At 33.6% G+C, this 60453-nt stretch overlaps 1 protein-coding gene across 1 annotated transcript; it reads right to left on the reverse strand.

Annotated features, from left to right (window-relative positions):
• Positions 1–37363: 37363 nt before the first annotated feature.
• Positions 37364–58505, reverse strand: LOC111047881 (Krueppel homolog 2). Its single transcript, XM_039438645.1, has 6 exons — positions 58348–58505; positions 54378–54541; positions 48279–48460; positions 46116–46183; positions 43589–43722; positions 37364–40255 (listed from the first exon to the last, which is right to left on the reverse strand). The coding sequence occupies exons 2-6, from the start codon at positions 54533–54535 to the stop codon at positions 40021–40023; spliced, it is 777 nt and encodes a 258-aa protein (XP_039294579.1). The 5' UTR covers positions 54536–54541; positions 58348–58505; the 3' UTR covers positions 37364–40020.
• Positions 58506–60453: the final 1948 nt, after the last annotated feature.

Here is a 60453-nt window from a genome sequence, read left to right on the forward strand (position 1 = left end):
GAATATTTTAGCTCACTGTTGAACAGAAAAAAACAAACTGTAAGTTAGGCCTACTGTAACCGCGCTGTGTTTTTTGTTTAATCTATTAACCAGTTATTAGTAACCATTCCACTTTGCTTTTGTGTTAAGTATCAACTTTTGAAAAATGGCAGGTAATCTTAGACATTATTCATACTCCGAATTAGCTGACATGCATTAAATGTATGGAGTGGGACACAACTGTAATAGTACTGAAGCAAGACGTTTGTATCAAGAGAACTTTCCTAACCGAGTATGTCCAAGTTCAGGGTTTTTTCCACTATTCATCAACGTCTGTCTGAAACAGATCCTTTGATATCCAAAGAGCACATTTATGCAGGCAGACCCTGATCTACTATGACTGTTGAGTTAGAAGAACAAGTTCTTAATGAAATTTATGAACAACCAGAGAAAAGCACGAGAGAATTGTCAGTGCAGTTTAATGTGAATCAATCCATTATTTGAAGGATACCAAAATAGCAACAATTACATCCATACCACCTCCAGAAAGTTCATACTCTATTGCCATGAGACTGTATTCCCTGTGCTGGTATTTGCCAATGGTTTTTTAATAAAACTTGTTTACCCAAACTTTTCAACAACCGTTTTATTTACTGACGAGGCACACTCTACAAGAACAGCTATCGTTAACATCCACAACCAACATATTTGGGCAGCTGAGAATCCTCATGCCATCAATCCTAATCTTCCACAACATCAGTTTTCAGTAAACATTTGGGCAGGAATCATAGGAAATCATCTACTTCTGTTTGAGCTTCCTCCCAGGCTTAATGGCATAATCAACTAGTCTTTTGGTATAAGTTTAATGTCATTTAGATATACTACTTTCATATAAAAAAAAAAAACTTTTCATAAAAAAATACGAATATTTTATTTGCAATCAGCTACAACTTATGAGTTATCAGTTCTCTCCTCATGAAACAGCAAATTTTTGTGGTGTAATGTACTACATAAGAATACATTTTATTCAACTTTTATTTGAATTTAGTTCACACAGCTTACATAATTGTTTTCAGAATTAAATTCTCTACAATTTTTAGTGCGAAAATTATTTGTTTACTGGTCATTAAAAAAAGTTATTGGGGCATCAAACGTAGAAGTCTATGTTCTTCTACTTAGATTTTTTGCATCTTTCAACTTTTTTCTCAAAAACTACTGACACTACAGCTTCCAGACTAGTTTTATTAAATTTTTCAGATATTTTTCCATATGAATCCAGCATAAGTTTTTCAAAAACTAGTCCCCAAACAATTCAGCATCGGTATATTTCACCAGAGGAACTGAATTCCGGGCTAAATCTTCAACTCTGTATAGCTCGCTAATGAAGCGTTTATGGATATATGTTTATAAGAAATTTTTTTCTTATTTTTACCTCTACTATCACGTATTAAAATATTTTACCATAATTATGAATCACCCTGTATAATTAATTATTATCAAACGAAAATCCTTATTAAATGCCGTAAAGTGTACTATGAATTATTAAATATCAGCGATAGAGCTCATGCTTATATAATAATTATTCATAATATATATTATCATAGAGAAACAATAGCATAAGTAGATATACCATGGTATAGGGCGTTTATGTCGCAACTTTTACTGTTTTACTGTTTTACAGCTTTATGACGCTGGTAGTCTCTCATATTGTGCCGTTCATACACTCTTACCCGGTCAAAACAGTAAAAGTCGACAATAATTGACAGTAATCGGCTTGAGATAACAGTAAAAGTTGCGACATAAACGCCCTATACCATGGGATATCTACTTACGCTATTGTTTCTCTATGATATTATTTATTCCTCATCATTGATTCATACAAATAGCCTACCCTACATAATCAAAAAATTGTAGGGAGAGAAAAAATAAGGCAACCTTCTGCTATTGAAAAGTTTGCAAGAATGAATTTTTATTTATTTGTTGAAATAAAAACTGAAATAGAATTCAAGCTTCTAATCTGGAAGGAAAAACTGTAGTGAATCAGGGATAATAGAAGCATTTATGAATGATAGGCTACATAAGAATGAGTTTCATCAAAACCAATAATGAATTACAAAATAAAACTTTAAAGACTAGAATAATAAGATTATTGTTATGCACTAAACTTGAAACAATTAAGTGATAAATTTGGGGAATGGTAGCATTGATGAAATGTATAATAATTAATTTTCTTTAATTGCCAAAAATAATCACTGAATAAAACTTCACAAAACATAGAAAGAGCTTCTGCACTACACAATAGTAGTTGGGGATGAATTTCTAGAATAGTTTATTTGCCAAAAATTATTATCGCAGATGGAATTTCATAAAATAGAATAAGCTTCGATCTGTTCACAAAACTTCAAGTAAATGAGGGATAAATTTGAAGAATTAAAGCATAATTGAAAGGTATAAGAATAAATTCCATTTATTGGTCGAAATTAATCACAAAATAAAGCATTAAAAATATATAACAGCTTCTACACTTGACGTAATCTATTTAAAGAAATAAATATATTATTTATGATAGATATATTATTATTACAGTCACTTGACGTGAATTAGAAATAAATTTGGAGAATAAAAGCACCAATTAAATAAATATAAGAGACTTATCTTTATTTATAAAATAATCTGGTAGTATCTTTTTTGAAAAGTTTTTAATATGAAATAACAGATTAATAAAACAATAAAAATGAAAATAAGTACAGTGGCACTGGATAGGTCTACCGTACAAACATTTTAAGAAGAGACTTCTCATACTCTACTCCTGCTTGTAAATAGAAACTATAAATTATAGAAACAGACATCTCGTATATAGTATAGAAGAAACTTGATTCTAAATTCAATTCATTTCCTAAATCTTTCTAGATGATTAAATTATCATTTTGAATTAGAAATAAAAACAGTACTGGGCGAATGCATCCATTAACATAAATGTAACGTAATTAATTATCGTCGAGTTCAGTTATAGAAGTAAAAGTAGACTACAACTTTTTTGTGATTCACTTTTGATATGTTTTATTGCGTCATAAATGAGATTCAATAACCACTTTTCCTTCATAGAGCTACAAATTGTTGAAATGAAATGAATAGTTCTAATAAATACCCTCTAATTAGGCCTATATTTTTGTTAAAACTTTACTCTTGAGAATGGAATAAATTTCCGAAATTAGAAGTGTATTCATATTAAAATAAAACACTATCAAAGCATCGTATCAAGAACCCCCATTCAAATAATTTATTTATCACATTGTGTACAAATACTACTTAACATGAGGAAAGGCACAACAGGCTCATGCCCAAAACTGTCCCATTTCCAATTCATACTTCACTGTCCAAATCAAAATGTTGGTTATGTCACTTTCACTCTTCAAAACACAATTTACGCTCTGCAATACTCACATAAACGAGCAAATTTTGAATCAAATAGATACCATTATAGAGTCTAGAATCAAAAAATCTAGAACAGTAACTTAATAATTATTCAAAAAGTCTAAATGATTGAGGAGCTGGGTAGAAAAACGACCCGAGGCCACTCGTCGTGTCGTTTTACCGCAACATGCTTCATTCTATCCGCCATTAAATTCTAAACAGATTGGTACATAAAATGTTGTTGTATCTTGAAAAATGATTGAGTTGTGGGAATTTTTTGTTTGTGTGGCAAACCTGACATTATTCAGCTGACAAGCTGTGAGCCAGCAGCCAGTGAAATCCTTATTTTGTTTTCTTACAAAAGAAGAAGCTGATTGATTGAGTACTTTATTTATGTAGATTACAGTATATACTGGCTTATACACTTATATACAATAGCTTACAATACAGCAAAATTATAGATGAATTTACATTATATAGACTAAGAAAATAATTATTGAACTGTATATGATATGAAAAAAGCAATTTGAAATGACTATACAAGATCATATTGTAATGCATCTACATAAATTGGCGGAGCTTTGGACATATCAATGTTCATTCTTCGGAAAGAATATTAAAAATATCCTCCCAACTAACTCTCTACCATTCTTGAATGGTATAAGAAGATCATTAATACATCCAAGGGAACCAATTATCCTCCAGATGATGGAAATAATGAAGAAGACGCTCCTGAAGAAGAATCCGATGCTGAAAACATTGGGGTGTATGAATTTCCCGAAAATCAGAACAGTACCATGTAACATTCCAGAGTCTTGATTATGGGAAGATACGTCTTCAAGAAGAAAATATCATCTTCAATTGTTCACTTCCAAATGACATTTTTTAGATCTTTATTACCTACTTATTAATTATCCAATATCATGAGCAATATATTATCATTATCACTACTCTTGATACGGGGTTTTCATCATTTTATTGAACCTCTGAACATGTAACAACCAGGGTTATGGAAAAACGACCTGGGACAACACACCTTATATCAATAATTAATATCAGTTAGCCTTGGATTACTGGCTAATTATGAATAACAGCATTGAAAATAGTATAAAAAGATCAATAAAGTTCAAATACTTGCAAGAATATTGCATTCTGATGATATAATGAAGATGTGTACTAAATATTTCAAACTCAATTTACACAAAACTTGATTTCTTATTGACTCAGGTCGTTTTTCCACCCAACTCCTCAATTTTGATTGGAACTAGAAATTTTTGAGCTAAAAACTTTACACTTCACAGAAAACCACAGTAGTACACTGTAATCTTTATTATATTAAAGCTTAATCTATAAATGGAAGTTACTGAGATATTGGTGTTAGCCATCTAGCTGTTTACGCTGTTGTCCATATTTGCAGTAGCAGAACTCTTCGGGGTGAATTACAGCATTTAATTTGAATTTTTATCTAATAATAATATTACTAATCTAAAATATAATAAAGGAGAGAACTGATTTATACATGTACAGGATAGGAAATTCACGAATGACGCATCATCACGTCTCAACTACTCAACTGATCAACTTGACATTTTGCATTTATAGATTCTCAATTTACCGAGGATGGTTATAGGTCCATTTCAAATTCTTCAAGATCTCGGTAGGTGCAGTTTGTCAAGTTTTCAAATAGACCCTTGCGAAGCACGGGTTACCTGCTAGTTGTCAATGAATTAAATTAATAGATTTCATTTAATATATTTTCCTACAGTTACGTTGAAAAGTGGCCATTGCTGCACTGATTACAGAACGCAAAGAATCACTTTTCCACTCTAGTGCGGGAAAAATTTTCTGCACTCCAGATTTGCAACATGGCAACACAAAATACTTAGTAGGTTATATGGAGCAACAGTGCAGCAAAATCAAAATGAAGTTGGTAACAGTGACTGCTGTGGCTGCTATAGTGAGCAGAGGTGCAACGAAGCACAACGCGCAAATTATTATTATTAGATATTATAACCAAGGACAACGAGGACTTTAGGATTAAGGTTTTTATCAATAATAAAATTACACAGAAAAACATTTGATGGATTTCAGGCAATTTTACCCATAATTACCCACTTTTCATATTCAATGGTAACTGTAGGAAAAACTTAATGTGAAATACGTGCGCAAAGTTCCTCTGCTGCATTCAAGAAACCATTCCACCCTCGCCTACGGCTCGGGCGTAAACGTTTCTTTCGGTGCAGCAAACTGTCACTTTGCGCACTAGTTGCACAAATAACTATTTTTATACAGGTTTACTAATGTTTCTAGTTTCTTTTTCCAGTTACGCCGAAAACTATTGTAATTCAATGATTATTTTGTTTGTAAAAATATTTATTGTATTTGGCAATATATTCAAATAAATAATGGATTTATCAAGTAAATGCTTGAAGTAGGCCAGGTGCGTTAGTATGTGTATGAATGGATAAAATAAATTAAAGATTCATCTTGAGGTGAGCAAATAAATAAACTCGGTAGATAAGTTGGTAACTGAGAATAATCAAGCGGAAATTAATCACTTTTTCTCAGTATTAGGCTATATGGTTGCTTACTTTAGAAGATGTATTAAGAAGATGACGCAAAAAACTGTATTTACCAATAAATTAATGGCACCGGTTTGTGGATTTCATAGTTGAATTGTGTGAAACATAATACAATAAATAATATGTATAGCTTATTATTGAAAATAACTATAGTTATAGTAAAACTAAGCATTTATAGGAGTAAATTCAATTCATAATTGAATTGGGTGAAACATACATACATTAAATATAATAATAATAATAATAATATCGAGTGACCTGGCTGGCTCAGGTCTGGTGTCAGAGTTTTCAGGTCGCAACTGATCAATTTCAGGGCCTCTGACATGACCTGACGACTGCTTTTTAGGCAGCAGGGACCGACGGCTTAACGTGTCCATCCGAAACACGGGAGTGGCCCGAGATAAATATCTTGGCCCGGGCCGGGATTTGAACCCGGGCCTCTGAATCATAAAGCCAGCATCTGATCCACTCGACTACGGCCACTCCCGTATAAAATATAAAATAACTTATTATAGAGAATAACTATAGTTATAGTGAAACTATACATTTATAGGAGTGGACAAGACTTTACGAATGGGTGGTAGGCCTACTCATATAGTAATAAACTAAATAAATGAATAAATTCAATAAACTTCATCATTGAATTGTGTGAAACACATAAACAAATATAATATAACTACCTAATCATAGAGAATAACTACCTATAGTGTTATAGTAAAATTGTGCATTTATAGGAGTGGCCAGGACTTGTATTTTGAAATTAATTAATCAGATAAATTCAAAATTATTCCAGTACATACATTTTTTGGACTTAAAATAGTGTGTGAATTAAGTTATTCACATAACCTCTAGACTGTGTATTCCAAATTAAGGTTTAAAGGAGTTTTGGGCAAATGCCTGTTGTTTTTGCCTTTATTGTACCGTATCTATTGTTCATGAATAAATGAAATGAAATGAAATGTCTTACAAATGGGTAGTTGGTCTTCCCATACATTTCAATTCAATTTATTTCCATCAAACAAATACATCAATAAGACATTTAAATTACAATTCAATAATAAATATTCTTAGGAAAAAGATATTCCCCCACATAGACTATTGGTCCGTGTGTGGGGGAAGAATTCCTATCTATAATAACTGTAAAATAAAAAACCTGCATAATTCTGCCCTAATATTATTCTCACTTAATTATTACAGTATTGGAAATATATTATATAAAGAAAAAGAAATATAAATCATTAATAAAATAATTTTTTTAATAAACAGAGTATGATGTCGTGGATTTTTTATTATACCGTATATTATTTTAGTATTATGTTGGAGACCTATCTCCTAAAGTTTTTAAATTACTTATTATAATGTTGAGAGTGCTGCGTCACAGTACCAGAGTTAACAGAGCTTGAATCAGAATCTACACATGAGGCAAGTTTATGAGGGCTTCTGATGCCTCCCGACCAATACCAAGCAACCATGTGACTATCTTATTTTTACTTTCCTTGCCCTATTACCATAGGTAAGGAAAGTATTGCTTTCCAAAAAAATTCAAGGTACCCTAATTTCATGTTTTCTATACGTTTCATTACTTTCCTTGCCCTATTACCATAGGTAAGGGAAGTATTGCTTCCCAAAAAAATTTAAGGTACCTACCCTAATTTCAAGTTTTCTATACGTTTCAAGTATAACTCCATTCCTAATTAACCGATTGACTTGAAATTTCAAACTTAAGGTCCTCATACCATGAGGATCCGACAATAAGAAATTCAATAAAATTCAATTAAAAATGGCGGATAATGGCTAAAAAAACCATGTTTTTCACGATTTTCTCGAAAATGGCTACAACGATTTTCTTCAAATTTATACCCCAGATAGCTATTTATAAGCCCTATCAACTGACATCAGTCTCATATCTGGCAAAATTGCAGGAGCTTCGTAATATTCCTGAAAAGAATAAATTTTGTTAAATTTCTATCACGATTTTCTCAAAAATGACTTGACCGATTTTTTTCAAATTCATACCCTGTATAGTTATATATCAGCTCTATTAACTGGCATGAGTCTCCTCCCTGAGAAATTAACAGGGTGTCCACCCCATCCTTGAGAAATTTACTTTGTAACCTCCTTCTCGTGCGTGAGGTAGGTAGGTAGAGCAGTTTATTCAAAAGAACACATGTCGATATTTTATTTGTAGAACAGCTGTTTTGACAACTTTTAAAAAAATCCTCAAATTTCATAATTCAAACAAAGGAAAATGTACTCTGAACACAATCACAATTTATAGTATAATCGTAGTTTTAATATTATTTAGCCGCCAATCGGCATAATATGTTATTCCCCTAAATTATCCTCGTTAATGAGGCTTATAGATCAATGAGCAAGGAAAGTTGTGTGAGTGAACCACACCAGATTTTTTGTAGTTAGTAAACTAAATTTAGTAAACTGAATAAATTATGAATACAAGCAACATATTTTTCAATAATTGAATAGTAAATTTTCAAACATAAGATGAGACATTTTTTTAATTAGATCGTTAAAACATGATGTGGCAATGTTGCAGAGCTAGAAAAGGATAGCGCTATCTGCTTTGCCGAATGATAGACAAGGATAGCAACACCAATGTTAATCAAATACTGCCATTATAACGTGGACCTCATTATAAACAAGTAATATCTGATGTCTTCAATGTTGTTCTCCATCAGGAACTCAAATTCTTCCTATTGAATCAATTTTTATCATTAAATTGAACGACTTGCAGTCAAATTTCTTTAATAAGTTAATTTATCTAATTATTTACTGTGACAACGAGATCTTTCGGCAGGTCCGCCATCTCCTTGTCACATTTAATTAAGGAATGTCCTTCCTATCTATCAATTAAGAATGGTATTCTTGGCACTGATACAGTCAATTATCTGCTATGGTATTGTATCCTGGGGAAGTTGTGGCAGTTCAATTCTGCAACCTCTCATAATTCTTTATAAAAGAATAATAAAAATATGTTTAAAGAGACCCATAAGATATCCAACCGAAGTATTGTATAGAGAATTTGGCGTTTTTAGTGTTGATACCCTATTTGAAATAAATCTTTTGAAGTTTGTGTATTTAAGACGTTCAGAGTTTCCAGTTATGGATGAACATGTATATTCCACTCGTCGAAATCTTGCTAATAAATTAAAAGAACCCTTACAAGAAGTAGAGTGGCCTCCTTACATGCTTTTGCTAAGGGACCACGACTTTTCAATAAACTGCAATCGGATATATCAGATGCACCCAGTTACAATTTGTTTAAGAATAGACTTAATCGCTTCTATGAAGAAAAACGTTTAATAGAGGTGTAATATTATTTACATTTTTTTGCTGTCTTCATTCAAATGTAATTTATTGTTAAAGATTCATAATCCCATCTTGTGAAAAGCACACTGATTATTGTATAAAATTTACTTTATTGTTTGATACCTCAAAATTGTTATTGTATTATAATTAAGTTGACTCAACTAGAGAGCGAGACATCCCTCAACACAGGTTTAGCCTAAAGAGGGATGCACTGTGGTTTTTTCTGTTACATGCTTAATATTATCATCTATGTTCAATTATTATGCTTAAGGTATGTATTTGTATTACCAATTGTAACGTTTAACCATTATGTTTAATGTATGTATTTGTATTACAAATTATTGTAAAAATGCAGTGAAATAAACGAATTATTATTATTATTATTATTATTATTATTATTATTATTTAGGGCCGTTTGCACAGTGACAGTTTAAACTAAATTTCATTTTAAACTGGATTAAATCCATATCATGTCTCGTTTGTTATAATGTGGTTCATTTTGAGTTTAAGCCAACAGCTGATTAAATTCAGTTTAAGCTTTGACTGTGCAAACCGCCCTAAGTGAATGAATTATTCATTTAAAGCAATTCGACTACTATATAGTGAGGTCCACGTTATAATGGCAGTAGATTTTGATTGGCAACTGTATTGCTATCCTTGTCTATCATTCAACAAAGCGGATTGTACTAATCTCTTTCTCGCTTCGCTCTGTTGCCAGATCGTCTTCTAACAATGTAGAATAAATAATTAATTGACAAAATATTTCATCTTAATCATGTAAATTCATTACGGTATTAAATTACCGGTATTGAAAAATATAATTGATTAGGTATTTTAAACGAGAATGAACAGTTGATATTACATCAATAAACCTGTATCAGCTACCGTCTATAGAAGGCATTGACAAGACAGAGCAGGTTCGGCAACGTTGTTCTCCTATCTTTCTCCACTGTCATTATAACGTGTACGGTACCTCACTTTACTCGTTCTATTCAATAAGAAAAAGTGATAATCTGATGCTTTGCCGAATGATAGACAAGGATAGCAACACCAATGTTAATCAAATAAAAGTCATGTAAAGGTGCGTACAGACTTTCGCTCTGCTCCACAACCGAACGTCACTCCAGCAGAGCGATTGATGATCGACCGGCGAGCAACAGTGGTTCGACCGGGGAACGCGTGAAGATTTAACATCTTAACGTTCATGATGAGTACGTGGGCGGAGCGACTGTAGTTCGATGGAGGAACGAAGGCGGTACGAGGACGGTACGAGGGCGGAGCGTGCTCGGTGCGGGTTGGATGCGCGTATATGTGTACGCAACTTAACGTGGACCTCATTATAAGCTAATAACCTGGATTCCTTCTTTTTCGCAAATTTTGCTGCTGTAAACAGACAAGTATGTTTCCACGAAAGTACGTCTTTTTGTAGCCAGATTGTTGGCCTGTCCTTGTGTTTGTTGCATTCTTATTTCAAAAATAAAAAAAGATGTCCTGTATTTTATTCATTTTTCCTATCTCCTATCTGATTCTTTTATCCTAATTCGAAAATAAGAATAAGATGTCCTGTAGCTTATTCATTACCTCTCATCCTAGTTCTAAAATGAGAATAAGATATCCTGTATTTTATTTATTTTCTCTCATCTCAATTTAAAAATAAGAATAAGATATCCTGTATTTTATTTATTTTCTCTTTTCCTCCTTTAGTGTGATTTATTACGTAGGTAATAATGTCAGCCGCCAATTCAAATTGGTGTTGATATCCTTGTCTCAGTCCCTTGATATCCTTGTCTTAGACAAAGCAAATAGCTCTATCATTTTCAATTTCTCAGAACTTCTCTCAAATCGTTCGATGAACTGCCAAAACATTTATCCCAATTTATTTTATCATTATAAACATTGGTTTGATATTCTTGTCTGTCATTGGATAGAGCAGATACCTACATCATTTTCTACCTCTGTACGTTGTCAAATCGAACTACCAAAACATCTTATTCCAATTATGAAAATGTATTATTCAATCATGACAAATAAAATATATTTGAGATAGAGTTAATATTACCATAGAGAAACTATAGTATAAAATATGGTGTGGTACACTCACACAACTTTCCTTGCTCATATTTGAAACTACGATCAAACTTCTGTATATGTGTATATATAATTATTGTTTTCAGAGTACTTTTTCCTTAGAGTAAATTGTGAAATACGATTATTTTTTTAGTCGTAATTTTTTTTAAGTTGTCAAAACAACTGTTCTACAGATGAAATATCTCGACTATGTGTTATTTTTATGAACTGCGCTACCTACCTACCTCATGCACGAGAAGGAGGTTACTAAGTCCATTTCTCAAGGATGGGGTGGACCCCCCATTAGTTTCCCAGAGAGGAGAATCATGCCAGTTGATAGAGCTGATAAAAAGCTATCCATTTAATAAATTTGAAGAAAACCGTTACAGCCGTTTTCGAGAAAACCGTGAAAAGCATGGTTTTTTAGTGATTATCCGCCATTTTTCTCAAAAATATTAAGGAGCTACTGCAATTTTCCCAGAGATGAGACTCATGGCAGTTGATAGGGCTTATAAATAGCTATCCATGGTATAAATTTGAAGAAAATCGTTAGAGCCGTTTTCGAGAAAACCGTGAAAAACATGGTTTTTTAGGGATTATCCGCCATTTTTCTCAAAAATATTACGGAGCTCCTGCAATTTTCCCAGAAATGAGACTCATGTCAGTTGATAGGGCTTATAAATAGCTATCCATGGTATAAATTTGAAGAAAATCGTTAGAGCCGTTTTCGAGAAAACCGTGAAAAACATGGTTTTTCAGTAATTATCCGCCATTTTTCTCGAGAATATTACGCAGCTCCTGCAATTTTCCCAGAAATGAGACTCATGTCAGTTGATAGGGCTCATAAATAGCTATCCATGGTATAAATTTAAAGAAAATCGTTAGAGCCGTTTTTGAGAAAATCGTGAAAAACATGGTTTTTTAGTAATTATCCGCCATTTTTTCCGCCATCTTGAATTGAATTTTATTGAATTTCTTATTGTCGGGTCCTCATGGTATAAGGACCTTAAGTTTAAAATTTCAAGTCAATCGGTTAATTAGGAATGGAGTTATCGTGTTCACAGACATACACACATACACACACACACATACACACACACACACACACACACACACAGATCAACACCAAAAAATCATGTTTTTGGACTCAGGGGACCTTGAAACGTATAGAAAACTTGAAATTGGGGTACCTTAATTTTTTTCGGAAAGCAATACTTTCCTTACCTATGGTAGTAGGGCAAGGAAAGTAATAAGTAGATATCTCATGATATAGGGCGTTTATGTAGCAATTTTTACTGTTATCTCAAGCAGATAGTCCATGTAGTTCTTTTCCGTGAAGCTGTGTGACACTGGTATATAGTCTCTCATATAAATATTGTGCCGTTCATACACTCTCACCCCGCCAGAACGCTATTGTTTCTCTATGATATTACAAAATATATTCCGACATGACTTGAATCACATAATAGCCTTATACAAGACGGTGAAAACAGAAAATCGGCAATAATGTATACGTATCATTCCCACTGACTTCATATAACGTGAATATCACTTAAAATACACACACTCCTGATGTGGCTATGCCCATTTTCAGCATTTAGCGAATAAAAATAATAAAAATAAAAAAGTGACAGCAAATCTTTGTCAGATGGGAATATCGAAAAGTGCAAAATATGCCATGGAAAAAGCAGTTGTTATCAGCACAGCATCCATTGTGAGATCATTTTTGAACATTTCAGTTTAGTAATGCACCAAAGTCTTGCCAAAGGCCGACTTTGACTGCAATAAACACTCACTTGTCATGTGATGAATGAAATGAATAATAATACAATTATTCCATGCAAGGAGAATTGTTATTTTTATTTATTCAATTTATTTCCTAGAATTTATTTTACACGACCATAGGAAAGAAAAGTACCATAATAATTAACAATTTGAAAGTGGATGATGAATAGTTAACTAGGTACTTGAATAAATGACTGCATGCCAGTAATATTTATATGGAAAAACAGTGTGTTTATACTACCATAGAGAAAATATAAGCTTTATTTCAATATGATAAAGATGACACTATGACTGCTGAAACATGTTTGATTTCATGAAAAATGCAAATGTACCAAAAAGTACCCTTTATTCAAAATTATATATTGAGAATACAAATTATGACAACTAATTTCAGTGTTCACACCATCTTTAGGTTATAAAATAAATTTCAAATAATAATAATTCCATTATTTGAAATTTATTTTATAACTTGAAGACGACGGTGTGAAGACTGAAAATAGTAGTTATAATTTGTATTCTTAATTTATTATTTTCAAAAAAAGTACGGTACTAATTATCCTATTTCATGGATAAAAAGAAGTACCTAGCTCTGATTTCATACATTTTAATAGAATATCATATTATTCAATCTTTGAACAGCATATCTATCCGTCATTAATGAGTTCATCTATCAATGTTTGAAGGATATACATCAGATGCAGGATAGGCTACCAAAGAGCAATGACATTCACAGTCACTTCACAAGAAACCGTGAGAATATATATATACCAAGATGCAGACTTGAAAAGTCCAAGTCGAGCTACCCTGTGATAGGCTACAAATTCCATAACTTGCTACCAACTCAAGTTAGATCCTTGCCGAATAAACGTTTTCTCCAAGTACTTAGATCCTGGTTGATTGTGAATCAATTTTACTCAGTAGAGGAATTCATTACTGCTGATCACAACTTCCTAGTCAATTTAATATAATGCTTTTTTTTGTCTATATTGATACCCAAGTACAGGAGACTAAATTATCTGATCTAATTGTAAATTTGCTTTTACTGATCTGTTTTATTTTATTTATTATTGTCTATTGTATGTATTGTATCTGTGCAATTTATTGTATGTTTCTCTAATGTGAATTGTGACTTGGCTATATGTAACTTCTATGTTCAACTGACCCAATAAAAACTTGAAACTTGAAGCATCTCAATCCGCTTCTTCTAAGTAACTCATAAATATTCATTCCGTTACAGAAATATTGTTTTTCGCTATGAAAAGAATCAACTTAGTATATGAAAGCAAGAGTAGACACTAAACTAAATTAGTATGGAAGAATGCTATCGAGTTCTTCGGCCTGGAGATAAATCTTGCAAGGTGCCAACTTAAATTCATTAGTAATACGATACTCATTTTATCACCTACTTAAACAATAAAATTCTTTTCTAAAGCCTGTCGATTTCTCCAACAAACTGGATCGAGCTTGAACACTTCAAACACTTCTCGGAATCGGAGCTTGTTTGTGTTGTGTAATATTGAGATCCCCATGTTATGCGGTGTTAAGTCAGTGCAAATAATGGGACTATCACTCGTCAGTTTGCCAATTTTTTCCACTGTCTTCTTCAGAAGATGGCTGTGATTCCAGTCATTCGGTTTCAATTTATTTATTTCATTCCATAATCACACAATATCAAATCAATGATTGGGAGAGAGACAACAGGATGGATAAACCCGAAACTGTTTCTCTCTCTATAATTTTGATAGAATGTAGTCCAGATAGTTTTACCTGATATACTTATATATACTGTGATGAATTTTTCAAATAGATCTCATGAGAAGAGAGAAAAATTGTGATTACCTTTTAAAATGAAAGAATTTGCTAAAGGAATAGTTAGCGACCGAGCGATAAAGCTTACTTATCAATAACTGTATATTAGATAAGAGTACCGTTCTGTACTGAATATTTTTCTAGGAAAATTATTCAATAAAATTATAATTATTTTGCGAATAAAGCACAAATTATTTACGAATCGCTCACTGATTTTGAGGTTACACTTTGTTTACTATCGATCAGATGTTTTTAAAACAGTTCGAACGCAGCTGACTGATTCAAAGCATTGTCAAATATCATGCCGGTTTTCATGCAAGGTAAAATATCATCTCTAAAAATTATAAAACTATCCATAAAGGATCAAGAATTTCAAATAAAAAAAATAAAATGTATGTGTTATCGTTGAAATTATTTATTATTTAAGAAATTATATTATATGTCAGGTCTTATTGTAACTAAATAGGTCATAGCATGAAATTCTATTATTGATAAAATGGCAGAAATTAATTATAATAATCTCAAACCTAATAAAATTGTACAAGAATATTAATTTATTAATAATTTAATTCAACTGAACCACATGGTAATTAAATCTCTTTGGTAGGTCTAAACCAATCACAGTGCATAGAAATAGCACCAAGACGGTGATCGTTGAAAGCAACACATGTTAATCTATTATCAGACAACAACCCTGCCTTATCAGTTACACTAGCACATGTACATTGTATGAGAGGAACTATGTCTATAAGATTAAGCAGTTTTAAGAATTACATAAATTAAATTATTATTGTAATTAAAGGAATTGTATTCTACTACTTGCCACTGACGTCATGTTTACGTCACAAGCGTTCTACCAATGGCAAATTTTTATGCAAATGATTACATTGAGATTCCGAGAAGCAAGGTCTAGCCTAAAAGCTTAGAGAAAAGAGCAGCACTTCCCTTTTGAAATCCTTACCGTGTAGATCTCTTTCATAGTTACCAAAGACCTATTTGTAAAATTTCTTGTTCGATTTTTAAATGTTCTATTTGTGAGCCGATATTTTAGGCCAATCTATTTGTTCTTTATAAATTTCTGTTTTCCTCAATCGATAAATTTAAAAGCTTAAAGTAAACCTATCCCTTAATTAATTCGGTGAAGGAGATATTTAAATTAAAATTCCCCACGTGCTGAAACCGAAGCCTGGATTGCCGCCGATCAAACGATTTTTTGATCTAAAGAAGAAAACCACGACGACCAAGGAATTTCACGTGAGTTATAAGTCATAAGGGGCCCCAATCTACGCTTCGAAAAATATTTCAGTGCAGAAACATAAATTTTCTCTTCGTTAAATTATTGGCCACGCCGACAAGCGCTTTAACATTTAAGAGCCTAAAATTTATTCATATTTAATTTATAAGAATTTGTAGTTGATTAACTATCCTCCGCTGCCTGAACCACGACCCCGAGCATTTTTTTAAAAATATTTTCTATAATTCATTTTTCACTATTTTTTCAAACTGTTAAATTTTATCAATCGTAAAATTCTGTTGAATCACGCATGGTATCATGCAAGCACAAGAAAATTTTTAACTATTCTATTAATGCTGAATTATTATCAACCTGTAAATCAAATTCTGAATCTGCACTGTATGATTGCATATTTTATTGTAATATATTTCAGTTTTGTTAATTCGCTTTCTGAGTTCGATTATTTCTTAAGCCTGTCAATTATTGTGTCTGATACGTTCTATATCATCAAGAACCAATCGAATACGATCATTAGAATAATTGAATTAAGCTGGATATTGGAACAGGTCTAAGTGGATGTAGCGAGTGGGGTCAGATCAAGATATTTATTCTTTGTCCTTACCTGCTCATATATCAGCTTTTATCTGTTACCTACCTCGACTAGGAGCGAACTCATCAATTGTACAGCAGAGGCAGCCATAGATCATATAAATTCCTACAATAGAGCTTAAAACCCGACAAGACTCTGTTCTCGAAGTATATTCTGAACGATATTGGGTTCAAATACCGTATTTTAATCCTTCAGAACTTATTAGAGACGCAGTCCCGTAAATTATCTACATCGGGATTTTTGCTCGACCTGTATGATTTTGTATGCTCATTCTTCACAGGTAATAATTTTAAGGTATCCGTATTCAGTGTTTAGCGTCCGCTACACTACTTTAAAAATTTCATCATTATACAATCTGTCATTAGAAGAATCAAGGGTGAGCGAGCGTTTAGGCCTCCCGCGATTCCGACAATTGTATTGAGTCTTGTAGTGAGTCAATCAGTCTGGTGTTCACTCAGCGTCCTCACACGCCATTGCAAAATTTATAGCCACTACACCACTGACTCAGTGCAAGATTCACCCTACATGTGTGAAGCCGTTAAAAAACGCACCACATGATTTGCCGGCCCAACGTGAGGCATTTAAATACAGCATTACATCTCCCTACGTGTGTTGTCCTATCCTTGGAGGTGAGAGTGACTCCCCCAGGAAGAGCTTTACATGATTTGGCGCCCAACAGTGATAGGCATTGAAGAGGTGGATAATCGACTGCGAGGATTATTTAGTTGCTCAGTATACTATAGCGCTGACAACGGGAAAATTTTTTTTTGAAAAATTCATGGTTGTGAATTTTTTCGAATTTAATATTGACTGTTCACTGTTATATAAAATAACAAGAAGTACCATACCCAATTTTTGAACGGAAAAGAAATTTATCGATTGATGAATTTTTAGAGAAAAAATCGAACTCAGAATTTTATTATTGTGTTATTCGAAAATTGGTCATATTATAAGTCATAGGTATAAGAAATACCATAAGAAAGGTGATATTATTTCAAGAATATTAGGTCTATATTAAATCAATTTATAGAAATTTACAGAAAAGAGGATTGAAGTTATTTTATATTTTTTAAATTTTTAAAGCATAAAGAGGGAAGTAAAATTAAATCACGGATATATTGCGGAATAATTCAAGTAGAACGCTGCAGCTTTTATATAAAATTTTGCGAAGAATACTAGCCCTATATATAGAATTGCGGCAAGAAATTATAAGAGTAAAATATTTATAATAATAATAATAATAAATTATAAGAGGCGTACCTGTATTACCGCATAAGTGTTCACTGTGTATCCTGTATGTTCTTGTCATTTTTATGTTAACGATATTGCTAATTTGATTCACTTCATCACCGAACACATTTATTGAATCACACTTTTGTATTTCTTCATTGAACGAATTTTTCACACTATTTCAATTTTTGATCATTCATTTATAATCATTCAAATAACCACACATGTTCGCGATCGTTTCACTGCACTCGCATCATTGTATCATCCAATAAATTATGGAAGAACCACACCGCATCCTGGAGTCCACATCGACGACTTCAAGGATGGAGGATGTCGCGCGGGAGAAACGCCCATGTACCACCGCTCCAGAAGTCCAGACACACACATCTCACGTCACAGAACCATCGCCGCCGACCGAAGGCCACATACCCACCCTTCCCGTGCTAGAGATGAGCATCATCCTGAAAGCAATAACCAAGATGAACGAACAAATGAAGGAAGAATTAAAAGAAGACATTAGACAGTGGAGGGAAGAAATCAGACAGGCAAGGGAAGCCGACAAACAAGCCAGAGAAGAACTAAAGGAAGACAATAAACAAAAAAATGAAGAATTAAGGAAAGCAAGTAAAGAACTACTCGAAGAACACGAACAAGCAAATGAAGAATTAAAGAAGGAAATCCAACAGTGGAAGAAAACAAGTGAACAAGGTTTTGAGAAACTGGATCAACAGTTGGAGGAAGCAGCGGAAAGAAGCAGGATGTTAGGACGGCAAATCAAGGAGAAAAGTCAGACAATTAAAATCAATATTGGACCAGAGACTGAGCCCATGCATGCGAAGGCAGACACACTCGGGGAGAAAGTCAAACAAGCAAGTGAACATGACACGTGTATGGAGGACCAACCTACCAAGAATGTCAAGACTGAGGTCGCGCCGCACCCCGCAGAACGCCGAGAGGGACCAGCCGACATCACCCGCCAAGCCGAGGACGACATCCATGGCATAGAGGGGCCAGCCGTACAACCGCGCGCCGGACACCAGGAGTCCAAGGAGGTTGCTGACCACGTTGAAGAGCAGCCCGGACCGCCGACCGCCCACATCACCGTCCATCCACCGAAGACAGCATCTACAACAGATAAACCCAGTACTCATGAAGATCGCCCACTAAACAATAGAAATAAAACGGAAATTCACAACAAGTCAAAGTCACAACTGAAAATAAAAACCTCTAAATCAAAACAACACACAAGTAAAATAGCAGCTCCACGAAAAAGAAAAATGGTCTCAAGAAAAATTTATCTACACCGCAGTCATGTCAGGTTGAAATCAAACAGACTGTACACCAGCATGCCGGAAAGAAAAATATCATTTGAAAAAAACCACAGACACCACCGGCATGTAAGGTTTAAGGATATCAAACCGCATGTTACCGGCCAACAAAGAGGAAACGAGTTTGTAAGAATCGATCTACACCACCGGCACATTCGTTTTAAACCAAGTTTTAATAAAACGGATAGTTGCAAATTGGAATGAAAACTTGAAACAAATACTGAAATCAAATTTAGATGGGGGCTTAAGGAATAATTTTTGAATTAATTTGGAAGCTACGTTGTGAATACATAAATCATCAAACTTGTCATAATCACAGCCTACCCACCGAATCATATCTTTGCAGACTAGCAACTTTCTACTGCAGCCTAGTTAATCAACATAACCTAAACTTCACCACATCTCAGCCAATAAGGAAATATTATTAATTCACTTCAAATGAAGAAAATCGAAATCAACTTTAATAACAGAAGAAATTAAAACTACGAAACAACCTTAAAAATTTACCAACCTAATCAAGCCATCCGCCTCATGCTACAAGCATCACAGAAACAATCGCCTGGTTATATCCGCCCAACTGGAAAACAAAAACAAAAATTGTATTATCCACAGAAAATAATTATAAATTATAAATCAGATGAAGTTAGTAGTGAATAGGAGGAAAGAAAATAAACAAAGTTTATTTGGAAAAATGCGTAAACCTAACCTTGAAATACAGAATCGATAGAAAAAATCTATTCAGAACCAAAGCCTGTTCGATAATTTTCTTCGTCCCACCAACCAATGTGTACGAAATCCTAGAGTCAATGTTAATAGAATCCAAGCAATATCGTTATTCAATTATTAATGTAACATATTATTTAATGTGAAATCATAAGCAAAAACGCAACCAAAAATATATATTTATGTTAATTTGCACGAAATGCGCATGTTCTATGTCATATATGAATGTATCTCTAAAAAACTCCAAAGAAAATGAAATTCTTACCTTTAAATGTGAAATTTATTACTGTTGCATCAAAAGATCATGAATTGTAATTCAAATTGATAAATGTAAGACTTAATATTTGTAACCAACATTGATAAAAATCAAGAAAGCCATTTCAAGTGTAATCCTGTTTGTACGCAACGTACTAAGCGCAAATAAGAAATTGCTCGAGTCAAACGGTAGACGATTGTCAAGTCACCGAAGTAAAATCACACTCTCACCCAATTTATGTAAAAGCCAAACCAAAGAGTCGAAACCTGTAATAACTATAAAAAAAATGATGAAAGTCTATATTTGTTGCAAATACTGTTCAAATCTTAAGAAGTAATATGTGAAATCTTGTATAGTTGTTATAGTTATGGGTCTGCTCATAAGCCACCCGTGAATGGAAGTTGTGGAGTTGTTTTAATGAAGGATCCAAAGAGACCTCATTAATTATTGTATTTCGATGTATCCAATGAAAGGAACAATCAATTATTTATTTTTCGTAGCCAAAAGTGCACGATATATTGTTTTTAGTGTTAAGTGTTGAGTTTTCGTAGAAGTAAGGAGATGAAATAGTGTATTCATCACAATATCGGATTTTTCAAATAGTCATTGTTTCGACTCGTCTCCCAATTACCTATTTAAAATATCCTGGGGGCTTTTGTGTGATGAATTTTTCAAATAGATCTCATGAGAAGAGAGAAAAATTGTGATTACCTTTTAAAATGAAAGAATTTGCTAAAGGAATAGTTAGCGACCGAGCGATAAAGCTTACTTATCAATAACTGTATATTAGATAAGAGTACCGTTCTGTACTGAATATTTTTCTAGGAAAATTATTCAATAAAATTATAATTATTTTGCGAATAAAGCACAAATTATTTACGAATCGCTCACTGATTTTGAGGTTACACTTTGTTTACTATCGATCAGATGTTTTTAAAACAGTTCGAACGCAGCTGACTGATTCAAAGCATTGTCAAATATCATGCCGGTTTTCATGCAAGGTAAAATATCATCTCTAAAAATTATAAAACTATCCATAAAGGATCAAGAATTTCAAATAAAAAAAATAAAATGTATGTGTTATCGTTGAAATTATTTATTATTTAAGAAATTATATTATATGTCAGGTCTTATTGTAACTAAATAGGTCATAGCATGAAATTCTATTATTGATAAAATGGCAGAAATTAATTATAATAATCTCAAACCTAATAAAAATTGTACAAGAATATTAATTTATTAATAATTTAATTCAACTGAACCACATGGTAATTAAATCTCTTTGGTAGGTCTAAACCAATCACAGTGCATAGAAATAGCACCAAGACGGTGATCGTTTGAAAGCAACACATGTTAATCTATTATCAGACAACAACCCTGCCTTATCAGTTACACTAGCACATGTACATTGTATGAGAGGAACTATGTCTATAAGATTAAGCAGTTTTAAGAATTACATAAATTAAATTATTATTGTAATTAAAGGAATTGTATTCTACTACTTGCCACTGACGTCATGTTTACGTCACAAGCGTTCTACCAATGGCAAATTTTTATGCAAATGATTACATTGAGATTCCGAGAAGCAAGGTCTAGCCTAAAAGCTTAGAGAAAAGAGCAGCACTTCCCTTTTGAAATCCTTACCGTGTAGATCTCTTTCATAGTTACCAAAGACCTATTTGTAAAATTTCTTGTTCGATTTTAATGTTCTATTTGTGAGCCGATATTTTAGGCCAATCTATTTGTTCTTTATAAATTTCTGTTTTCCTCAATCGATAAATTTAAAAGCTTAAAGTAAACTATCCCTTAATTAATTCGGTGAAGGAGATATTTAAATTAAAATTCCCCACGTGCTGAAACCGAAGCCTGGATTGCCGCCGATCAAACGATTTTTGATCTAAAGAAGAAAACCACGACGACCAAGGAATTTCACGTGAGTTATAAGTCATAAGGGGCCCCAATCTACGCTTCGAAAAATATTTCAGTGCAGAAACATAAATTTTCTCTTCGTTAAATTATTGGCCACGCCGACAAGCGCTTTAACATTTAAGAGCCTAAAATTTATTCATATTTAATTTATAAGAATTTGTAGTTGATTAACTATCCTCCGCTGCCTGAACCACGACCCCGAGCATTTTTTTAAAAATATTTTCTATAATTCATTTTTCACTATTTTTTCAAACTGTTAAATTTTATCAATCGTAAAATTCTGTTGAATCACGCATGGTATCATGCAAGCACAAGAAAATTTTTAACTATTCTATTAATGCTGAATTATTATCAACCTGTAAATCAAATTCTGAATCTGCACTGTATGATTGCATATTTTATTGTAATATATTTCAGTTTTGTTAATTCGCTTTCTGAGTTCGATTATTTCTTAAGCCTGTCAATTATTGTGTCTGATACGTTCTATATCATCAAGAACCAATCGAATACGATCATTAGAATAATTGAATTAAGCTGGATATTGGAACAGGTCTAAGTGGATGTAGCGAGTGGGGTCAGATCAGATATTTATTCTTTGTCCTTACCTGCTCATATATCAGCTTTTATCTGTTACCTACCTCGACTTAGGAGCGAACTCATCAATTGTACAGCAGAGGCAGCCATAGATCATATAAATTCCTACAATAGAGCTTAAAACCCGACAAGACTCTGTTCTCGAAGTATATTCTGAACGATATTGGGTTCAAATACCGTATTTTAATCCTTCAGAACTTATTAGAGACGCAGTCCCGTAATTATCTACATCGGGATTTTTGCTCGACCTGTATGATTTTGTATGCTCATTCTTCACAGGTAATAATTTTAAGGTATCCGTATTCAGTGTTTAGCGTCCGCTACACTACTTATAAAAATTTCATCATTATACAATCTGTCATTAGAAGAATCAAGGGTGAGCGAGCGTTTAGGCCTCCCGCGATTCCGACAATTGTATTGAGTCTTGTAGTGAGTCAATCAGTCTGGTGTTCACTCAGCGTCCTCACACGCCATTGCAAAATTTATAGCCACTACACCACTGACTCAGTGCAAGATTCACCCTACATGTGTGAAGCCGTTAAAAAACGCACCACATGATTTGCCGGCCCAACGTGAGGCATTTCACGTTGTAGAATTGCATTTCACAGTAGAAGCTCGACTACCGAGCCGAACGAACGTCTTTTCGGCTTCTCTGTTATCGTAAAAGATAAGTAGTATTTCTAATAGCTAGTCATTCGTTTGGTCTTACAAATTCGTTTACTAGAATGCAAAATTGTGCGTGCTTGAATTGTGATAATAGTGTTACTGAAGAACAGCTATCGCTTCGCTGTTCAGACTGCAAGTGTTTATTTTACTACGGCTGTACTGGTTTAAGTGAAACAAATTTCAAAAAGTTATCCAAAGAAAATCGACTAAAGTGGAGGTGTGCGGTTTGTAAGTCAAGTGTTAAACGAGTTCCCGAGAAAATGGAAAAGATTTCTGACTTCCCTGAACAACTATTATCAGAAATTAAAAATCTAATTAGAGAAGAAATAAAAAGTAGTGTGAATCATGTAGTACAATCTCTTAAAGATGAACTTAATACGATTAATGGTAATATGAAAGAATTTGGAAAATCAGTGGAAATGTTTTCGTCAAAAATTGATGACTATACTAAAGCCATGGAAACTTTAAATAATGAACATCTTGAATTGAAAAAGATGAATGCTTCACTTCAGATGAAACTAAGTGACATGGAATCAAGAGTCTGTGAATTGGAGCAATACTCGCGAAGGAACAATATCGAAATTCATGGTATTCCTTCAACTAACCATGAAAATATTCATGAAATCATCGCATCAACAGCTAAAGCTCTTAAAATCAGCCACCAGCAAACAGATATTAACGCCGCTCATCGACTTCCAGCAGGAAATAAAGAAATTCCTTCTTTAATTGTATCATTTCGCACTAGAGAGATAAAGAATAATTGGATGAAGTGTTATAAAGTTTTTCGTGAGGAATTGAAAAAATCTAAAAACGACCCTAAAGCTAATCTTCGAACCATCAACATAAATAGAAATCTCCCTGATAAACCAGTTTACTTGAATGAAAATTTATCTCCCTACTATAAGAAACTCCTATACGAGGCAAAACAGTTCACTAAGAAGAAGAATTTCAAATTTGCATGGTCAAGAGATGGAAAGGTTTACATACGGAAACAGGAAAATACTAGAGCACTAAGAATTCGGACCGTGAATGATCTTCTCGAAATTGGTAATGGCGATGTAACTCGAAAAAACGAATAGTCATCAGAGGACCGGGTTGAATAGGATTTCTCCGGAGCTTTTAGAATAAGATTTTTTATTTAGTATGAACTCTTTCAACGAGTTATGTAACATTCTGAGTGATGACGTTTTTAAGACGGGAGAAATTGAAGACGTGAATTATGATTTACTCACTGATAAAGAAACAAGTCCAGTTAACTATATGAACATTTTTCAAATGAACATTCGTAGTATTTATAAGAACTTTAATGAATTCATAGTGTGTCTTAATAATTTCAAAGTGTCATTCGATATAATAATTCTAACTGAAACTTGGTATTCTGGCGATAAGCCTATTAATTTTTATATAGATGGCTACAATTTGCTAAACCAGCCCAGTAAACTTAATAAATGCGATAGTCTTTGCATGTATATTAACAAAAAATATAATTTCACAGTTTTAGATTGTGAGTTGATAGAAGCTAACGCGCTGAGTGTTATTGTTGAACTGGGTAATGATTTGATAATACAAGTTATCGCAGTCTATAGGTCTCCGAACAGCAACACAGATAATTTTATCCGAGTGTTGAATAACTATCTTGAATCTCTTCCGAATAATCGTAATGTAGTTTTTGCAGGTGATATTAATATCGATATTTTGAGCACTGATCGCTGTACATTCCAGTATCTGAATGTTATGAATGGAAATGGTTTTAATTCTTTAATTAATATTCCGACTAGAAAAGTGGATAATAGTCAATCTTTAATTGATCATATATTCTTCAAGAATTCTACACATTCTATCGAACCAAAAATAGCTAATGTCTTTAAATTAAATATCACTGATCACTTTGCTACCACTCTTCATATAAATCTAAACAGTATATTGCCTCACACTCCCGTCACACAGACAAATATAATTACTATGATTGATTTTAATAAACTTAAATCATACCTACTGCACGAAAAATGGGAATTTCTTAACAATGATGATTCTGTTGATTCTATGGTTGAGAGGTTTGTTAATACTCTTACAAATTATATACATATTTCTAAATATGAAAAAAAAATTAATCATAAGAAAAAACCACTGAAACCATGGATCACGCTGGGCTTGATAGAGTCTATTAATGAAAGAGATAAAATTGCCAAGCAACTAAAAAAGGAACCTTTCAATACTAACTTGAAAAATAAATTCAGGACATATAGGAACCTACTGAATAATCTTATAAATCGTACAAAGGATGATTATTATAAAACTAAAATTAACGAATGTGGGAATAATGCAAAAAAATTATGGTCTTACATAAATGAACTACTAGATAGAAAAAGGAAAGAAAATGAAATAAAATTAAATGCACATGAATTAAATAAATACTTTGTAAATGTTGGTAAAACTTATGCTGATAGGATACCTAAATATACCAGCCAGTCCGCTTATGAATTCAAATATAAGAAAAATAACTCGAGATTGACCGACTCTTTTGTCTTGCAACCGGTAAATGAAATTCAAATAAAAAGTGCCATACTCAGTCTGAAAAATAATACATGTCCAGGTATTGATGGTATAAATAGTAAAACTTTAAAAATAGTAGCCGATTTCATTGCCTATCCTTTCACATCAATTATAAATAAATGTTTTCGCGAAGGAGTTTTTCCACAATTGTTCAAGGTCGCCAAAATCAAACCTCTATTCAAATCAGGTGATAAAAAACTCACTGAGAACTATAGACCAATCAGTTTGCTTAGTTCATTAACGAAAATAATGGAGAAAGTGATAAAATTTCAAATTATTGAATTCTTTGACTTACATGGGATAATAGAAGACCACCAATTTGGATTTCAAAAAAATAAATGTACTGATGATGCTCTAATCCATTTCTCAAATTCTGTGGCAGATTTGTTAAATAAGGGAAAGAAAACTCTTGCGGTTTTCCTTGATCTAGCCAAGGCTTTCGATACTGTGGCTCACAACCAACTACTAAATAAACTGGATCGAGCAGGAATCAGGGGTACAACTTTGAGATTGTTCCATAGCTACCTTGCACATAGATCACAAATTCTTACACTTGATGACTGTGTGAGTGATCTGCCTCTCTCCGGTTATGGTCTCCCTCAGGGAACAGTCTTATCACCAATCTTATTCCTTCTTTATGTAAATGAGATACTCAGATTAGACCTGAATGGAGGTGAGGTATTCTCATTTGCTGACGATACTGTGCTGTTGTTTGGAGAGAGCACCTGGCAGAGAGTATATGGAGCCGCCTCCAGAGGCATCTCCACTCTGAAGAAATGGTTAGATGTTAACTCCCTAAGCTTAAATATTAAAAAAACAAAATATATCGCCTTTTCAAGAAATATCTCTGGACATGAAGAGACAAATTGTACACTTAAATTGCATTTAAATTGTAATTTATCAGACGATGCTCCCTGTAGATGTCCTGAGATTGAAAGGACTAGTCAAATAAAATATTTGGGTTTGATAATCGAGGAGGGATTCAAGTGGAGAAGGCATATTGAATACCTATGCCATAAATTAAGGTTTGTCTCCTATAATTTTTATAAGTTGAGGTCAATACTTGATTTATCAAAGTTGAGAATGCTTTATTTTGCAATTGTACAATCTCTATTAAATTATGGCTTGGCGGTTTGGGGTGGTACTTATGACACTCTTTTGTTACCACTATTCATTATACAGAAAATGATCATAAAAACCATATTAAATAAACCCATATTGTTCCCCTCAAAAATTGCATTCAGTGAATTGAGAGTCATGTCAATCCGTCAACTCTATGTGCTTAGCATATTTAAATATTTCAATAAACATAGAAGCTCATTTTCAAGAATCAATGTAACTCATAGAACAAGATACAATCTACATAGATATGTTACTTATGATTCGAATTTAACGGTTATTCGTAAGCAGCTGGTATACATCGCTCCAAAGATTGTAAACTGCATCCCGAACGAGCTCATCGGTGTACCTATTAAGTTTGTACCAATAAATATTAAAAACTGGATACTTCACAACTATTATTTCCATCTTAATATTTTATGAGTTCAAAAATTTTTTCAGCTTTTAAAACTATTCATTCTTGTCTAGATTAATTCACAATTAATAGCATTTATTTTAAATATACTTACCATTGTTTGCATATAGATTACCTATCCAATTTACCGAGGATGGTTATTCATTGAAACATTAAATCTTAAATCCACTCTCAGATCAGAAAAATCACTCATCTTAAAATGCTTATAACTCAAGAATAGTAGAGAATTTCGCCAATGTGATGACATAATATTATTGTACCTCTTTTCAAGTACTATCATTCCTTAGAGTTTGTGCGATTTTAATTTTTGACCATTTTTGCAAAAATCCATGATGTTTTTTTATTCATCGATTTCATGAGAAATGCAAATCTCCCAGATTTGGATGATATTCGGACTATGGATAGAAGGTTGACCTAACAAGTGTCGTGCTAAAATATGAGACGTTTCACTACAATACAGAGTGAGTTATTCACTGAAACATAAAATCTTAAATCCACACTCAGATCAGAAAAATCACTCATCTTAAAATGCTTATATAAGTCAAGAATAGGAGTAAATTTCGCCAATGTGATGACATATTATTGTTTCTCTCGTCAAGTACTACGGTATCATTCCAAAGAGTTTGAGCGATTTTAATTCTTGACCATTTTTGAAAAAATCCATGATGACTTTTGTATTCATCGATTTCATGAAAAATGCAAATCTCCCAGATTTGGTTGATATTGGGGCTATGGATAGAGGTTGACCTAACAAGTGTCGTGCTATAATATGGGACGTTTCGCTACAATGCAGGGTAAGTTTTTTACTGAAACATAAAAATCCTTTCTCCACTCACAGATCTGAAAAATCACTCATCTTCAAATGCTTATAACTCAAGAATAGGAATGAATTTCGCCAATGTTATGGCATATTATTGATCCTTTTGTCAAGTAGGTACTATCATTCGTAAAAGTATGTTTGGAGGAAACTTCATTTTTTTCTAGTGAAGAAATATATCATTTATTCACTAAATTAGGAACCATAATGACTTGATAGAACCTTGATGACTAACCTGCATCTTGGAGAAAGATAGCATGAAAAGATATCCCATTTGTATAGGCCTAAGGTGTTTATGATTCAAATTTAATTGTTAACTCAAGCCGATAGCCCTAGTAGTTATTTCTGGTGATGCTAAGCGAAGCTGGGTAGATGTTTTTCGTGAAGCTATGATGTGAGTCTCTCTTATTGTGCCGTTCTTACACTATCACCCCAACAAAACAGTAATAATAGACAGTAGTCTGCCTGACTTAACAAAATGGGCTTGAAATTTGGACCATAAACGAGATATACCATTGGATATCTTTTTAAGCTGCGTTTACACAAAATCTATTAAAAACTTAATCCGTAAAGATTCTATTAGATTGAACATAACTTATCATACACATGATGATCTTATGTGTTTGTCAAGTTTCGTTCAATCTAATAGAATCTATAATATGGATTAAGTTATCAACATTTTTGTTAATAATAATAATAATAATAATAATAATAATAATAATAATAAATCATTTTATTTGTTTCGACAATTATTGCCATACAAATGAGTTGAGTCATTTACGCATGAATATAGATAATTTTTTGTATATATAAATATTTTTTTTTTACATCAATATTATAACATGATAAACCAATCATAATGCCACCAACCAAGTACAGAAAAGTAAGAATGACTAATAACAGAGATTGAAAACATGAATACCTCTACACATCTAACCTATAATATCTTAAGGCTGGCAGTGACTGATAACTATCGTAATTATCATGCTTATCTATCGGTGGTCGACACCATATTTTCTCTCTTGATAAGTGCTTTCACAGTATACTGATATACCTGTTTGATTTTCTCATCATTAAAGTTAGATAACAGTACCATCAATTTGTCTACATTTGAACTACATTATTTACATAAGGTAAAATATACTGCAATCTAATATTTTCATATTCCGGACAAATCAATAGAAAATGTATTAAGGATTCGAAATCTAAATCACAGGCAGGGCAATTTTCTCTCCGTCAAGCTGATATCTCTGACCGTTTATGTGTAAGAATGTACTCGTGTTTGATACTCTGTACTGTGTCATACAACGAATCATTTTAATTGGCAGATCAAACGTTAGCTGTTCTCCTAGTTGATATCGGGATTAACAATTTATAAAAGGAGAACTTTGCGAATTCTGAGCCAATATCTATCCTCATCCATTATTTTCATTACCTATCTTTCAAGAATTCTCTCTCTACTATTATATAGTTCAATAGCATCAAATTCAATATCATTCCTTAAATTTTGAAACTCCAACAATCCATCTCTCTCTGAACATAGATAACCAATTAGAACTGAAGTTGGTTTTCAACAGTAGGCGATAACAAATGAAAGGGTATCTGGACTCTGGCATGTTCGCAATTCTTATCAGCCAAGATAGACATCTTTTGAGGATATGAAATTTGAGCCTTGGTCTATTCGCCTCCAATCTAACACACCAACTCGGCGTCGTACGCACCAGCAAGAGCAAGCGCTTCAAAAAGAACAACTGAACAGCTTCCACAGCTTGCTCACAACCGAAACCCCACACTTCACACCCGTACAAACTCGATGGTATGATAACCATATCTAATAATTTCATTTTCCCCTCCCATTTCTCAGACCTCACCTTGGATAAAATGTTGACAGCCAATATTGATTGAATTTTACCTCTATTAATTGAGCGTTTGCACATCTCTGTATATTTACCTGAGGATTGGAATATTACTCCTAAAAATAATTATAATTTTTACAAATTTCTATTTTTTCCTCACCAATCACGAAATCTCTATGGCTATTGCTCAATCGACCCTTATGGAATGGCAAAACTTTGGTCTTAGCTGCATTCAGGCCCGGCCCAAGGGGTAGGCGGACTGGGCGGCCGCCCAGGGCGGCAGATTTTTGGGGCGGCAAATTTTAAGGAACGGAAAATTTAAAAATACCTACTAATAGAATCATAATATTAAATATGAATGGTAAAATTATATAAGAAGCTTTTCCAAACTCAAGCTAATGAAGACATATCTAAAATCAACAATGTCCCAGGAACGTGTTTGAGTGGTGTAGCGAACATAAAATAGCTCAGTCCCTAGATCTTGAAGAATTTGGAGAAGGCAAAGAATTTTCTTATGAAAAGATCAAACGAGTTCTACTTAATCAAACGGGTGTATGAAACAAACTCGAGTTGTAGCAATTGTTGTTTTAATCACTTAGCAAGTTAAGTAGCCTAATACTCTCTTGAAGTCTCTTGATTTAGAACTACTGTCTATCTATATTATGTATTCTTATTGGGTACCGTGACTGTTCCAAACATAAAAATAGTTTAATCAGATATGTTGTGTTACTGTTCCCTAATATTTATATTTGTCAAATACTTGTTAAAATGTCAATCTTAAGTTAAACAGCTTATAACCTTCAGGTGATTTTTTTAGAAAACAATTAGACGGGATACCTGGTGGGGGGAGGGCGGTTGCCGATTTCGCCCAGGGCGGCAAAGTCCCTAGAGCCGTGTCTGGCTGCATTGACCTTGAGTCCTATTTCTAAGCTGTACTGATAAAGACATTTGAGCTTATTTCTCACATCAGAAATGCTATCCGCCAAGATGACTATGTCGTCTGCATATTGTAACATTAGTACATCGTTGTCTCTATCAATGTGTAATCCATGCATTCCTTTATCTCTAAAGTAAGTTTCTATTGCCGATGTGTACAGAGCGAAGAGAAGTGGGCTGGCCGGGTCACCCTGCAAAACGCCTCTTGTCAGTGGGATAGGTTCGGATTGTAAACCATGCAACCTGTTCTCGATTACCAGTGAGAAGTTCGAGTACATATATTGAAAAACGCTAACTACTCTCCTACTTAATCCGAGTTCTCTCATTTTCTGAAATAGCCTGTTATGCGGGATAGAATCGAACGCAGACTCATAATCAATAAAAATTGCATACATCTTTCTCTTTTTTACTTCCATGAAATATTTGACTACTGAGTCTAGAACGAAAATATTATCTAAGCATGACCTATTTTTCCGAAATCCCGATTGACTTTCCACCATGATCCCACTCTGATCTGCCCAAATTGCTAATCTATCTGTTAATATTCCAGTAAACATTTTTAGAATACAATTCGCAATAGATAAGCCTCGGAAATTCCTAGGATCTTTTTTACAGCCTTTCTTATGCAATAGGATTATTTTCAGCTTTGCCCAATTCAAAGGAATTTTCCCAGTCTGAACAGGCTTACTAACAGGTGTTTTCCTTCAGGTGCCAAATATTTGAAAAATTCATAGGAAATCCCATCCAAACCTGGAGCACTCCCATTTTTCAATCTCTTCAATTTTCTTTCTAACTCAATCATTTCTATCGGTCTATCGAGAAAAGGATGCTTGACGTCGAAGAATATGCACTCAATAGTTCTTTTTTCAGGTCTGTATTTATTTTTAAAAAAAGATGTCCATTCTTCCAAAGTTATAGAATCATTATCGATTGATTTATTGCCCTTACTAGACGAACTGCTCGCCAAAATTCTTTAGCATTTGATGAATTCTGAAATTTATTTTGTAAGTTATCGTTGAACTGCTTTTTCTTCTCTTTCATTTTATTTTTATAAATTAGTTTACTGTCCAGATATTTATTAAAACAATTTATATCATGTTCTTTTTTCTTAAAATTCCTATATGCCTTACGTACTTCCCTTTTCAGCCTATTACACTCTATATCGTACCAAGGTTTATTTTTGAACTTGCTTATTATTAATGACTTTTTTACCATGCCCAGATTCTCTGCCTTATTTTTTACTGTAGTCATAAAATTCTCAGCCAAACATTCTACACTTTCTTCGCTCGCATTGAATTCGATTGGGAATGTTAATTCAGACATATATGCTTCTTTGCATGCATCACTCCAGCAATATAACGTTCGAAGTTCATTTGGCACGGTCTGCGCTTCTCTATCAGATTCAAATTCAGTGTACACAATCAGTGGAAGGTGATCTGAAGTTAATACAATATCTGAAACTATTAAATCAGTAATATATTGAATACTTTCGAAATTGACCCAGACCAATCTATTAAACTATTTCCATTTGAATTATGAAACGTGAATTGCCCAGGCATGTCACTCTTACATCTACCATTTAACATAGAATAGATTCTTTTCCATAATATTCACCAAATCCTTCGCGTTCCTTGAAATACATCTATCCTGAGAAATCCTATCTGCATAAAGATTTGAATTTGTGAATAAACAGTTATCTATAGAACATTGGTTTAGATCCCCATTCTCAAATTAAAGTCACCCCCAATCAATACAGGGAAAGACGAAAACAATATTTCATAATATTTCAAGCATTCCTGGAATTCATTGAGACAGTGCACAGAGAATCAGGCTTAAAGTAAACTAAACATAATATAATAATACGGCCCTTTGGATTTTCGACCTTGACAATTATATAAACTCTCTAGCTTCAATCAGCGTTGCTTTCAAATTTTTTTCACTAAAACTAACAAACCACCACTGGCTCTACCTCTTGAATTTGACAATTTATCTGCTGTTTGATTAAAAGCTACATATTCATTAAAGTCTCGAGCATGGAAAGAGTCAGTTAACCAAGTTTCACTCAAGCCTATCACTTCATGAGCGTTAAATAGTTCTATTTGTTCCTTATCTAAATTAAGCACGTTATTAATACCATGAGAGTTCCAAAAAATTATTTTAAAATGTTTAGAAACAAGTCCCACCTTTTCATTAGAGTGTATCACCTTACTGGGTTGTCCTCTCGCTGGGGTCTGCTATTGTGAGAGCGGCCGGCTCCCCTGTGAAGCTCGCTTGCACTGCGCAGGTGATGCTGACTTTTCGCGTTCCAGCCACGCTCTCATTGCAGTCGGTTTTTTGGAGCGAGAATTTGAAGCTTTACCCTTCAATTGAGTGTTTTTTCAGCTGTCTGTTTCTTGTTGGATCGAAGCAGCCTGGCGCTGTCATCTGAGTTGATCCTCGCCCGCGTATTGGAAGTTGGGATGTGTTCTTTTCTAGCAGGTTTATACGCTGACGCGTTCACAATCTCCTGCACTCTCTCCCTTGAACTGGCTTCAAACCCTATTTCTGATTGAGATTCATCATTGACGCCTTCAGTTTGAATAGATATAATATCGGAAGATTCTTCATAAATATTTGGCTCTGATTCCTCAGTAGCTGCTGTTTCGACTGGGGTAGAACTCTCGTGTATTTCTACAATTACTTGACGTTCGTTTTCAGAATTTGCCTGGTTGTTAACACTCCCGAATTTCTTTTCCAACTCATCCAGAGTATATAAACGGCCGTTAACAAGAAGTTTATCATATTGCATAATAGCGTACTGTCCATCTCTCCTGGCCATTGACATGAATCGCTTCAATTCTCCACGAATATGTCTTATTCTAATCGTAAAATCTTCATCCACACCTATATTAGAGTTTTTAAACTTTTGTCTTTGCGTGAAGATCTCCATCTTTTTCTTGAAATTAGCAAATTTAACAATATATCGGTCTACATTGTCCATTTCGACGGCCCGTTCTATATCATACTGTTCAAGATAAACATTCAAATTTGAAGCTAACATGTCTTTTATGAGTAACTCACATTCACTGCTGTTTTCACCCTTCTCTTCCCGAATATTGGAGAACACCAAATTGTTACGCCTTGAAAAACCCTCATAGACGATCCAGACGAGAGTTCAGACGACTATTTTCTTTCATAAGATAATCACGGTCACTTTTAAGCGAAGAAACATCATCTTTCAAATCTAAAATGTTTTTATTGATATTTGCAACTGCACTTTTGATATGTGGTATATCGGAGATGATTTTCTCGAAACTTTGTAACTTAACTAACACGTCATCGATTGTCGGACCCGGGTTTGATTCAATGCCAGAAATTGCCAAAAAGTAGCAACACAACACATTTCGCAATAATATAACATTGTTTCCAGTTCAATAACGATTTAGAAGCTTCATTTATTTTTCCTACAGTTACGTTGAAAAGTGGCCATTGCTGCACTGATTACAGAACGCAAAGAATCACTTTTCCGCTCTAGTGCGGGAAAAAGTTTTCTGCACTCCAGATTTGCAACATGGCAACGCAAAATACTTAGTAGGTTATATGGAGCAACAGTGCAGCAAAATCAAAATGAAGTTGGTAACAGTGACTGGTGTGGCTGCTATAGTGAGCAGAGGTGCAACCAAGCACAACGCGCTAATTATTACTATTATATATTATAACCAGGGACAACATTTTTATTCAATTTAACAATAAATTAAGGTTTTTATCAATAATAAAATTACACAGAAAAACATTTGATGGATTTTCAGGCAATTTTACCCATAATTACCCACTTTTCATATTCAATGGTAACTGTAGGAAAAACTTAATGTGAAATACGTGCGCAAAGTTCCTCTGCTGCACTCAAGAAACCATTCCGCCCTCGTCTACGGCTCGGGCGTAAACGTTTCTTTCGGTGCAGCAAACTGTCACTTTGCGCACTAGTTGCACAAATAACTATTACAATACTTAGCACGGTAAACAGCACCGAAAACTCCTATTCGAACACGAAAAAGCACACTGTCTATCATTATCACCGAGATAAGAGAGCTACCAAAAATGCGACTGCTCTGGCCGAAGGCTCTGACTCAACTATCTGAAAATCCATTTTTGTTAATAACTTTGGGGTGAATGCGGCGTTATGCTATTTATTTTCTGTATGTTTATACTATAAGAAGGATTTACCTACCTCATAAAATAATCACCTCCACTATATTATTACTGATATAGATTCAGTGACGAGAACAAGGTTGAAATTACAGCAGCCTGGCTTCACACACCACAGTGAGGATATAATTTCCTCAAGTTTCAATAGGACTATTCACACTCAGCCCGGCCGTGTGAGTGTGAATAATTCCATTACAATTTATAGGAATTATATGTTCACTGGTCTTCAGCTGTTACACATTTCTTGGGACACTATGTATACAGATGAAAATTAATGAGAAATTGCATTTTATTCAAATGCTAAATAATGAATGATTATTACTGAACAAAAATCCAAATTGAATGCTGTAAATCACCCCGAAGACTTCTGCTACTGCAAATATACCATATTTTATCAACTATGATGAAATTAAACTATTTGAGTGAGTAGGTTTTTGATTTTGTATTCAAATTTTTTATATAAGTGCAATATTTCTAAAGTTTTTAATTTATTGTGATTCATTTAGAGTATAAAATCAACCTTCAAAATTTTAAATCATCATTTCTGGACCGAAAATCAAGTGACGAAGCAGTGTGTGACTATATAACCTTATCTTTTGGACAACATTAACATTCCAACAAAAAACTGAAAAGAACATTCCAAAAATAAAATGCAATAGCTGTTCAACGAATATAATTAATATTTTCAACTCCCAATAATTACTAAGTAAAATAATATCAATGAATTACAATAAACACTAATAATACAAGCTGTAAAGAAGTGATCGAATTTGATTCAATTTACAAAAACAATACAACTTAGGACTACTACAACCAAATATAACATATTCAACAAAAGTTACATAATATATTCAGAAACTACAAAATATAAATTGTGAAGAAAATATTTTATTTAAAAGTGAAACTAAGTTACAGAATTGTTTTGTGAAACTACAGTGAACTAGGAGATTTTTTTCTGGAATAGCAAATGTTGAATCTAAAGTTAGAAAAGCTGAGCAAATATAATGATGGATAAAAATAAATTGAAAGTAAAAAAGTTGAAGATAAAGGATATACATTGAGCTCAAATAAAATACCAATTTAAAAGCTAACTAATTTCTGAATACAGTACATGATGCCTTGAAGAATATAAAAAGAAATCAGTAGGCCTATAGAAGCATAAAACTGCGTTTACACCAATGTTTTCAACACAATATTAACAACTTGATTCTTATAGATTCTATTAGATTGAACATAACTTATCATACACATGATGAACATATGTGTTTGTCAAGTTCCGTTCAATCTAATCTATATATATAAAAGCGAAATGGCACTCACTCACTCACTCGCATAACTAAAAATCTACCGGTCCAAAAACGTTCAAATTTGGTAGGTATGTTCAGTTGGCCCTTTAGAGGCGCACTAAGGAATCTTTTGGCAATATTTCAACTCTAAGGGTTGTTTTTAAGGGTTTAAAGTTCGTCTTTTAGCATGTATATTCTTCTTCTCCCAATCTCTTAATTATAATTGAAATTTCCATATCATATGTTACTATAGAACTATAATCTAGATAGAGTACCTCTTCGAAACAGTTGTTAACTGGCAACTAAATTAATAATTTTGTCAGGTTGGCATTAAGTTGAGTTGACTTTGTTAGGTTGGCACCAAGTTGAAGATTTAAATGCATTTATCGCGGAAAAATTGATTGGGCACTGCTACTTCAATCCTGGGAATATTATATTACTAGCCGTCAGGCTCGCTTCGCTCGCCATATCCGTTTAGCCAGACGTTTAGTCTGGACCCCCGACTGGATCGTCCTAACATATGATAAAAATGCTCAAATGAAAAATGCAGGCGAGCGGAGCGAGCCTGCTGATCTCATTCTTGGACGATCCAGTCGTGGGTCCAGGGGGCGGAGCCCCTTGGCTAAACGGATATGGCGAGCGAAGCGAGCCTGACGGCTAGTATAATCTATAAAAATTAAGTTATTCACATTTTGTTGATAACTTTGGTGTAAACCCAGCTTAAGATAACTAAATATTACAATATGAAACTGTAAAATAGAGGTTATTTTAACAAAGACACACTTTGAAATGATTGTGACACAATAGTAAGTTGAGATTTAAATCCAAAAATTGCATAGCACAATACAATTATTAGCACATAAAAATAAACAAGAATTTCATCAATTTTAAAATCATTTTAATGTGCTCATTACAATAATAACCGTTATAACAATATGGACCTTTGAAATCAACAAATATAATCTAATCTAAGCTGAAAACCCACAATATTTCAACACAGTACAACAATATATGATATATTAATAATGTAGATATGTAAAGCTGTGGAATTCATTCAAACATTGATAAATTAACATTGATAAGGAAGGATTTGAATAACATCAACTTAATTTTATTGTACAAAATTAAGTAAATAGAATTATACAAATATATTCTTAAAATATTGTACAAACATACTTCCTGCAGTATAGACTTTAGGAATAAAAATTTAACGTGAAATGTACCTATTAACGTTATGCGAAAATAATCAAGTAGAATATTTGAAGTCAAAAAAACTGTAGAAACAGTGAATTAGAGAAGGATTGAAAAAGGTAATTTGTACTTGAAATAGTTCACGACATAAATGAGCCATGAGTTCTTTATATTTATTTGTCAATATATATTATGCTGCTTTTATAGAATCTTTCTCAACTAATAACAAAAGTCTCAAAAACATAAGTTTAACAGTTTAGTTACCATAAACTATCCAAAAACTACAGTTTCTTATAATCCATCATCAACATTTTATTGATAAAATATAATTATAGTACCCTACAAAATTGATAAAACAAGAATACAAATTGTATTATTTTATTAATTTTAAAGGGAACTATAATTCTATTTTATAAATACAAGGAACTAGCCCTGAATTCATACATTAAAAAAAACATTTTATTGATAATCAACTGGTGTGAAAAATAAGTAGATATCTTTAGGCTATTCAGTATATATTTTCGAGTTACTGAATGTTTCAATATAGCCCAGGCTTCATCATTTGTATAATATATGAGCCTTTTAACAATGAAACACTTCTTTGCACGATGAAGTTCTATTATAAAATTTATGAAAATTCACTTTGCATATCCTATTTTGAACCCTTCTATTATTACCAATTTTGCTATTATTGTAAAGATCAATTCCATTCCACATTTAAATTCAGTTTGTCAAGGAATGAAAAATTCCAATGAATTATTAGGGCTTTAAATAATACAGTATAATAAGTAATTAATAATATAATTCAGGTTGGACAACTGTATACAGTTTACAGTAGTTTTATGGGAAAAAGAAAATTGGTTTACAGTTTAACTGTATGAAAATATTAAACGAAATACGGTAGGCTATTTACTGTATGAAAATTAATATTAAACAAAAATACAAAACATTTGCTATCAATTATCTTGAAAAATTCAGCTGATACAAATATTGACAACAGTGAGAACATGTAGAGGGGAATTCTATGAAGAGGTAAGCTACTATCCAAAAATAACAATATTTGACAACAATAATTTTTGAATAGTAGGTAGCTCTCATAGAATTTCCTTCTAGGTGTTTATCTGTGTTGCCAACATTTATCAACAATGTTGCCAACATTCAGGGTAATGTTTACAATGTTGGCAACAGGATATCCTGTAGCCAACATTTTAGACCAACGTCTCTGTTACCCTGACATCTTCAGGGTAGTTGAAAACAAATATTTTTGAATTTTCGTTCAATAAAATCAACCCATCAACATTTGAATACAAATCCAATATCATACACTTATTTCCACCAGTTTAGCTCTGAGAAAACACAGCACATATTTCAACAAGTTCACAGAAAACAGTAAATTATAGGTGAAGAAACAGTTTTTACGTGAAAAATGTGACGATGATGTTCAACTGATTCAAGATAACCCGACACAAGTTTAAATTTGAGTTTACGAAAATTCTAGTCTCGCGGTAGAGTTCCAACTGTTCAAATGTTCAAACTGCATACATTTATTGGCAAATACAAATACATTCCAGAGCTCCAGCATTTGACTATACCATGTCACCATCAAACTTCATACATTGGAATATATTTCAGTGGTGAATACAAATACATTCCAAAGCACGTATATTTAACTTCAACTTCTCACCATCGTAAGTTTGCATTGTGGAATACAAAACGTGTATACATCAGAATATATTTTATCGGCAAATACAAATACATTCCAGAGCGCCATAATTTGACTTTACCATGCCACCATCAAACTGCATACATTGGAATATATTATTTTTATCTGTGAATACAAATACATTCCAGAGCGCCAGCATTTGACTTTACCATGTCACCATCAAACTGCATACATTGGAATATATTTCATCTGTGAATAAAAATCTATTCCATAGCACATATATTAAACTTTACTGTATCACCATTATAAGTCTGTATTACTGATTGTAGAACGTTTGAAATTTAAACATTACCATCTCACACCATCCACAGTTCGCTTTACATTTGAATATTGAGCGCGACAGGGGGGCATTGTTCGCGCCGTTGCGACAAGAGGGGCGCGCCGTTTTTGAATTTGCCGCCGGCCGTTACTGCGCGGCGCCCGGTTGCTGCTGCCGCGCAGGCGACAGTTTGACAACAAAGTCGACTATCGAACGCAATATGTTGCTAATCATGGCCGGCGTGCCGGGCTTGGCTGCCAAGGCATCTGTGGTCACACGCAGCTCGTGGAACACGTTGCGTGTGTACGGGTTGCGCATCGACTTGTAGCGCATCGACAGAAAGTGGTAGTAGATGAAGGGCGTCAGTAGGCCGGCGCGACCACTGCAAAAACACACAAAATCAAATGATAACAATACTGAAAACATTAACAGTTCCTGGGTTGACAAGTAATTTTTCAACAGTAGTGCTCATCGAATTTCCATCTATAGTTGGCCAAACGAAAATGGGTCCTTCAAGGTCAAAGCTTGCTCTTGACACCACCACCCGTCTCTACCAACACTGTTGCCACTTTGTACTAAGGGTAGCTAGTGAGAGAGAAAGTGAATGTGTGTGTGAGATAGGGTGTGATAGTGAAGTATTGTTATTGTGGGGAGTATTGTTTGTCTTATCTGTTCAAAGCCTGGATGAAGTGGGATGGGAATCAAATGAGAATTCATGCAAATTGAAAAATGCAGAGTGAAGTGGGCACTACAAGAATATTGACTAAAATAAATAAAATTACATCACTCCACTTCCAATTGATTATTATAAAAGTCTTCAAGTAACCTTTATGAAGTAATAGCTCAGTTTATAAATAGTTGCATTTATAAAGAAAAATCTAATCATCATTATGAAATTGGATTTCTTGATGTCATGACTCAAGAAAGAGTTATACATTATACATAACAATATGCTTTCCTTCATTTCATGATGTTGAAGAATATAGCGGATGATGAGAGGATGTAACAAGGGATGTTATTGTTCTAACTTCAAAGAATGACACAATAGAACTTTTGAACCTGACGTGCTCAAAAGAATTTGTGACAGGTAGTGACGGAAAAGAGGAAGAGGGAAGGTATGAAAAGGAAAGAGCGATGTTCAGGGTGTAGAAATATAGTCAATGTATATAGACTGGTCGAGTGAGGGGTGGCCACCAGTGGCAACATTGCAGTGGCCTTGAGAGACCCATTTTCGCTTGTCAACTATAGCTGTTTACCCTGTTGTCAATTTTTTCAGTAGCCATAGCCACCTCTAATTAGAGGTGGCTATGCAGTAGCAGAAGTCTTCGGGGTGATTTGCAGCATTTTATTCAAATTTTCGTTTAATAATAATCATTAACAATTCACTGAAACTACTGATCAAAATTTGGGTATGAAATTGTAAGGGCTATAGGCCTTTTTGTATCATTTCAAATCACATTATGATTATATGTTTTCATCATTGTTGGACAAATAAATACATGATAGGCAGTCATGGTCTCACAAGTTGATCCCTGGACCCTTCCACAGCATCAAGTTGCTACTATGCCATTCTTTACAAACAAAATCGATTTATTGTCATTCTTTTTTTTACAAACAAGTGAAACAAAAACATTCTTATAATGTTATAGCTAATTATAATCTAAACTAATTTAAAAACATATTCAACGAATGTTCTATTTTATTTTAATATTGAAATAATGGGCTCTCCCAGAAAAGCTAATGCTTGAGCTCTGGAAGAGAGTTCAAAAATATTAAAGGTAATTAGGATGGATGTCTAAGACAATTTAATTAGTACCAGAAGAAACAATATGCAATATAAACACTAAAAATATAAATGTATGTACAATATAACAATGTAAGCACTAGAACAAAAAGTCAATTAATCTTCTGAAATCTCAAGTCCGAAGTAAACTTTCCTACATACCCACTCTCTTATTTCATAAATTAAACACTTAGTAATTCTATTTAGAATGAATTTTTCAGGTAGACAATTTATTATTCTATGGCAATAGAAGGACAATTGGTGTTTGCAAGATGTAAGTCTAGTGAATAGGTTATTGTAGGTATTGAAAACATTTGGACGTATTAGATATGATGTATTACGAGTAGTGAATTTGTCTTTGTTTTTATTAATGTACAGAATTGCGTTAGTTACGTATGTTTGTCTCAATGTTGGTAAATCAATTTCTTCAAATAGTAATGTTTCTGTAGAACAAAAAGTTTATTGAAGTGAGTATCCTGAGCTGCCCCCCATGCCTCAATGCTATATTGAAATAAAGAGTGTGCATAAGCAAAATAAATGTTTCTAATAATACTTGGATGTTTAATTTTATTGATTTTGTAGAAAATATAAGTCAGATATTTTAATTTTGAGCAAAGCATAGCAATAACATTTAGTCAACCAGCTGAGTTGTTGCAAACAATTTCTGTCATCCAGCCAGCATTACATAATTTTATAATACAGTAAAAAAATGATTTTATAATAATTGTCATTATAATAAATCTATTCATATTGATTCAAATTACTCTAATCTGTGCAAACCTCAGTTTGCAGCATTGCTTTTATGAAGTACAGTGCTGCCATATTTCACAGAAGCCAGAAAGCCTGTGAGCTAATTATGTGTGAGAAAGAATGACAATGAGAGCGTAGATAATTTTGATAGAATTGGAATAAAAACAGCAACAGTGTGCTTCTATACTGTTGAGAAATAACATTGGTCATAAAGCCCCGTGCTGCAAACTAAGGTTTGCAAGGACCATAGAAAAAATCTGGTGTGGCGCACTCACACAACTTTCCTTGCCGTTATGAAAATTGATCACCTGACGCTAGTGTTCCCGCGCATCTCAAGTCTACTATTAAAACATTTGAGCCAGCTGGGGACAGGGCAATAACGCTGGAGACACACATGAGGTCTGCTATCTCTTCATAGTGAATAATTTAATAGAATCAACAATAATTTGCAATTGAATAATCAAATTTTCTCGAATTTAAAGCTTATTTTCAATTTTAGGTGAAAATGTTACTGAACATTAATTGTAGAGATTTTCATGCTCAATCTACTCCACTTGATTTTTTTCGTTTCAATTGTATCTGAAGCCTGATAATTGGGAATCTATCTGCATTGATGGGGCGGAGCTCCTGAAATTTTTACAGATATGGGACTTGTGGCAGTTGATAGAGCTTATTGATGACTATTTTAGGTATGAATTTGATCAAAATCGTTGGAGCCGTTTCCGAGAAAATCACGAAAAACCCTGTTTTTGACAACATTTTCGCCATTTTAGCCGGCATCTTGAATTGCATTTGATCGAAATTGTTCGTGTCGGATCCTTATAGTGAAAGGACCTTAAGTTCCAAATTTCAAGTCATTCCGTTAATTGAGAGTTGAGATATCGTGTACACAGACGCACATACACTCATACACACACACACACACACACACACACACACACACACACACACACACACACACATACAGACAAATACCCAAAAACCAGTTTTTTGGACTCAGGGGACCTTGAAACGCATAGAAATTTAGAAATTGGGGTACCTTAATTTTTTTCGGAAAGTAATACTTTCCTTACCTATGGTAATAGGGCAAGGAAAGTAAAAAAGAGATGACCCTCAAGATATTTTCAAAAGCTCCGACAATTTCAAAGAAGTGTGACAAAGTATTTAGTGAAGTATACTTACACAAGGATGAGTATGATTGTGAACGGCATGAGAATAATTTCAGAGAAAGCAATGAGACGCAGAATATTCCTCGACTGGAACTCAATCAGAGAGATCAGGAGACGCGCTCCCCACCATGAGTTCTGGCCCAATGTCTGCAAAAATACAAAAAATAAATATATACCGGGTGATTACAAATGAAATAGACAACTTCAATAGCCTGTACAAAATTAAACTGGTGTATTTCAACATAGTAAGTGATATAGGTTTGTAGGGAATTTTTTAAAGTTTATGTTGGTAGAACTGTTGCTGGCTATTGTTGGCTGCTCCGTGTTACAGCCAGTTTAGTTTAGCAATACGGCCGCTACTCAAGTGGAGAAAGCTTATTGTGTTCTTGAATTAGCCAAAACAAACTCTGTTGTGCAGCGTCATTTCAGAACAAAATACGGTAAACCACCACCAACAAGGCAATCAATTTATGACTGGTATGAACGTTTTGAAAGCAGTGGATGTGTGTGTAAGAAGAAGAGTACTGGAAGACCTTCTGTTACAGAAGAAAAAATTGATAGTGTTCGTGATGTTTTTGTACGAAGTCCAGGAAAATCGACTAGATCAGCGAGTTAGAATTGCAAATTCCTCAACCTACTGTGTGGAAAATTCTGCGGAAACGTTTGAAAATGACACCTTATAAATTGCAGTTAGTACAAAGTTTAAATGACAATGATAAAGTTGTACGTAAAAATTTTTGTCAAGAGATGCAACATTGTCTTGAAAATGACGACACATTGTTTAATCGCCTAATTTTCAGTGATGAATGCACTTTTCACATTAGTGGAAAAGTTAACAGACATAATGTACGAGTATGGGGAACAGAAAACCAAGAGAGACTGTACAGCATATACGCGATTCTCCTAAAGTGAACGTGTTTTGCGCTTTATCTTGTGAAAAGGTTTACGGGCCTTTCTTCTTCCAAGAACCATCAGTAACCGGGAGAATTTATCTGGACATGTTAACCGAATGGTTAATGCCTCAACTCCATGAAGATAGTTGTAACTTCATTTTTGTACAAGATGGAGCTCCGCCTCACTGGTACTCAGACGTCAGAGGGTATCTGGATGAACATCTTCATGGATGGATCGGCCGTGCAAGTGAGGAAAACGTTGTGTTTCAGCCGTGGCCACCTTGTAGTCCGGACCTAACGCCCTGCGACTTTTTCTTGTGGGGCTATGTAAAAGACAGAGTTTTCGTACCACCGCTTCCTGTTGATATCGATGATCTTAAACAACAAATCACAAATGCTCTTGCTACAGTTAACCGTGAGATGCTTAGTCGTGTGTGGTCAGAATTTTACTACCGTGTTGATATCTGTTGTGTTGCAAATGGTGCACACATTGAACATCTGTAAATTTTCAATAAAAACTTCAATAATTCTTCTATGTAATCATGTAAGTAATGATCTAAACTTTAAAGTAATAAATTCTCTACAAGCTATTCAAACTGTCTATTTCATTATTTGTAATCACCCGGTATATAAAACCATCTTGATTCATTCATACTAATCATGAATCACATCATGATTTGTGCCACATTAATGCCCAGTTTCACTATGCTCGGTAAAGGCATTTGAATATGACCGAATATGATCGGTATGGTTTACAACGAGTACACTGAAACATAATTATATGGTTGCTATAGTGATAGTTACCTTCGATAATTCCAGTGCCCACTTGTAAAGCATACCCGGCTTGATCCACTACCTCCGTAAACAAAGCCATAGTGCATTCGTGTGATGTCAGCACAGGTAGGGCTCCTAAACCAATAGAAACACTAGCTGATATAGATCAGCTGAAATCAACGAATTTTTATTGGGGTTGGAGCCCTACCTGTGCTGACGTCACACGAATGCACTACGGCTTTGTTTACGGAGGTAGTGCTTGATCATGGTCTAACGTCTTGACCGAGCTTGATGGAACTGGGCGTAATTGTATCAGTAAATAACAGCAATCATATGATTTGTGTACCATTAAGGGTCGCCGCAAAATAGACACACGTTAATCCACGAAAAGCAACCCACGCCGTGGGATGTTTTGTAAACCATAGCTAAGTTTCTCCAGACATCTGTGTAATACATGCAATGAATAATCCACTTGTCAGCTAATTGATTATGAATAATTCTATAGCAATGGTTTACAAAACACCCACGGCTTGGGTTGCTTTTCGTGGATTAGCGTGGGTCTACTTTGCGGCGGGCCTAAGGGTCGCCGCTTCCTTCAAAGTTGGTTCAACTATTGGGACTCGCTGGGCCCAATTGACTGTCCATAGTCTACTCCCCGGAGACAGTTGAATTTCGGGCCAATTGGCAAGAAAATTGGCCTGAAGTGTTTTATACGAATTTCATGCCAGTCACTTGCCTTATGACAATAATTGTCTCGCCAATTGGCATTGTATAAACTAGGCTTAAGGACTTGTAAATACTTTTATAAAGTAGAACGATTGAAATTTAAAAACTATTGAAAAAAACCTGAGAAAGTTTTGGAAGAATACTCACGTCTAGCAACGTTAACGAATAGCTGGCAAAGTGAATCATCGAGAACAGGAAAATCGGCAGCAGTGTCACTGTTGAATATTAGTTAAGGAAAATAATGCACAATGAATAATTGGAAACAGACAGAACATAATTGATAATGTAACTGTTAATAATAATTATTAATAGAATGGTCAGAATAACTAGTGAGAGCACAACTTGATTCATATATTATGTGTAAGTGCACGCTTGGTTGGTCCAGATGAGAAATAAAATGTGGAAAGAGCAATGGGAACACTCACACTGAACGCGTGCACTTGCTGGTTGCAGCTACATGCAAGTCACAACCTGTTTCAATGGCTATTTACAGATTTTGTTTTTAGCTGATGCATGATCTCACGTGCACTTGCACATACACGCATCTAATGTGATCACACAAAACAACCACTAGGACAATCGGCTTGAGTTGACAGTGAAATTTGCAACACAAACGCCCTATACCATGGTATATCTTCTTAGGCTATATTTTCTCTGTAACTAAACTAAGTAACTCTGGTTAAGAATTTACAATTGAAAGGATACAGGTGACAGATGACACATAGAGGAATATGAGTGAGTAGAGCAGAGTTGAGTGAATTCTACAAGCCATGGCATTACCTTCTTATGCTACCTTTTCTCTATACTAAAACGAAGATACAGTATCATCTCAACTTGGTACACAACACCATAATTTGATACAAAACTTCCAAACTTTGAATGAATTCTACAAACCATGGCATATCTTCTTACGCTATCTTTTCTTTGTGACTAAACTAAGTAACTCTGGGAATTATGTATATTGAAAGGATACAAGTTACAGGTGACACATAGAGGAATATGAGTGAGTAGAGCAGAGTTGAATGAATTCTACAAGCCATGGTATTTCTTCTTATGCTATATTTTCTCTATACTAAAAGGAAGATACAGTATCATCTCAACTTGGTACACAACACCATAATTTGATACAAAACTTCCAAACTTTGAATGAATTCTACAAACCATGGCATATCTTCTTACGCTATCTTTTCTTTGTGACTAAACTAAGTAACTCTGGGAATTATGTATATTGAAAGGATACAAGTTACAGGTGACACATAGAGGAATATGAGTGAGTAGAGCAGAGTTGAATGAATTCTACAAGCCATGGTATTTCTTCTTATGCTATATTTTCTCTATACTAAAAGGAAGATACAGTATCATCTCAACTTGGTACACAACACCATAATTTGATACAAAACTTCCAAACTTTGAATGAATTCTACAAACCATGGCATATCTTCTTACGCTATCTTTTCTTTGTGACTAAACTAAGTAACTCTGGGAATTATGTATATTGAAAGGATACAAGTTACAGGTGACACATAGAGGAATATGAGTGAGTAGAGCAGAGTTGAATGAATTCTACAAGCCATGGTATTTCTTCTTATGCTATATTTTCTCTATACTAAAAGGAAGATACAGTATCATCTCAACTTGGTACACAACACCATAATTTGATACAAAACTTCCAAACTTTGAATGAATTCTACAAACCATGGCATATCTTCTTACGCTATCTTTTCTTTGTGACTAAACTAAGTAACTCTGGGAATTATGTATATTGAAAGGATACAAGTTACAGGTGACACATAGAGGAATATGAGTGAGTAGAGCAGAGTTGAGTGAATTCTACAAGCCATGGTATTTCTTCTTATGCTACCTTTTCTCTATACTAAAACGAAGATACAGTATCATCTCAACTTGATACACAACACCATAATTTGATACAAAACTTCCAAACTTTGAATGAATTCTACAAACCATGGCATATCTTCTTACGCTATCTTTTCTTTGTGACTAAACTAAGTAACTCTGGGAATTATGTATATTGAAAGGATACAAGTTACAGGTGACACATAGAGGAATATGAGTGAGCAGAGCAGAGTTGAATGAATTCTACAAGCCATGGTATTTCTTCTTATGCTACCTTTTCTCTATACTAAAACGAAGATACAGTATCATATCAACTTGATACACAACACAATAATTTGATACAACACTTCCAAACTGTGAAAGAATTCTACAAACCATGGCATATCTTCTTATACTATATTTTCTCAGTGACCAAACCAAGTAGATGATGGTGAACTATGCATATTGAAAGGATACAGGTGACAGGCGACACATAGAGGAATATGAGCGAGTAGAGCAGGTAGTGGAAGCTGTCCTCGAGCAGCAGACTGGTGAGATACTCCCGTGTGAAGGACACAGTGGGCAGTCTCTGGTGCAACCTTATGGCACTTGTCGCTCCGTTCGCAAACAGAGCCTTGTAGTATGAGTTGTACGGGTTTCTGTAACACAAAAACACAACAAATTAACAGAAAGATATAATAAATGGAGGATTTGGGCACAAAATGAACTATAACACATCAAATAAAAAAATAAACTACAATAAACATGCAATGATATCAATAATTTGGGCGCAGAATTAACTATAACCATAGAAAAACGATAGCATAAGTAGATATCCCATGGTATAGGACGTTTATGTCGCAACTTTTACTGTTATCTCAAGCCGATTACTGTCGACTATTGCCGATTTTTACTGTTTGGGCCGGGTGAGAATGTTTGAACGGCACAATATGAGAGACTACCAGCGTCACACAGCATCAAGGGAAAGAACTACGTGGACTATCGGCTTGAGATAACAGTAAAAGTTGCGACATAAACGCCCTATACCATGGGATATGTACTTATGCTATTGTTTCTCTAAGATAATATATATTATGAATATTATATAAGCATGAGCTCTATCGCTGAGATTTAATAATTCATAGTACACTTTGCAGCATTTAATAAGGATTTTCGTTTGATAATAATTAATTATATATTAGAATTTAATTATTCTGGGCCTTGTTACATGGGAGAATAGAATCTAATATTTCAATAATACTCTATTCTAATAAAAAAAACTCACTTATTCTCATATTATTTGTTTGTATTTTAACATGTAATATGCCCTTGGTGGCCATTTTGTATCCTTCTTGTAAATCACACCACAAACATATTTTAATAATGACTGTTTTCTTCATAAAAAATCCATGATGACTGTTTGTTTATTCTGGACTATGATCCGATGGAACACAACAAATAAACTAGAAGAAATATTTAATAAGGTGACGAATTTTGGCACAAAAAGAGAAAGGTGCAATAGGATCAAGAATTTAGACACAAAATGAACTGTAACATATCATATCAACAAATATGGTTGCACAAAATCCGGTCAAATTTTAACCGTGATTAATTTCACGAGGACCAATTAGAGAAGTCTTTTTTGAAAAGACGGCTTCTCTGATCGGTTCTTGTGAAATTGACCAAGATTAAAATTTAACTGGCTTTTGTGTAACCAACACTGAATTTGATAGAGTAAATAATTTTGGGAGAAAAGACATTATAAAATGAAGAATTTAGACACAGAATGAACTGTAACAAATCATATCAACAAATATGGTTGCACAAAGTCCGGTCAAATTTTAACCGTGATTAATTTCACGAGGAAATGTATGATGACAGTATTTGATTAACATTGGTGATGCTATCCTTGTCTATCGCTTGACTCAATATTTTCAAGTTCTGAGAGTTTATTGAATGTAATATAAATCTAATAATATTAGGTTTTTAATCAAATTCAAAATGTCTAATTTATTTATTTCTGGTCTAAAAAGTGGACTCAAATCAATTCAAGTGGGTAGCATAACCTATAATTTTTATTCATTCATAACTCTACCTTCATTGTATTTAAATACTTCTAGAAAGTCGCCTTTGTAAAATAATAAAAATGCAGGTGGCGTATTGCTATCCTTGTCTATTATTTGATAAGAAATATATATTAAGATGAGAAATTCTAACAATATAATAGTTTGACTTTGATAGAGTAAATAATAGAAAATTAAACTCATATTCAAGCACAAACAGTGCTTTGTAGTATGAGTATGGGTCAGGACATGACTGTTAGAGGCCTGTGAATATGAACCTGCATAATACTATATAATCTAATAAACTATTCCATGTAGTCATTGAATATACGTTAAATTTTAGAAATCGTAACTGGAAAAATGTTCCAACAGTTCTTGTTTCAACTAATGGACGTGAATTATATTCTAGATTTTAGTGTGTAATTGACTAGCACAGCATGTCTTACACACTTGGATGACTTGTTTAAATATATAGTCAGCTTTTCACTGTATTCTGTCAGCATTATATAAATAGATAACATCACTGCACTTCCCATACAACACTAATGCCAACATTAGAACGAGCATCACACTCTATAAGGTTCACGTTATAATGGCAGTGAAGAAAAACGTTGCCGAACCTCTGTCTTGTCAATGCCTTCTATAGATGATAGCAGATACAGGTTTATTGATGTAATATTAACTGTTCATTCTCGTTGAAAACAATCAATTATATTTTATTCAGCAAGAAATGTTATATTTTCTAATAATTTCATAATAATTTATTAATTCTACATTGTTAAAACGCGATCTGGCAACAGAGCAAAGCGAGAAAGAGATAGCGCTATCCGCTATGTTTAATGAAAGACAAGGATAGTAATACCATTGCTAATCAAACACTGTCATTATAACGTGGACCTCACTATACAAAGATGCTTGTTTGAAATGATCTGCGAACACTGTGAAGTCTAAATGCGTCAACGGAAAACCTGTTTGGTGATTTGTTTGGTTTTGGGTTTGGTTTGTTCACTTTGTCGAATTGAAATGAAAAAAAAATCTAGAAGATCAAGAGTTTCAAAGTAAGATACTAGAAAGAGCTTCAAAATTCTGTGACATACTCAAGATCTCAGAGAAAAAAAATGAGAATCCTCTATTTGTTTAGTCTTAACTAAAGCACTTTGATTTCGCTACACATCTGTTTTGCTGGGAGATTTCAGACTAGACTAGACAATTCTTGCTCTAGCTTTCAAGTCTTATTGATTTAAAAATCGAATCAAATTTATTCACTCAAAATTCACACTAAATATTCACAAAAATATAGAACAACTTGCAAAGGAACAAGATAATACTCACAAAAATACAGTAAGTTACAATAATTATTGTATTTACAATTATAATAATATATAATTCTTATACAGTGAGTGCAATAAAAGGTCCAAAGCAATTTTTACACAGTTTGAATGAGCTTTAAATTATCATTTAATCATCAGCAAAAAACTGTTAGATTCTTTTGCATTACTCATTGTAGAGTTGGTTGTTAGAATATTGTTCACCATATCTGTTTCAAATGAGAAGTAAACTGAACAAGCTATAATGAGGTCCACGTTATAATGGCAGTGGAGAAAGATAGGAAAAGAGCGGTGCCGATTCTCTGTCTTGTCACTGCCTTCTATAGAGAATAACTGACACCGGTACATCTCATGTAATATCAACTTTTCATTCTTGTTAGAAATTATCAATTATATACTGTATTCTTCAAGAAAATATATTTTCAATGATTAAATAATATATTTCATAATTGAGATTGAGTATTTTATGAATTATATTTTAGCTGTGCTTAAATAATTAAGTTTGTTTTTCGGCAATTCTTCAAAATTATATTTTTAATATGTGAATATTTCTTATTTTAGTTGTTATAATGTGAAATATTTCTTTCATGTTTAGTTTTGAAGCATCTAAATTTGAAAATCTACTTAGTTAAAATACTTGAGGACAGAAAATTTTATGAATTGAAAAACTACAAGACTTAACCTATTTCGGACTATGTGTTAGGTTACCTAAATTTGGCTAGGAATAGCACAAGGTTACCTTATTTTTTCCTCTCCCATCATTTCGATAATGTACTTATTGTATAAATGAATTAATAATAAAGAATATTTCTACATGTTCAAAAAAACCATCTAGCAACGTTGCAGAACTAGAAAAGGTTAGCGCTACCTGCTTTGTCGAGTGATAGACAAGGATGGCAACACCAATGCTAATCAAATACTGCCATTATAACGTGGACCTCACAATGTTAAGCATCTGTTAGTATTCAAAGCAATTACAATTAGAAAATTCTTGAGCCAATTTAGAGTTAGTACACTCATTACACATGTAGTAAGGAGAACTTAATTATTGAAATTTGAAGTTGCAAACAATTTCTCAACATCAATATTTGAAATTTATTGTTCACTTTGTCCTTGAGTATTTTTACTGATTTATTTATTCTACTGTCCAATTTTTGCCAACTCATGTCCACTATAGAGGTCCACGTTATTATAATGGCAGTGAAGAAAGAAAGATAGCAGAACAACGTTGCCGATCCTCTGTCTTGCCAATTTATTCTATAGTTCTATAGAAGGTAGCTGATACAGGTTTATTGATGTAATATCAACTGTTCATTCTCGTTTAAAATAATCAATTTCATTTCAGTAAGCAAGAAATTGTATTTTTCAATGATTTAATAATCAAGATGAAATATTTAGTTAATTAATTATCAATTCTACATTAAAAAAAAAGTAAATTCGTATGGCTTTTGTTGGTGGGGAGTCCCTTATCAATTCTACATTGTTAAAAGACGATCTGGCAACAGAGCAAAGCGAGAAAGAGATACCGCTATCCGCTTTGTTGTATGATAGACAAGGATAGCAATACCCCTGCTAATCAAACACTGCCATTATAACGTGGACCTCACTCACTATATAGTAAGAGTTTCTCTTAAACTTACAGCATTTTTTGAATGAGATGTAGGCCTATTATTCATGTTACATTTATAAGGTCTGACATCAGTTAAAAATTGAATGAAAAAGACTAAGAAATTGTCAAAAAATTCAGTTTCATTCAATATGGATAATTACCACAATATCAACTTCTCAACTACACAAAAAATCAGTTAAAAACGTATCCCTCAAAAGTCTCACATTTATGTTTTCATATTTTTAAAAAATTCTTCATGTTTCCTTCCTCTACAAATTAACATCACTTTAAAATGAATATTTTAATAGTCTCAGTTATGTTTTCATATCCCATCTATTTTTAATACGGTAGATTCGTTTTATTCTTTTCCTCTATGAATTTACAATAACGAATTAGAATCTAATTGATGATTTTTACGCTTGAAGACTTTCAAAGCATTCATTAAAAGTCTGTGAGGAAGGAATAAATCATGAAAATTTTATGCTTGGATGATTCCAAGACCACGGACTAACATTTTTAGCAATGGATTTGGATAATGAGATTGTTATAGTGAGGTCCACGTTATAATGGCAGTGTTTAATTAGCAATGGTATTGCTATCCTTGTCTATCATTCAACAAAGCGGATAGCGCTGTCTCTTTCTCGCTTTGCTCTGTTGCCAGAACGTCTTTAAACAATGTAGAATTAATAATTAATCAACAGGATATTTCATCTTAGTTATAAAAATTCATTATAAAATCATTGAAAACTATAATTTCTTGCTTAATAAAATATAATTGATTATTTTAAAAAAGAGAATGAACAGTTAATATTACATCAATAAACCTGTATCAGCTACCGTCTATTGAAGGCATTGACAAGTCAGAGGATCGGCAACGTTGTTCTGCTATCTTTCTCCACTGCCATTATAACGTGGACATCACTATAGGACAGTTTCAAGAGATCCTCACTGTTTTGAAAATAACTCAATAGTGATTAACAGACAGAAAACTCTATAAAAATTATGTACGGTACATTATTGTCCAAACTTCACCAAGTCAACAAATAAAGAAGTCATTCTGTTATATAAACAGAGAGAATGAATCAGAATTCGGGGAAGGAACAGTTTTGGGCTGTGCCTGTTGGTCCTTCCCAAATCATTTTGATGAATAAAGGATGGAAACTAATGAGAATTTGTACTTTATCAAATGCTAATGAATTAATGATATTATTATTGTTAAACCTAAGTCCAAATCAAATGCTGTAAATCACTCCGAAGACTTCTGCTACTGCAAATATTGACAACAGGGTAAACAGCTAGATGGAAATTCGATGAGCGCTAGTATTCAAAAATTATTTGTCAGCCCGGTAATTTGGAGGTACCGGGTTCGATTCCCGGGCTGACAAATAATTTTTGAATAGTAGCGCTCATCGAATTTCCATCTAGCTGTTAACTCTGTTGTCAATATTTGCAGTAGCAGAAGTCTTCGGGGTGATTTACAGCATTTGATTTAGATTTTCATTTCATAATAATTATTATAATGAATTTATGTATTTTGTGTATCATAATGTAGATAAATAAATAGATAAATACTCACCCGAATATAGGAATAATGTACATAAATGTGAAGAACATAGTACAGAAGCGTGTGGTCCATAGCAGGACGTCCAATTTTTTAGCTATGCAATGTTGCTTGAAGGCCTCAAATCCCCTTTGAGGGGCCTGCGACGTACGATCTGAATCAGTTTCCGCCATTTTCAACTGCAAAAATACATGAATAATGTAAATAAATACATAAACCAACAATGAATTAAGTTGATATTTATAATATGAGAAATCAGAATATTCTTTAACCTTCTAATTATCAAATTTGGCGCTTAAAAATAAATCAATTAGTCCAAAATGGAAATATTAAAAAAAAAAACAAACAAAAACTCACGTTTATCTACGCTTGGTCTCTGCGCTCAGGTTATTTTAACCTTACAGGGACCCTCCTTGTATATTAGGCTATATAATTACTTATTATATACTACCTACTGTATATCTAACTATTATGTTATGTATTTTATACTTTAAGTTTCAAACTTTGTAACTATCACCAAGGTTAAATAAAAAAAATTGATTATTCATATAATTTAATCGGGACATTTTCATTTCATTCATTCATTCATTCATTCAATATTACTGTAATCTCAATAATATATTGAGACTATTTCACTCTATATTGAATATAACTTGGTAGGCTACTATCACATACCCTCTCTGTATTTAAGGAATTAATTATAGACCATCATATATGATTTATTACATAGATAATAATTAGATTTATTATTAGCAACTTTTGCATGTGTATTAAAATTATTATCCATATGTATTTGTAAATAAACTCCTCTGAGTGCAATTCTCTGGCAATCAGAGAAATTATAATTATTTTAGCTTCTTAAATATTTTCTCGGCAAGCAGTGTTACGTCTGCTTTTTGAAGCACTTTGTATTTGAAAATTGCAAACCACAAATTTTCTCTTCTGGAACTTGCTCTTCAACATTGAGAGAGAGTGAGAAAGAGAGTGAAAAAAAGAAGCAAACTAAGAAATCAGTCACTGCTAGAGATACAGTGAGAGAGAGAGACCACTGCTGAGACAACATATCCTACGTAATAGAGAGTCGACTCTTTAATACCAGTGCATGGTGAATAAGAAGAAGAACCGGTATATTGATAATGAGTTCACAAGATATAGTCAGCATTGGCTGTATGGGGAACAGTGGTGTTGAAAGTTTTAATAGTACTGACCAGTTTCAGGAGTGAGCTACCTATCTCACTCTTACAATTATTATAGTAGAACAGGAATTGGATAGGTTGCAGGGGAGGGGGGTGTTAAAGGAGGAGAGATTTCACCAAATAAAGAGGAGGAGAAGGAAGGAGGAGAAGTGAAGGGGGAGGAGGAAGGATGAAGGAGGATAAGGAAAAGAAAAGGATAAGCGAAAGTGAGAGAAACATACGACTGGCAAGGTTGCTCTTGCATGAGTATTAACACAACTCACACGCAGTTGAAAAGATTATTAAAAATTATGCAAGGAGTAGAATGCAAATAGACAAACTCCTCTGAATTGGTACCATTCATGAGTTTAAAAATCCGCATCCCGGTGGTTCTGAACCACCTAAAGCTGTGGGTCCACACATCTCCCACTCATTACCCACGCACAAGCCTAGAGATCATGTGGGCATCATCCTCAGCGAAAAAGGTTTGCGTGGAGAAAAAAATAGGGGAGATTTTGGGCTGGTTTCCGAGCTCGGGATCTAGCTAAGTTCTAGACTTTAAACAGCAGCTGGAGTCAGAAAACTGTCTTTTGGAGTCACAGTTTTTATGACAGTCTTTATTTTATCATTTCTATAATTAGAATGGTTTCTCCTTGACGGAATTAAACATTCCTAAATAATTCAAAATAGCTGAAACTTTACACTATTTTCTCTTTATTTTATTTTGTAGTTTTTCGAAATTTAATTTAAACGTGACTATGAAGATTACTACGACTACGCCCCGTTTCGGTAAGCCAATTTTCTGACTCCAGCTGTTTAAAGTCTAGAACTTAGCTAAATCCCGAGCTCGGAAACCGGTCCTTAGTTGTGGAAATAGGCTAGATGTTGCTTCACATCAATTTGTTGTTGTTCTAAAACAATTTTGCTCAAACTTTTAATATATCACTGTATTTAGGCTAGTATTCGTAGATGATAAGAATCTAATGCAGGCCTACAGACTTTACAAACACTTTAATGGATAGTTTATATTATTTAAGGCAGTTCAAATAATTGAAAACACATTATCAATGAAGAAAATGTTGGATACAGTTGCTCAGAAATACTGCATAATAGGATTAGATGTTTGTAGCGGCCTTGATACACTATCATCAAGTGGCTAAGAAATAAAAACCAGGCGAGATCGAATATCTATGCAGAGGAGGTTTGCTGAGTTGGGAATGTGTTCTTGATTAACAAACTGGTTTCAATCGAGACAAAAAATGTGTTGAAACACAATATAAAATAAAATAATAGATCGACCACTTGGGATATTGTTTACATGTTTGCAGTTAGCATGAGAAGTTTTAGGCTAGGCGCACACCAGTTAGTCAAGACAAGACACGTTTAGTCACAATACTTCACATTGTTAATCATGACGCAACTCACACTAATTAGTCATTGAAAATGGACATGTCAACTATTATATATGAAGTATTGTGACTAAGTATGACTAGTCTTGTATTGACTAAGCGGTGTAAGCCCAGCCTTAGTTTTCAAGTTGAATGCAGTAAATTTTGATTCAAAGTTGGAAAACTTGATTGATTTATTAATAAATTGCAGGTAACCCGTGCTCCGCAAGGTTCTAATTTTTTAAAAACTTGGCAAACTGAAAACTTGACTTACTGAAATCTTAGGGTCCTGTTATTGTATGTTGAGCAAACAAAGTGTGCTTTGTTGAGAAAATCGTTTAAAAATCAGGCTCTTAAAAATTAGGACTGTAGAAAGTTGAATACTGTCTAAATATTATATAATTTATTTACAATGCAAATGACACGAATGCAATAACATTGGTAGATAAAATAATAAGGTAGTCATTGTGCTATTTTTCTTACAAATTTATAGGTGCCAAAGTCATTCTATTAAGCTTTTTACCATTATTCTGTTTGGATAGGTAGTAGGTACAGTATAATATTGGTGACTAAGGCTAGGAGGTGTTAATAAACTTACCGTATTCCTAATAATTCTTCTTCAAACTGGACATTGATGTTTTCTTTTTTATCTACTTATCAAAACTGAGATATAAATGGAAATATAACCTACGACCAAGGAAATCTGAATCTCTATAACCTAAGCTTAGCAGCGTTCAAGATACTATTACAGACATCAACTTACCTACTTTTTAGGAAGATATCAAATTAAATACCACATAAGATACAGTTTATGTGCTAACCAATATAGGTGACATGGCAAATGATTTCTAGAGGCATAAATTTTTAAATAGCCTACCTTTTTGGAGCAATATTTTGGCTGATGTCTAAGCGATGAATCTTTACTTTATTAACTGTTTCTCCCAAATACACAGAAATCCTCAATTCTAAAATTATAAATTTAAGTAGGGCTAAACCACAGGCCTAACTACTAGGCAAATATTGACCTACTTATTTCCACCAAATTTTTCAACCACCTACAGGTATTGTAGGTGAGTTATATTGTTTTGTAATAGGTCTAATTGTTAGAGAATTTTTTGCTGCTAATCATATGACTTAAATAATAGTAATATGCAGACGACAGACCATCAACAATTACCTATTTTTAGAGAAAACATGCATTTTTATTTCGATGATTCATATGTGTTCAGGGTTGAAGAGCCAGGTTGTAAGATTAGAAGGGTTTAGACTATTAATAAATATAATGCTGGCAGTTTTAAATATCACTGAGTTTGAATGGAAAATAGAAATTTTGCTTGAAAGATACCCACAAAGATCAACATAAAAATCAACCAAATGATAGAGGTTATACATATAACTATTCAGCAGTTGTTGATAGCTCACCTTCAATTATTATTTTTACACAAATTCAACTAGCTCACTTAATAGTTTACACAAAGTTTTTATTTTACACAGACTAGATCTAATTAATCACTGAAATTAAATCTTACATAAAATCCACTGCATGCATGACAACTCGATTTCTCCTAATCAGGTTGCCATACAAGTATGATTACTTCAGAATAAAAATCCCTATTCATTTCTGGTACTTTTCGGGAAAAATAAATATGTTATCTTCAATGTTTATAGGCGCAATGGATTGGGAATAAATTATATTCAATAAAAAAATTATGAGTTGATCTAATACTATCGGTTTTCAGGCATTATTCAACGTATATAAATTTGTAAGGATGTGTAAAGAGCCCGTCAAAGTGGAACAGCGACAACGTTATTTGACGACTAGCCAAAGTATTCTTAGTATTCTTACATACACTTCAAAATGTGAGTGTTTGTTGAATCTTGAATGTCTACACATTATTGGTGTTGATTGAAAGAAATGCTGAATATATAGTGTGTTTCACTATAGAATTTAATGCTATAGAATTTAATTTAATGAGTGAGTTCACTGGAAAGAATCAGTAGCAATGATGAGACTGTCAACAATATTATCTTATCTGTTACTTTTGCCTTCAAGGTGCAATTCCCTAGTGCAAACTCTCACCTTAGGTATTGAGTTTGGGAGCAATAATAGTAGTCAACACTCCTCATTCACCTTCAGGCACATCTCAAGAATCCCGGTGTCTGGTAAAATCATCTGTTATGTATATCAAACTCAGTGCCTATTTTTAGAATAACTTAGCCTACTCTTCTCACCTAATCAGCTTGGATGCCAATGCAGATTCTGTTCCTAGCTTGGTCAAGTCCATGCTGGCAGCAATGGAGAATAGACACTCAATTGTGGTGATCCTGTGTGATCTGACCAAGACCTTCAACTGTGTTCCTCACTGTATACTTTTATAAAAACTTGAGAAATATCAATTCAAGAGGAGGCTCTCAAGTCTATGAAGAATTATCTGGCTCATTCTAACAGGTGGTGTCAATTGATGGTGCTGTGTCATATGCTTGTGATGTATACAGACAGTGACATGTCTCATTATCCTATCCTGAGACTTCTCCTCTTCCTCATCAATGACCTGAGGCTGGATGGAAGTGCAATCTTATTCACAGATGATACAACCCTAATTGCCAGGGATGGGGATACTGATATTCGGTAGAGATCCACATGCTTGCCCAACTGTTGGAGGTTGCCAGTGACTGGTCCTGGATGAACAGACTTGCATTGATGAAGGAAAACCCAAATTTCACTCTGCACTCCAAGGCAGAATCCATGAATTCTTAAGAATTAGAGAATACAGTATGAAGCTGCTTGGATATAGGGATGGATGCCACATTAATGAATAGGAGCAGCATTTTGAAATGATCTGCAATAAACTGTTAAATAATTAACATTAATAAAAGAGTCACATATCTGATATGCTCAAGCTGATAAAGTCATGTTTCTTTGGAGTCTTAGGTTACAGTATACCATGGCCTCATCCACAATCATATGAATTATGGCATTGTGCTTTGGAGTTTGTCATGCAGGCTGCTGCAGAATAATCATGCTCCTACAGAAGAGGGTTCTCTGGAGCACATCACCCTATTTTATCTGCTAGAACACTGTCTATCAATCTGTAGGTGACTTAAGATGATAACAGTCTATAGTTAGTATAATATGTTTAGTTGAGCTGTTACTGTTGAGAAGAAGTCAACATAAAACATTTAATAAAGAAAAAACATTTTTACCCACTTACAACACAAGAAGGAGGATGACATTGAATAAATAATAGACCTAATCTGGTCATTGTTTTGCCTTATACCAGCCTGACTTGATACCTTGAACTCTCTGTCCATGCACTAAAGATTTCTAACAGGATGTGGGTGCATTTCCATACTTACTTACTTACTTCATACTTCTCTCCTTAGTCATGACCAGATAACTGGATTGACTGTGTCAGAAAGTGGACCTGACTTGGTCCTTGTCGTAGAGTTGACATAAAACTATGTCCGTAATAAACACTTATTTACGTTTATAAACTTAGTCAAACATATAAAAAACATTTAAGAATA

This window comes from Nilaparvata lugens, chromosome 12 (assembly GCF_014356525.2).
Source record: "Nilaparvata lugens isolate BPH chromosome 12, ASM1435652v1, whole genome shotgun sequence".
In the NCBI taxonomy this organism is placed as follows: Eukaryota; Metazoa; Arthropoda; class Insecta; order Hemiptera; family Delphacidae; genus Nilaparvata; species Nilaparvata lugens.

Coding starts and splice junctions, on each gene's coding strand:
- LOC111047881 (XM_039438645.1), bottom strand. CDS start 54,535: ATGGCGGAAACTGATTCAGATCGTACGTCGCAGGCCCCTCAAAGGGGA. Junction 46,184..48,278: donor CTATGTGTCGCCTGTCACCT/GTATCCTTTCAA, acceptor AATATTCAACAG/TGACACTGCTGCCGATTTTC. Junction 40,256..43,588: donor ACAATCATACTCATCCTTGT/GTAAGTATACTT, acceptor GTGTTTTTGCAG/TGGTCGCGCCGGCCTACTGA.